Raw genomic sequence first — 68,489 nt, forward strand, 5'->3', positions numbered from 1 at the left:
GGCTGGATTTTAGGGGGGTCCCAGGGGGATTTTTGGAGCCTCGTTTTGGTGGGAAACACCCGAATTTCATCACTTTTGGGGTATTTTTCCACCATAAACCACCAAATTTGGGGGGGGGGGGAGATTTTGGGTACAGGCAGATTTTGGGGGGTTCGGGGTCAGATTTTGGGGGGTTCGGGGTCAGATTTTGGGGAGGGTTTTGGGGGCTGTTTCAGGAGTGATTTTGGGGGGAAAACGCCCCAATTTGGGCACTTTTTGGCTCCTTCGCCAAATTCGCAGTGTGGATTTTGAGAGGAGATTTTGGGGGATTTGGGCAGAATTTGGGGGGTTCGGGGTCAGATTTTGGGGGATTTGGGGTCAGATTTTGGGGGGGTTTGGGGTCAGATTTTGGGGGATTTGGGGTCAGATTTTGGGGGGGTTCGGGGTCAGATTTTGGGGGGTCGGGGTCAGATTTTGGGGGGTTTTGGGGTCAGATTTTGAGGGATTTGGGGTCAGATTTTGGGGGGTTTCGGGGTCAGATTTTGGGGGGTTTCGGGGTCAGATTTTGGGGGGGTTCAGGGTCAGATTTTGGGGGGGTCAGGGTCAGATTTTGGGGGGTTTCAGGGTCAGAATTTGGGGGGTTCGGGATCAGATTTTGGGGGGATTCAGGCAGGATTTGGGGGTGTTCGGGGTCAGATTCTGGGGAGGTTCAGGGTCAGATTTTGGGTGGTTCAGGATCAGATTTTGGGGGTTCAGGGTCAGATTTTGGGGGATTCGGGCAGAATTTGGGGGGTTCGGGGTCAGATTTTGGGGGATACAGGCAGGATTTGGGGGGGTTCGGGGTCAGATTTGGGGGGGTTCAGGGTCAGATTTTGGGGAATTCAGGGTCAGATTTTGGGGGTTCGGGGTCAGATTTTGGGGGATTTGGGGTCAGATTTTGGGGGGTTCGGGGTCACATTTTGGGGGGTCGGGGTCAGATTTTGGGGGGGTTTGGGGTCAGATTTTGGGGGGTCGGGGTCAGATTTTGGGGGGGTTCGGGGTCAGATTTTGGGGGGTTCGGGATCAGATTTTGGGCAGTTCGGGGTCAGATTTTTGGGGGATCCCCGGAGAATTTGGGGGCTGTTTTAGGGGTGACTTTGACCCGAAACCCCCAAATTTCAGCCGTTTTTAGCCCTTTCTCCACCGGCTTTTGAGGTGGGGATTTCGGGGCGGGATTTTGGGGAACGTGGGCGGGATTTTGGGTGGATTGGGGGCGGTTTTGGGGCTCACCTGGCAGGAGTCGACGCGGCGGTTGCTGACGCCGGCGCAGAGCATGCTGTCGGTGATGCGCTGCGGGTACGCCCGGCGGCACGCGGCGTCCGACAGCACCTGCACGTAGGCGCAGATCAGGCGGCTCGGGAGGTTCACTGCGGGGTCAGGGGCGGTCAGTGAGGGGTCAGCGGGGCGGGGACACCCCCCAGGATGGTCCTAGAGTGGTGTGGGTGCTACTCGTGGGTTACTCAGAGGTTACTCATAGGTTACTCATGGGTTACTCCGGGTCACTGTGGGATATGGGATGGTCAGTGAGGGGTCAGCGGGGCTGGGACACCCCCAGGACTGTCCTAGAGTGGTCTGGGTGCTACTCATGGGTTACTCAGAGGTTACTCATGGGTTACTCATGGGTTACTCGGGGTCACTGCAGGGTCAGGGGCAGTCAGTGAGGGGTCAGTGGGGCTGGGACACCCCCCAGGATGGTCCTAGAGTGGTCTGGGTGCTACTCATGGGTTACTCAGAGGTTACTCATGGGTTACTCATGGGTTACTCGGGGTCACTGCGGGGTCAGGGGCGGTCAGTGAGGGGTCAGCGGGGCTGGGACACCCCCGGGACGGTCCTAGAGTGGTCTGGGTGCTACTCATGGGTTACTCATGGGTTACTCACGGGCCACTTGGGGTTACTCTGCATTTTCCCGTCCATTTTTCACCATTTCTCCCCAATTCCACCCCAATTCCCCCCTCCCCCACCCATTTTTCACCGTTTCTCCCCAATTCCCTCCATCTCCCCCCCATTTTTGACCATTTCTCCCCAATTCCACCCCAATTTCCCTCCCCCACCCATTTTTCACCGTTTCCCCCCATTTCCCCCCCATTTTTCACTGTTCCCCCCTTTTCCCCCCATTTTTCACCGTTTCCCCCCATTTTTCACCGTTTCCCCCCAATTCCCCCCCATTTTTCACTGTTTCCCCCCATTTTCTCCCATTTCCCCCCATTTTCCCCCCATTTCCCCCCATTTTTCACCGTTTCTCCCCCTTTTCCCCCCATTTTTCACCGTTTCCCCCCATTTCCCCCCATTTTCCCCCATTTTCCCCCCATTTCCCCCCATTTTCCCCCCCGTTTTTCACCGTTTCCCCCCATTTTTCACCGTTTCTCCCCATTTCCCCCCATTTCCCCCCATTTCCCCCCATTTTTCACCGTTTCCCCCCATTTCCCTTCCATTTTTCACCATTTCCCCCCATTTTCCCCCCATTTCCCCCCCATTTTACACCGTTTCTTCCCATTTCCCCCCAATTCCCCCCCATTTTTCACCGTTTCCCCCATTTTTCACCGTTTCTCCCCATTTCCCCCCCATTTTCCCCCGTTCCCCCCCTTTCCCCCCATTTTTCACCGTTTCCCCCCATTTTTCACTGTTTCTCCCCATTTTCCCCCCCCATTTCCCCCCATTTCCCCCCCATTTTTCACCGTTTCTCCCCATTTCCCCCCATTTCCCCCCCATTTCTCCCCCATTTTCCCCTGTTTCTCCCCCTTTCCCCCCCCTTCCTCTCCCCTCGCCGCTCTCTCTCCGGCCTGGCCCCTCACCCTGCGGGGTGGTCACCGTCCCCCAGCCGGACAGCAGGCAGGACGCTCCGGCCGGGGCGCAGGCGCGGGGCAGGGCCAGTGGCCGGACGCTGCGGCTGAAGGTCACCGGCCGGTCCAGTTTGAGCAAGGCCAGGTCGCTGTCCAGCGTGGTGGGGTTGAAGCGGGGGTGGGGCACGGCCAGGACCACCCGGCGCTCCTGCTCCGTCCCCTCCGGCCGGCGCAGGTCGTCCTCGCCCAGGCGGACGCGGAGACCCCTGAGGGACGTTTGGGGACGTTTGGGGACGTTTGGGGACATCGGGGGGCATTGGGGGGTTGGGGACATCAGGGGATTGGGGACATCAGGGACATCGGGGGACATTTGGGGACATTGGGGACATTTGGGGACATTGAAGGGTGTTGGGGACATCAGGGGATTCGGGACATTTGGGGACATCGGGGGACATTTGGGGATGTTGGGGACATTTGGGGGATTGGGGACATTTGGGGACGTTGGGGGCCTTGGGGACATTTGGGGATGTTGAGGGTGTTGGGGACATCGGGGGATTGGGGACATCAGGGACATCGGGGGGAGTGTTGGGGACATTTGGGGACGTTGGGGGCATTGGGGACATCAGAGACATCGGGGGGGTGTTGGGGACATTTGGGGACGTTGGGGGCATTGGGGACATTTGGGGACGTTGAAGGGTGTTGGGGACATCAGGGGATTGGGGACATTTGGGGACATCGGGGGACATTTGGGGACATTGGGGACATTTGGGGGATTGGGGACATTTGGGGACGTTGGGGGCCTTGGGGACATTTGGGGATGTTGAGGGTGTTGGGGACATCGGGGGATTGGGGACATCAGGGACATCGGGGGGAGTGTTGGGGACATTTGGGGACGTTGGGGGCATTGGGGACATCAGAGGATTGGGGACATTTGGGGGATTGGGAACATTGGGGGACATTGGGGACCTTGGGGACATCAGAGGATGGGGGACATTGGGGACCTTCGGGACATTTGGGGACGTTTGGGGACATTTGGGGACGTTGGGGGACATCGGGGGGCGTTGGGGGGTTGGGGACATTGGGGGTGTTGGGGACATTGGGGGATGTTGAGGGTGTTGGGGACATCGGGGGATTGGGGACATTTGGGGACATCGGGGGACATTTGGGGACATTGGGGACATTTGGGGACATTGGGGACATTTGGGGATGTTGGGGGCATTGAGGACATTGGGGACGTTGAAGGGTGTTGGGGACATCAGGGGATTGGGGACATTTGGGGACATCGGGGGACATTTGGGGACGTTGGGGACATTTGGGGGATTGGGGACATTTGGGGACGTTGGGGGCCTTGGGGACATTTGGGGATGTTGAGGGTGTTGGGGACAAAGGGGCATTGGGGACATCAGGGACATCGGGGGATTGGAGACATTTGGGGACATCGGGGGACATTTGGGGACATTGGGGACATTTGGGGACATTTGGGGATGTTGGGGGCATTGGGGACATTGGGGACGTTGAAGGGTGTTGGGGACATCAGGGGATTCGGGACATTTGGGGACATCGGGGGATTGGGGACATTTGGAGACGTTGGGGGCATTTGGGGACATTGGGGGCATTGAGGACATTGGGGACGTTGAAGGGTGTTGGGGACATCAGAGGATTGGGGACATTTGGGGGTGTTGGGGGACATTTGGGGACATTTGGGGGATTGGGAACATTGGGGGACATAGGGGACATTGGGGACATTTGGGGATGTTGGGGGACATTGGGGACCTTGGGGACATTTGGGGACCTTGGGGACATTGGGGACATTTGGGGACATCGGGGGACATTGGGGACATTGGGGACATTGGGGATTGGGGACATTTGGGGACCTTGGGGACATTGGGGGACGTTGGGGACATTGGGGACATTTGGGGACATTTGGGGACCTTGGGGACATTTCGGGACCTTGGGGACATTTGGGGATGTTGGGGACGTTGGGGACATTTGGGGACATTGGGGGATTGGGGACATTTGGGGACGTTGGGGGCATTGGGGGATGTTGGGGACAATTTGGGGACATCAGGGGATGTTGGGGATGTTGGGGGGTTGGGAACATTGGGGGTGTTGGGGACATTTGGGGGCATTGGGGACATTGGGGACATCAGGGACATCGGGGATGTTGGGGATGTTGGGAGCATTGGGGACATTGGGGGATTGGGGACATTTGGGGATGTTGGGGACATCGGGGACATCGGGGGACCTTGGGGACATTTGGGGACATTTGGGGGATTGGGAACATTGGGGACCTTTGGAGACACTGGGGACATGGGGGACATTTGGGGGGATTGGGAACATTGGGGGGATTTGGGGACATTTGGGGGGATTTGGGGACCATTAGGGACATTTGGGGACATCGGGGGACATTGGGGACGTTGGGGGGATTGGGAACATTGGGGGTGTTGGGGACATTTGGGGACCTTGGGGACATTTGGGGGGACCTTGGGGGTGTTGGGGACATTTGGGGACCTTGGGGACATTTGGGGGGACCTTGGGGGTGTTGGGGACATTTGGGGACCTTGGGGACATTTGGGGGGACCTTGGGGGTGTTGGGGACATTTGGGGACATTGGGGAAAATTGGGGGATTTTGAGACATTTGGGAAAATTGGGGGATTTGGGGATTGGGGACATTGGGGGACATTGGGGGATGGGAGACATTGGGGACATCTGAGGCCACAGGGTGTCCCCTGTCGTGTGTCCCCCTCCCCAGCGGGGTGTCCCCCGTCCCGTGTCACCCTGAGGTGTCCCCACCCGTGTCACGGTCACCTGCGGGAGCAGCGGTCAGCGGTCAGCACCCACTGCCCCCACTCCGTCCCTGTGTCCCCGGGGTGTCACCCTGGTGGTCACCCTGGTGGTCACTCTGGTGGTCAGCACACACTGCCCCCACCCCTGTGCCCCCGGGGTGTCACTCTGGTGGTCAGCACCCACTGTCCCCATCCCTGTCACCCTAAGGTGTCACCCCGGTGGTCACCCCGGTGGTCAGCACCTGCGGTTGCAGTGGGCAGCGGTCAGCACCCACAGCCCCCATCCCTGTCCCTGTCACCCTAAGGTGTCACCCCGGTGGTCATCCCGGTGGTCACCCTGGTGGTCAGCACCCACTGCCCCCACCCCTGTCCCTGTCACCCCGGTGGTCACCCTGGTGGTCAGCACCCACTGCCCCCATCCCTGTCCCTGTCACCCCGGTGGTCACCCCGGTGGTCACCCCGGTGGTCACCCTGGTGGTCAGCACCCACTGCCCCCACCCCGGTCCCTGTCACCATAAGGTGTCACCCCGGTGGTCATCCCGGTGGTCACCCTGGTGGTCAGCACCTGCGGTTGCAGTGGGCAGCGGTCAGCACCCACAGCCCCCATCCCTGTCCCTGTCACCCCGGTGGTCACCCTGGTGGTCACCCCGGTGGTCAGCACCCACTGCCCCCACCCCTGTCCCTGTCACCCCGGTGGTCACCCCGGTGGTCAGCACCCACTGCCCCCACCCCTGTCCCTGTCACCCTAAGGTGTCACCCCGGTGGTCACCCCGGTGGTCACCCTGGTGGTCAGCACCTGCGGTTGCAGTGGGCAGCGGTCAGCACCCACTGCCCCCACCCCTGTCCCTGTCACCCCGGTGGTCACCCTGGTGGTCAGCACCCACTGCCCCCATCCCTGTCCCTGTCACCCTGGTGGTCACCCTGGTGGTCACCCCGGTGGTCACCCCGGTGGTCACCCCGGTGGTCAGCACCTGCGGTTACAGTGGGCAGCGGTCAGCACCCACTGCCCCCACCCCTGTCCCTGTCACCCTAAGGTGTCACCCCGGTGGTCATCCCGGTGGTCACCCTGGTGGTCAGCACCCACTGCCCCCATCCCTGTCCCTGTCACCCCGGTGGTCACCCCGGTGGTCACCCTGGTGGTCACCCCGGTGGTCAGCACCCACTGCCCCCACCCCGGTCCCTGTCACCCTAAGGTGTCACCCCGGTGGTCATCCTGGTGGTCACCCTGGTGGTCACCCCGGTGGTCAGCACCTGCTGTTGCAGTGGGCAGCGGTCAGCACCCACTGCCCCCACCCCTGTCCCTGTCACCCCGGTGGTCACCCCGGTGGTCACCCCAGTGGTCACCCTGGTGGTCACCCCGGTGGTCACCCCGCTGGTCACCCCGCTGGTCACCCTGGTGGTCAGCACCCACTGCCCCCACCCCGGTCCCTGTCACCCTGAGGTGTCACCCTGGTGGTCATCCCGGTGGTCACCCCGGTGGTCACCCTGGTGGTCACCCTGGTGGTCAGCACCTGCGGTTGCAGTGGGCAGCGGTCAGCACCCACTGCCCCCACCCCTGTCCCTGTCACCCCAGTGGTCACCCCGGTGGTCACCCTGGTGGTCACCCCGGTGGTCAGCACCCACTGCCCCCACCCCGGTCCCTGTCACCCTGAGGTGTCACCCCGCTGGTCACCCCGCTGGTCACCCCGGTGGTCACCCTGGTGGTCAGCACCCACTGCCCCCACCCCGGTCCCTGTCACCCTAAGGTGTCACCCCGGTGGTCATCCCGGTGGTCACCCCGGTGGTCACCCTGGTGGTCACCCTGGTGGTCACCCTGGTGGTCAGCACCTGCGGTTGCAGTGGGCAGCGGTCAGCACCCACTGCCCCCACCCCTGTCCCTGTCACCCTAAGGTGTCACCCCGCTGGTCACCCCGCTGGTCACCCCGGTGGTCACCCCGGTGGTCACCCCGCTGGTCACCCTGGTGGTCACCCTGGTGGTCAGCACCCACTGCCCCCACCCCTGTCACCCCGGTGGTCACCCCGGTGGTCAGCACCTGCGGTTGCAGTGGGCAGCGGTCAGCACCCACTGCCCCCACCCCTGTCCCTGTCACCCTAAGGTGTCACCCTGGTGGTCACCCCGGTGGTCAGCACCCACTGCCCCCACCCCGGTCCCTGTCACCCTGAGGTGTCACCCCACTGGTCACCCCGCTGGTCACCCCGGTGGTCACCCCGGTGGTCACCCCGGTGGTCAGCACCTGCGGTTGCAGTGGGCAGCGGTCAGCACCCACTGCCCCCACCCCGGTCCCTGTCACCCCGGTGGTCACCCCGGTGGTCATCCCGGTAGTCACCCCGGTGGTCACCCTGGTGGTCAGCACCTGCGGTTGCAGTGGGCAGCGGTCAGCACCCACTGCCCCCACCCCTGTCCCTGTCCCCCCGAGGTGTCACCCTGGTGGTCACCCTGGTGGTCACAGCGGTCAGCACCCACTGCCCCCATCCCTGTCCCTGTCACCCCGGTGGTCACCCTGGTGGTCAGCACCTGCGGTTGCAGTGGGCAGTGGTCAGCACCCACTGCCCCCACCCCTGTCCCTGTCACCCTAAGGTGTCACCCTGGTGGTCACCCTGGTGGTCACCCTGGTGGTCACCCCGGTGGTCACCCCGGTGGTCACCCCGGTGGTCAGCACCTGCGGTTGCAGTGGGCAGCGGTCAGCACCCACTGCGGCCGCAGCAGGACGCCCCCGCAGCGCAGGGGGCCGTGCAGCAGCGCCTGCCCGGGCTGCGAGTTGGGCACGCACGGGTAGCCCCCGATGATCCGGTCCTCGTCGCTGGCCGGTGGCGACTCGGGCACGCAGGTGGCGGCCGCGCCGTCGCCCACCGCCTGCTGGCCCGGGGGACACGGCGGCGGCGGCTGCGCCAGGGTGGCACCTGTGGCGACAAAGGGACAGCGGGTGGCGACAGCGGGGGAGGGGCCAGCGGCAGCCGGAGTGGCCCCTGGGCTGCCAGGGGTGGCGCTTCTGTGGGGCCACCGGGAGTGTTCTCTGGGCCACCAGGTGCGGCGCTTCTATGGAACCACCAGGAGTGGCTCCTGGTCCACCAGGTGTGGCAACTTCATGGGGACACGGGGACAAGTGTGGCACCTCCATGGGGCCACCCGGAGTGTCCTCTGGGCCACCAGGTGTGGCACCTCCATGGGGACATGGGGACAAGTGTGGCACCTCCATGGGGCCACCCGGAGTGTCCCCTGGGCCACCAGGTGTGGCACCTCCATGGGGCCACCCGGAGTGTCCTCTGGGCCACCAGGTGTGGCACCTCCATGGGGACATGGGGACAAGTGTGGCACCTCCATGGGGCCACCCAGAGTGTCCTCTGGGCCACCAGGTGCGGCGCTTCTATGGGGCCACCGGGAGTGGCTCCTGGTCCACCAGGTGTGGCAACTTCATGAGGACATGGGGACAAGTGTGGCACCTCCATGGGGCCACCCGGAGTGTCCTCTGGGCCACCAGGTGTGGCACCTCCATGGGGCCACCCGGAGTGTCCTCTGGGCCACCAGGTGTGGCACTTCCATGAGGACAATGCCACCAAGAGTGTCCCCTGGGCCACCAGGTGTGGCAACTTCATGGGGACATGGGGACAAGTGTGGCACCTCCGTGGGGCCACCAGGAGTGTCCCCTGGGCCACCAGGTGTGGCACCTCCATGGGGACACTGGCACCAAGGGTGGCACCTTTAGGCGCCACCAAGAGTGTCCTCTGGGCCACCAGGTGTGGCACCTCCATGGGGACATGGGGACAAGTGTGGCACCTCCGTGGGGCCACCCAGAGTGTCCTCTGGGCCACCAGGTGTGGCAACTTCATGGGGACATGAGGGCAAGTGTGGCACATCCATGGGGCCACCAAGAGTGTTCCCTGGGCCACCAGGTGTGGCACTTCCATGAGGACAATGCCACCAAGAGTGTCCCCTGGGCCACCAGGTGTGGCACCTCCATGGGGCCACCGAGAGTGTCCCCTGGGCCACCAGGTGTGGCATTTCCATGGGGCCACCAAGAGTGTCCCCTGGGCCACCAGGTGTGGCACCTCCATGGGGCCACCGAGAGTGTCCCCTGGGCCACCAGGTGTGGCACCTCCATGGGGCCACCGAGAGTGTCCCCTGGGCCACCAGGTGTGGCACCTCCATGGGGCCACCAAGAGTGTCCCCTGGGCCACCAGGTGTGGCATTTCCATGGGGCCACCAAGAGTGTCCCCTGGGCCACCAGGTGTGGCACCTCCATGGGGACACTGGCACCAAGGGTGGCACCTTCAGGGGCCACCAAGAGTGTCCCCTGGGCCACCAGGTGTGGCACCTCCATGGGGACATGGGGACAAGTGTGGCACCTCCATGGGGCCAACAGGAGTGTACCCTGGGGCCACCAGTTGTGGCACCTCCATGGGGCCAGCAAGAGTGGCCCCTGGGCCACCAGGTGTGGCACTTCTTGGGCACACTGGGCCACCAAGGGTGGCACCTCCACGGGGACAACAGGTGTGGCACCTCCGTGGGGACGCTGGCACCGGCTCTGTCCCCTGGGCCACCAGGTGTGGCACCTTCACGGCCACTTAGGGACAGGTGTGGCACCTCCATGGGGCTACCGGGAGTGTCCCCTGGGCCACCAGGTGTGGCACCTTTGTGGCGACGCTGGCATCAGGTGTGGCACCTTCGTGGGGCCACCGGTACCAGCTGTGTCACCCTCATGGGGACAGTGCCACCCCGAGCGGCCCCTGGGTGTCCCTGGGTGTCCCTGGGTATCCCCATAGGTGTCCCCATGGGTGTTCCTGGGTGTCCCCTGGATGTTCCCAGGTGTCCCCATGGGTGCCCCCAGGTGTCCCCATGGGTGTCCCTGAGTGTCCCTGGGTGTCCCTGAATGTCCCCATGGGTGTCCCTGGATGTCCCCATGGGTGTCCCTGAGTGTCCCCAGCTGTCCCCATGGGTGTCCCCAGCTGTCCCCATGGGTGTCCCCAGGTGTCCCCGGGTTTCCCTGGGTGTCCCATGGGTGTCCCCTGGGTGTCCCTGGGTGTCCCTGGGTGTCCCATGGGTGTCCCCGGCTGCCCCATGGGTGTCCCTGGGTGTCCCTGGGTGTCCCCATGGGTATCCCTGGCTGTCCCCATGGGTGTCCCCGGCTATCCCCATAGGTGTCCCTGGATGTCCCCATGGGTGTCCCTGGCTGTCCCCATGGGTGCCCCTGGGTATCCCCATGGGTGTCCCTGGGTGTCCCTGGGTGTCCCTGGATGTCCCCATGGGTGTCCCCGGCTGTCCCCATGGGTGTCCCTGGGTGTCCCCGGGTGTCCCCATGGGTGTCCCCAGGTGTCCCCATGGGTGTCCCCATGGGTGTCCCTGGCTGTTCCCAGGTGTCCCCATGGGTGTCCCTGGGTGTCCCTGGGTGTCCCCATGGGTGTCCCTGGGTGTCCCTGGATGTCCCTGGCTGTCCCCATGGGTGTCCCTGGATGTCCCCATGAGTGTCCCTGGGTGTCCCTGGGTGTCCCTGGGTGTCCCCATGAGTGTCCCTGGGTGTCCCCATGGGTGTCCCCGGCTGTCCCCATGGGTGTCCCTGGGTGTCCTCATGGGTGTTCCTGGATGTCCCCATGGGTGTTCCTGGGTGTCCCTGGATGTTCCCAGGTGTCCCCATGGGTGCCCCCAGGTGTCCCCATGGGTGTCCCTGGGTGTCCCCATGGGTGCCCCAGGTGTGTCCCCATGAGTGTCCCTGGGTGTCCCTGGGTGTCCCTGGGTGTTCCCAGGTGTCCCCATGGGTGCCCCCAGGTGTCCCCATGGGTGTCCCTGGGTGTCCCCATGGGTGCCCCAGGTGTGTCCCCATGAGTGTCCCTGGGTGTCCCTGGGTGTCCCTGGGTGTCCCCATGAGTGTCCCTGGGTGTCCCTGGGTGTCCCTGGGTGCCCCTGGGTGTCCCCGGGTGTCCCCATGGGTGTCCCTGGGTGTCCCCATGGGTGTCCCTGGATGTCCCCATGGGTGTCCCTGAGTGTCCCCAGCTGTCCCCATGGGTGTCCCCAGGTGTCCCCGGGTTTCCCTGGGTGTCCCATGGGTGTCCCCTGGGTGTCCCTGGGTGTCCCCCTGGGTGCCCCTGGGTGTCCCCGGGTGTCCCCATGGGTGTCCCTGGGTGTCCCCATGGGTGTCCCTGGATGTCCCCATGGGTGTCCCTGAGTGTCCCCAGCTGTCCCCATGGGTGTCCCCAGGTGTCCCCGGGTTTCCCTGGGTGTCCCATGGGTGTCCCCTGGGTGTCCCTGGGTGTCCCTGGGTGTCCCATGGGTGTCCCCTGGGTGTCCCTGGGTGTCCCTCGGTGTCCCCAGGTGTGTCCCCATGGGTGTCCCCGGCTGTCCCCATGGGTGTCCCTGGGTGTCCCCATGGGTGTCCCCATAGGTGTCCCTGGGTGTCCCCATGGGTGTCCCTGGGTGTCCCTGGATGTCCCCGGCTGTCCCCATGGGTGTCCCCGGCTGTCCCCATGGGTGTCCCCGGCTGTCCCCATGGGTGTCCCCGGCTGTTCCCATGGGTGTCCCTGGGTGTCCCCATGGGTGCCCCTGGGTGCCCCCGGCTACCTGCGAGCAGCAGCAGCAGCAGCAGCGGCTCCACGGCCCTGAGGGGACACGGAGGGGACCGAGGTGACCCCACCGCCCCTCCCCTCCCCTCGGCCGGGCCCCTCCCCCTCTCCCTCCCCCCCTTTTCCCATTTCCCTCCAATTTCCCCCCATTTCCACCTCATCTCCTCACATTTCCGCCCTTTTTTCCCCATCGCCCCCCTTTTTTGCCCCATTTCCCCCATTTTGCCCCATTTCCCCTTCGTTTCCCCTCATTTCTCCCCATTTTTCCCCATTTCCCCCATTTTCCCCCATTTCCTCCTCGTTTCCCCCATTTCCCCCCCATTTTTCCCCATTTCCCCCCCATTTTTCCCCATTTCCCCCATTTTTCCCCATTTTCCCCTTTTCCTCCCCTTTTCCTCCCGATTCCCCCTTAAATTTCCCCCCATTCCCCTCCTTTTCCCCATTTTTCCCCCTTTTTCCCCCATTTCCGCCACATTTCCGCCCTTTCCCCCCCATTTTTCCATTTTTCCCATTTCCCCCCTTTTCCCTCCTTTTTTCCCCTTTTCCCATTTTTCCCCTATTCCCCATTTTTCCCCATTTTCCCCATTTTCCTCCCTTTCCTCCCCATTTCCGCCCTGTTTTCCCCCTTTTTTCCCGTTTTCACCCCATTCCCCCCCTTTTTTCCCCATTTCCCTCCCTTTTTCCCATTTCCCCCCATTTCTCCCCCTTTTTCCCCCATTTTTCCCCATTCCACCCCTTTTCCCATTTTCCCCCTTTTTCCCCATTTTTCCCCATTTCCCCCTTTTCCCATTTCCCCCCCTTCCCCCCCCATTTCCCTCCCTTTTCCCCTTTTTATTCCCCTTTTTCCCATTCCCCACCGTTTCCCCCCTTTTTTCCCCTTTTTCCCCCATTTTTCCCTCCCTTTTCCCATTTTTCCCCCATTTCTCCCCCATTTCCGCCTCGTTTCCCCCCTTTCCCCATTTTTCCCCCCCATTCCCCCCTCTTTCCCATTTCCCCCCCATTTCTCCCCATTCTTCCCCCATTTCCCCCCATTTTTCCCATTTCCCCCCCATTTTTCCCATTTTCCCCCAATTTCTCCCCCATTTCTCCCTCATTTTTCCCCATTTTCCCCCACTCTCCCCATTTTTCCCCATTCCCCCCCTTTTCCCATTTTCCCCCCTTCCCCCTTTTCCCCTAATTTTCCCCCATTCTCCCCAATTTTTCCCCCATTTCCCCCAATTTCCTGCATTTTTCCCCATTCTCCCCAATTTTTCCCCTTTTCCCCCCATTTCTTTCCCTTTTTTTCCCCATTTTCCCCATTTCCCCCCTTTTCCCATTTCTCCCCCCTTTTTCCCATTTTTCCCCTTTTTTCCCCCTTTTTCCCATTCATCCCCATTTTCCTCCCCTTTTTCCCCTTTTTTCCCCCTTTTTTCCTCCCTTTTCCCATTTTCCCCCCATTTTGCCCCCATTTTGCCCCGTTTCCCCCCATTCCCCCCCTTTTTTCACCATTTCCCCCCTTTTTCCCATTTCCCCCCTTTGTTGCCCCTTTTTCCCATTTGCCCCCTTTTCCTTCCATTTCCCCCCCATTCTCCCCCTTTTTTCCCCCATTTCCTCCCCATTTCCGCCCCGTTTCCCCCCTTTTCCCCATTTTTCCCCCCATTCCCCCGTTTTTTCCCATTTCCCCCCCATTTCTCCCCATTCTCCCCCCCATTTCCCCCCATTTTTTCCCATTTTCCCCCAATTTCTCCCCCTTTTTTCCCCCTTTTCCCCATTTCCCCCCATTTCTCCCCCATTTCCCCCATTCTCCCTCCTTTTTCCCATTTCCCCCCCATTTTCCCCCCTTTTTTCCCCATTCACCCCCATTCTCCCCCCATTCCCCCTTTTTTCCCCATTTTCCCCCTTTTTCCCCATTTCTCCCCATTTCTCCCCCTTTTCCCCCCATTTTCCTCCCCCTTTCCCCTTTTTTTCCCATTTCCCCCCCCTTTTTTCCCCCTTTTTTCCCCCTTTTTCCCCATTTTCCCCCCATTTCTCTCCCATTTTTCCCCCCATTTCCCCCCTTTTTGCCCATTTCTCCCCCTTTTCCCCCCCATTTTCCTCCCCTTTTTCCCCTTTTTTTCCCATTTCCCCCCATTTCTCTCCCATTTTCCCCCCATTTCCCCCCTTTTTGCCCATTTCCCCCCCTTTTTCCCCCATTTCCTCACCGCTGCCCCATCCTCGTCCCCGCTGTCGCCTCTGTCCCCTCCCCCCCCGGTGCCGCCGGGCTTTTGTGGCCGCGCGGGGGTGGGGGAGGGGCGGCGGCGGCTCCTGCCTCAGTTTCCCGGGATCTCCTTAATCCCGGGACGCTCTGACTCAGCCGCTCCCGCCCCGCTCTGGCCCAGTTCGGCCCAGTTTGGCCCAGTTTGGAGCGCGCCGCTCCCGCCCGGCCCCGCTTTTCCCGTTTTTCCCCCATTTTTTCCCGGTTTTCCCCCAATTTTCCATCATTTCCCTTCATTTTTCTCCCTTTCCGCCCCTTTTCCCCCAGAATTTCCCAATTTTCGCCTCGTTTTCCCCGCATTTTCCCCAATTTTGCCTCCTTTTCCCCTCTTTTTCCCTCTTTCTCCCCATTTTTGCCTCATTTTCCCCCATTTTCGCACCTTTCCCCCCAGAATTTCCTCATTTTTGCCTCATTTTTCCCGCATTTTCCCAATTTTTGCCTAATTTTCGCCCCATTTCCCCCAATTTTGCCTCATTTTCCCCTCTTTTTCCCTCTTTCTCCCCATTTTTGCCTCATTTTCCCCCATTTTCTCCCTTTCCACCCCTTTTCCCCCAGAATTTCCTAATTTTTGCCTCTTTTTTCCCAGATTTTCCCCCTTTTGCCTCATTTTCACCCCATTTCCCCCAATTTTCCATCATTTCCCCCTCTTTTTCCCTCTTTCTCCCCATTTTTGCCTCATTTTCACGGTTTTTCCCCCAATTTTCCATCATTTTCCCCATTTTTGCCCCTTTCCGCCCCCTTTTTCCCAGAAATTTCCCCGTTTCTGCCTCATTTCTCCCCATTTTCGCCCCATTTCCGCCCCTTTCCCCCAAGAATTTCCCAATTTTTGCCTCATTTTCCCCAAATTTTCCCCCTTTCCACCCATTTTTGCCTCATTTTCCCGGATTTTCCCCCTTCCTGCCCCTTTTTGTCCCCTTTGTCCCGGATTTTCCCTATTCTCCCTCATTTCCCCCCATTTCCCCCCAATTTTGCCCCTTTTCTTCCCTATTTCCCCAATTTTTGGCTCAATTTCTCCCGATTTTCTCCCTTTTCTCCCATTTTTTCCCCAATTTTGCCCCATTTTCCCTGGATTTTCCCCATTTCGGGCTCATCTTTCCCGATTTTTTCCTCTTTTTGTCCATTTTTATCTCATTTTTCCCTATTTTTGCCCCTTCCTGCCCCTTTTTGCCCATTTTCCCCGATTTTGCTCCTTTCTACCTCATTTTCCCTCATTTTGCCCCTTTCCGCCCATTTTTAGCTCGTTTCCCCCCAGATTTTCCCGACTTTTGGATCATTTTCCCTCATTTTTGCCCCTTTCCACCCATTTTTTCCGCTTTTCTCCCCATTTTTGCCCATTTCCCCCTCATTTCCCCCCGGTTTTATCCAATTTTCCCCTTTTCTCTCCGTTTTCCTCATTTCTCTCTGGATTTTCCCTTTTTTCCCACTTTTCGCCCTTTCCCCCCATTTTTCCCCAATTCTCGCTGATTTTTCCCAGCTTCTCCCAATTTTTCCTGGCTCTTTTCTTGGGTTTCTCCCCATTTTTCCCAATTTTCCCTGATTTTCCCCCTTTTTGCCCCTTTTCCCTGGTTTTTTCCCCCATTTTCCTCCAATTTTTCCCGATTTTTCTCAAATTTTCCTTCATTTCCCGGGATTTTTCTCGGATTTCTCGCCGATTTCCCCCATTTTCCCAATTTCCCCCCTTTTTACCCAAATTCTCCCCGTTTTTCCTCCATTTCCCCCCGATTTTCCTCATTTTTCCCCCATTTTTCCCCAATTTCTCCCAATTTTTCCCCATTTTTCTGCCCTGGGAGCAGCAAAACCCCTGGAATCGCGGGGGGAGGGGTTTATTGGGGTCAAGGGGTCACTCAAGGGGTCACAGGAGGGGTCAGTGGCCACTCAGGGGGTGTCAGTGGTCACTCAGAGGGGTCAGTGGTCACTCAGCGGTGTCAGTGGTCACTCAGCAGTGTCAGTGGTCACTCGGCGGTGTCAGGGCTCACAGACAGGAGGGGTCAGTGGTCACTCGGCGGTGTCAGGGCTCACAGGAGGGGTCAGTGGTCACTCGGCGGTGTCAGTGGTCACTCAGCAGTGTCAGTGGTCACTTGGCGGTGTCAGTGGTCACTCGGCGGTGTCAGGGCTCACAGACAGGACGGGTCAGTGGTCACTCGGCGGTGTCAGTGGTCACTCAGCGGTGTCAGTGGTCACTCAGCGGTGTCAGGGGTCACAGGAGGGGTCAGTGGTCACTCAGGGGGTGTCAGTGGTCACTCAGCGGTGTCAGTGGTCACTTGGCGGTGTCAGTGGTCACTCGGCGGTGTCAGGGCTCACAGACAGGAGGGGTCAGTGGTCACTCAGCGGTGTCAGTGGTCACTCAGCAGTGTCAGGGCTCACAGGAGGGGTCAGTGGTCACTCAGGGGGTGTCAGTGGTCACTTGGCGGTGTCAGTGGTCACTCGGCGGTGTCAGGGCTCACAGGAGGGGTCAGTGGTCACTCAGGGGGTGTCAGTGGTCACTCAGAGGTGTCAGTGGTCACTCGGCGGTGTCAGGGCTCACAGACAGGAGGGGTCAGTGGTCACTCGGCGGTGTCAGGGCTCACAGGAGGGGTCAGTGGTCACTCGGCGGTGTCAGTGGTCACTCAGCAGTGTCAGTGGTCACTCGGCGGTGTCAGTGGTCACTCGGTGGTGTCTGGGCTCACAGGAGGGGTCAGTGGTCACTCAGGGGGTGTCAGTGGTCACTCGGCGGTGTCAGTGGTCACTCAGCGGTGTCAGGGCTCACAGACAGGAGGGGTCAGTGGTCACTCAGCGGTGTCAGTGGTCACTCGGCGGTGTCAGGGCTCACAGGAGGGGTCAGTGGTCACTCAGGGGGTGTCAGTGGTCACAGGAGGTGTCAGTGGTCACTCAGCGGTGTCAGGGCTCACAGACAGGAGGGGTCAGTGGTCACTCAGCAGTGTCAGTGGTCACTCGGCGGTGTCAGTGGTCACTCAGTGGTGTCAGTGGTCACTCGGCGGTGTCAGTGGTCACTCGGTGGTGTCTGGGCTCACAGGAGGGGTCAGTGGTCACTCAGGGGGTGTCAGTGGTCACTTGGCGGTGTCAGTGGTCACTCGGCGGTGTCAGTGGTCACTCGGCGGTGTCAGTGGTCACTCGGCGGTGTCAGTGGTCACTCGGCGGTGTCAGGGCTCACAGGAGGGGTCAGTGGTCACTCAGCGGTGTCAGGGCTCACAGGAGGGGTCAGTGGTCACTCAGCGGTGTCAGTGGTCACTCGGCGGTGTCAGGGCTCACAGACAGGAGGGGTCAGTGGTCACTCAGCGGTGTCAGTGGTCACTCGGCAGTGTCAGGGCTCACAGACAGGAGGGGTCAGTGGTCACTCAGCGGTGTCAGTGGTCACTCAGCAGTGTCAGTGGTCACTCGGCGGTGTCAGTGGTCACTCGGCGGTGTCAGGGCTCACAGGAGGGGTCAGTGGTCACTCAGCGGTGTCAGTAGTCACTTGGCGGTGTCAGTGGTCACTCGGCGGTGTCAGGGCTCACAGGAGGGGTCAGTGGTCACTCAGGGGGTGTCAGTGGTCACTCGGCGGTGTCAGGGCTCACAGACAGGAGGGGTCAGTGGTCACTCGGCGGTGTCAGTGGTCACTCAGTGGTGTCAGTGGTCACTCGGCGGTGTCAGTGGTCACTCGGTGGTGTCTGGGCTCACAGGAGGGGTCAGTGGTCACTCAGGGGGTGTCAGTGGTCACTTGGCGGTGTCAGTGGTCACTCGGCGGTGTCAGTGGTCACTCGGCGGTGTCAGGGCTCACAGGAGGGGTCAGTGGTCACTCAGAGGTGTCAGTGGTCACTCGGCGGTGTCAGGGCTCACAGACAGGAGGGGTCAGTGGTCACTCAGAGGTGTCAGTGGTCACAGGAGGTGTCAGTGGTCACTCGGCGGTGTCAGGGCTCACAGACAGGAGGGGTCAGTGGTCACTCAGCGGTGTCAGTGGTCACTCGGCGGTGTCAGGGCTCACAGGAGGGGTCAGTGGTCACTCAGCGGTGTCAGTGGTCACTCAGCGGTGTCAGTGGTCACTTGGCGGTGTCAGGGCTCACAGACAGGACGGGTCAGTGGTCACTCAGCGGTGTCAGGGCTCACAGGAGGGGTCAGTGGTCACTCGGCGGTGTCAGTGGTCACTCGGCGGTGTCAGGGCTCACAGACAGGACGGGTCAGTGGTCACTCAGTGGTGTCAGGGCTCACAGGAGGGGTCAGTGGTCACTCAGCAGTGTCAGTGGTCACTCGGCGGTGTCAGTGGTCACTCGGCGGTGTCAGGGCTCACAGACAGGACGGGTCAGTGGCCACTCCGTCCTCCCCGATGACCTCTCGGATCCAGGCCAGCTCGGGCTGGACGCGGGCGTAGACCCCCGGCCGGCCGGGCTGACCACAGGGGTGCTCCCCCCAGGACACCACGGCCTGGAGCTGCCCCTGGCACACGAGGGGACCCCCGGAGTCACCCTGGGGACACAGAGGGGACACTGGGGATACTGGGGGGCACTGGGGGGACACAGAGGGGACACTGGGGATACTGGGGATACTGGGGGGACACAGAGGGGACACTGGGGGGCACTGGGGACACTGGGGGGACACTGGGGACATTGAGGGGACATTGGGGACACTGGGGGACACAGAGGGGACACTGGGGATACTGGGGGGACACAGAGGGGACACTGGGGGGCACTGGGGACACTGGGGGATACTGGGGGGAAACTGGGGGGACATTGGGGGGACACTGGGGGGCACTGGGGGGGACATCGGGGACATTGGGGGGACACTGGGGACACTGGGGATACTGGGGATACTGGGGGACACTGGGGGGACACAGAGGGGACACTGGGGGGCACTGGGGACACTGGGGACACTGGGGACATTGGGGACATTGGGGGACACTGGGGACACTGGGGGATACTGGGGGGAAACTGGGGGGACATTGGGGGGACATTGGGGGACACTGGGGGGACATTGGGGACATTGGGGGACACTGGGGACACAGAGGGGACACTGGGGGGGACATTGGGAGGACACTGGGGGGACATTGGGGGACACTGCGGGACAGAGAGGGGACACTGGGGGACAGTGGGGGGACAGTGGGGGGACACTGGGGGAAACTGGGGGGACACTGGGGGACACTGGGGGAAACTGGGGGGACACTGGGGGGACACTGGGGACACTGGGGGAACACTGGGGACACTGGGGGGGACATTGGGGGACACTGGGGGAAACTGGGGGGACATTGGGGGGACACTGGGGACACTGGGGGACACTGGGGGGCACTGGGGACACTGGGGGCATTGGGGAGATACTGGGGACATTGGGAGGACATTGGGGGACACTGGGGGGCACTGGGGGGGACATTGGGGACATTGGGGGGACACTGGGGACACTGGGGGATACTGGGGGGGACATTGGGGACATTGAGGGGACATAGAGGGGACACTGGGGGGGATATTGGGGGGGACATTGGGGGGGACATTGGGGACATTGGGGGGACACTGGGGGACATAGAGGGGACACTGGGGGGACACTGGGGACACTGGGGGACACAGAGGGGACACTGGGGGGGACATTGGGGGGACACTGGGGTGGACATTGGGGACACTGGGGACACTGGGGGACACTGGGGGGACAAAGGGGGCGATGGGGGAGGGGACACAGGGATTTGGGGACAGGGAGGTGGCACCTGGGAGGCGGGGGTGGCACCTGGGGACAAGGAGGTGGCACCTGGGGACAGGAAGTTGGCACCTGGGAGGCGGGGGTGGCACCTGGGGACAGGGAGGTGGCACCTGGGGACAGGGAGGTGGCACCTGGGGACACGGGGCCGGGGGTGGCACCTGGGATGGGGGGTGGGGACACGGGGACAAGGGAGGGGACGGGGCCAGGTGCCAGGTGCCAGGTGAGGGGACAGGTGAGGGGACAGGGAGGGGGGGGCAGCTGGGACAAGGTGAGGGGACACAGGGACAGTGGAAGGGGCATGGGGACAGGTGAGGAGACAGGTGGCACAGGGGACAGGTGGCACAGGGGACAGGTGAGGGGACAGGTGAGGGGACAGGTGGCACAGGGGACAGGTGGCACAGGGGACAGGTGAGGGGACAGGTGAGGGGACAGGTGGCACAGGGGACAGGTGGCACAGGGAACAGGTGGCACAAGGGACAGGTGAGGGGACAGGTGGCACAGGGGACAGGTGGCACATGGGACAGGTGGCACAGGGGACAGGTGGCACAAGGGACAGGTGAGGGGACAGGTGGCACAGGGGACAGGTGGCACAAGGGACAGGTGAGGGGACACAGGGACAATGGAAGGGACATGGGGACAGGTGAGGGGACAGGTGGCACATGGGACAGGTGGCACAGGGGACAGGTGGCACAGGGGACAGGTGAGGGGACACAGGGACAGTGGAAGGGACATGGGGACAGGTGAGGGGACAGGTGGCACAGGGGACAGGTGGCACATGGGACAGGTGAGGGGACAGGTGGCACAGGGGACAGGTGGCACAGGGGACAGGTGGCACAGGGGACAGGTGAAGGGACACAGGGACAGTGGAAGGGACATGGGGACAGGTGAGGGGACAGGTGGCACATGGGACAGGTGGCACAGGGGACAGGTGGCACAGGGGACAGGTGGCACAAGGGACAGGTGAGGGGACAGGTGGCACAGGGGACAGGTGGCACATGGGACAGGTGGCACAGGGGACAGGTGGCACAAGGGACAGGTGAGGGGACACAGGGACAATGGAAGGGACATGGGGACAGGTGAGGGGACAGGTGGCACATGGGACAGGTGGCACATGGGACAGGTGGCACAGGGGACAGGTGGCACAAGGGACAGGTGAGGGGACACAGGGACAGTGGAAGGGACATGGGGACAGGTGAGGGGACAGGTGGCACATGGGACAGGTGGCACAAGGGACAGGTGGCACAGGGGACAGGTGAGGGGACACCGGGACAATGGAAGGGGCATGGGGACAGGTGAGGGGACAGGTGGCACAGGGGACAGGTGGCACAGGGGACAGGTGAGGTGCCACAGGTGCCACAGGTGTGGGGACACAGGGGACAGGTCAGGTGCCACAGGTGCCACAGGTGAGGTCACAGGTGCCACAGGTAACACACATGCCACTGGTGACGGGACAGGTGAGGTGCCACAGGTGCCCCAGGTGAGGGGACAAATGACACAGGTGCCACAGGTGCCACAGGTGAGGGGACACAGGGGACAGGTGAGGTGCCACAGGTGCCACAGGTGCCACGGGTGCCACAGGTCACAGGTGAGGTGCCACAGGTGAGGGGACACAGGGGACAGGTCAGGTGCCACAGGTCAGGTGCCACAGGTGCCACAGGGGACAGGGGAGGGGACAAGTGCCACAGGTGCCACAGGTGCCACAGATGCCACAGATGCCACAGGGGACAGGTCAGGGGCCACAGGTCAGGTGACAGGTGGGAGGACACAGGTGAGGTGCCACAGGTGAGGTGCCACAGGTAAGGGGACAGGTCAGGTGCCACAGGTGCCACAGGTGAGGTGCCACAGGTGAGGTGCCACAGGTGAGGGGACAGGTCAGGTGCCACAGGGGACAGGTGCCACAGGTAACACAGGTAAGGGGACAGGTGAGGTGCCCCAGGTGAGGTGCCCCAGGGGACAGGTGAGGTGCCCCAGGTGAGGTGCCCCAGGTGCCCACCTGGCAGGAGTCCTTGCCGGCCTCGGCCGTGCCCGCGCACAGCATGTCCGGGGTCACCAGCGAGCCGTAGGCCTCACTGCAGGCGCTGTCCTCCAGCACGGTCACGTTCAGGCACTGGGGCACATCCGGGTACGACTCTGGGGACAGGGACACACCTGGGCACACCTGGGCACACCTGGGCACACCTGGGGGGCACCTGGGGGGCACCTGGGGGCAGCTGGGGGCAACTGGGGGGCAGCTGGGGGCAGCTGGGCACACCTGGGCACACCTGGGCACACCTGGGGGCAGCTGGACACACCTGGGGGCAACTGGGGGGCAACTGGGCACACCTGGGCACACCTGGGGGGCAGCTGGGGGCAGCTGGGCACACCTGGGACATACCTGGGCACACCTGGGGGGCAGCTGGGCACACCTGGGACACACCTGGGGACAGCATGCACAGGTGGCACTGGGACAGGGACACACCTGGGCACACCTGGGGGGCAGCTGGGGGCAACTGGGCACACCTGGGCACACCTGGGGGGCAACTGGGGGCAGCTGGGCACACCTGGGACACACCTGGGGACAGCATGCACAGGTGGCACTGGGACAGGGACACACCTGGGCACACCTGGGGGGCAGCTGGGGGCAACTGGGGGGCAGCTGGGGGCAGCTGGGCACACCTGGGCACACCTGGGGACAGTTGGGGGGCACCTGGGGGGCGCTTGGGGGGCAGCTGGGGACACCTGGGGGCACCTGGGGGGCAGCTGGGGACACCTGGGCACACCTGGCACAGGTGGCACTGGGACAGGGACATACCTGGGACATCCGGGGCCCTCCCAGTCCCTCCCAGTTTGTTCCAGTTCCTCCCATTCCCCTCCCAGTCGAAACCAGTCGCACCCAGTTCCCTCCCAGTCGCTCCGAATTCTCTTCGAGTCGCTTCCCAGTGGCTCCCAGTATAAAGAAGTTCCCTCCCAGTTCATCCCAGTCCCCTCCCAATCCCCTCCCAGTTCATCCCAGTCCTTCCCAGTATAAACCAGTTGCACCCAATGCCCCCCCAATCCCCTCCCAGTGCCCCCCAATCCCTTCCCAGTTTGTCCCAGTCCCTCCCAGTGCTCTCCCAGTCCCCCCCAATCCCTCCCAGTCCCTCCCAGCCCCTCCCAGTTTGTCCCAGTTCATCCCAGTGCCCCCCAATCCCCTCCCAGTCCCCCCCAGTCCCTCCCAGTCCCTTCCCAGTCCCTCCCAGTCCCTCTCAGTCCCCCCCAATCCCCTCCCAGTCCCCTCCCAGTCCCTCCCAGTCCCTCCCAATCCCCACCCAGTCCCCTCCCGATCCCTCCCAGTCCCTCCCAGTCCCCTCCCAGTTCCTCCCAGTCCCCTCCCAGTCCCCCCCAATCCCCTCCCAGTCCCTCCCAGTCCCTCCCAGTCCCCCCCAATCCCCTCCCAGTCCCTCCCAATCCCTCCCAGTCCCTCCCAATCCCTCCCAGTCCCTCCCAGTCCCCCCCAATCCCCTCCCAGTCCCTCCCAGTCTCTCCCAGTCCCTCCCAGTCTCTCCCAGTCCCCCCCAATCCCCTCCCAGTCCCTCCCAGTCCCTCCCAATCCCCTCCCAATCCCCTCCCAGTCCCTCCCAGTCCCTCCCAGTCCCCTCCCAATCCCTCCCAGTCGCCCCCAATCCCCTCCCAGTCCCTCCCAGTCCCCCCCAATCCCCTCCCAGTCCCTCCCAGTCCCTCCCAGTCCCTCCCAGTCCCTCCCAGTCCGTACCCTCGGGGCTGCTGGTGCTGCCCCAGCCCATGACGGTGCAGGTGGAGCCGGGGCTGGGCGGGGCCTCGGGGAGGGGGAGGGGCCTCACCTGCGGCCCGCAGGTGAACGGCGGCTCCACCCTGAGCAGCATCAGGTCGTGGGAGCGGCCGGAATCCCTCGAATTCCCGGAATTCCCCGGAGAATTCCCGGAATTCCCCAGAGAATTCCCGGAGGAATTCCCGGAATTCCCAAAGCTCCGGGAATCGGCGCCGCCGAACTCCGGGTGCACCACGAGCTCCACGGCGGCGGCGAACTGCTCGTAACCCCCGGGCTGGGCCAGGCTGAGCTCACCTGCGCGCACCTGCAGGTGGCTGCGAGGGCGGGAAAGGCGCTCCCAGTTCGGACCAGTTCAGACCAGTTCAAACCAGTAACGAAAAAAGTCCCCAAAATCCCAGTTATCCCAGTTATCCCAGTAATCCCAGTTAGGCCCCACACCTGAGCTCACCTGCGCGCACCTGCAGGTTGCTGCGAGGGCGGGAAAGGCGCTCCCAGTTCGGACCAGTTCAGACCAGTTCACACCAGTAACGAAAAAAGTCCCCAAAATCCCCAAAATCCCCAAAATCCCAGTTATCCCAGTTAGGCCCCACACCTGAGCTCACCTGCGCGCACCTGCAGGTTGCTGCAAGGGCGGGAAAGGCGCTCCCAGTTCAGACCAGTTCAGACCAGTTCACATCAGTAACGAAAAAAGTCCCCAAAATCCCCAAAATCCCCAAAATCCCCAAAATCCCAGTTATCCCAGTTATCCCAGTTAGGCCCCACACCTGAGCTCACCTGAAGGTGGCTGCGAGGGCGGGAAAGGGGCTCCCAGTTCGGACCAGTTCAGACCAGTTCAGACCAGTTCAGACCAGTTCAGACCAGTAACCTCCAGTTCAACCAGTGATCCCCAAAATCCCCAAAATCCCCCAAATCCCAGTTATCCCAGTTATCCCAGTAATCCCCCACACCTGAGCTCACCTGCGCGCACCAGCAGGTTGCTGCGAGGGCGGGAAAGGGGGTTCCCAGTTTAACCCAGTTCAGACCAGTTCAGACCAGTTCAGACCAGTTCAGACCAGTTCAAACCAGTAACGAAAAATGTCCCCAAAATCCCAGTTATCCCAGTAATCCCCCACACCTGAGCTCACCTGCGCGCACCTGCAGGTGGCTGTGAGGGCGGGAAAGGGGTTCCCAGTTCGAACCAGTTCAGACCAGTTCACACCAGTAACGGAAAAAGTCCCCAAAATCCCCAAAATCCCCAAAATCCCCAAAATCCCAGTTATCCCAGTTATCCCAGTTATCCCAGTTAGGCCCCACACCTGAGCTCACCTGAAGGTGGCTGCGAGGGCGGGAAAGGGGCTCCCAGTTCGGACCAGTTCAGACCAGTTCAGACCAGTTCAGACCAGTAACCTCCAGTTCAACCAGTGATCCCCAAAATCCCCAAAATCCCCAAAATCCCAGTTATCCCAGTAATCCCAGTAATCCCCCACACCTGAGCTCACCTGCGCGCACCTGCAGGTTGCTGCGAGGGCGGGAAAGGCGCTCCCAGTTCGAACCCGTTCAGACCAGTTCACACCAGTTCAGACCAGTTCAAAACAGTAACCAAAAAAGACCCCAAAATCCCCAAAATCCCCAAAATCCCAGTTATCCCAGTTAGGCCCCACACCTGAGCTCACCTGTGCGCACCTGCAGGTTGCTGCGAGGGCGGGAAAGAGGGTTCCCAGTTCGAACCAGTTCAGACCAGTTCAGACCAGTAACCTCCAGTTCAACCAGTGATCCCCAAAATCCCCAAAATCCCCAAAATCCCAGTAATCCCAGTTATCCCAGTTAGGCCCCACACCTGAGCTCACCTGCGCGCACCTGCAGGTTGCTGCAAGGGCGGGAAAGGGGTTCCCAGTTCAAACCAGTTCAGACCAGTTCAAACCAGTTCAAACCAGCTCAAACCAGTAATGAAAAAAGTCCCCAAAATCCCCCCAGTTATCCCAGTTAGGCCCCACACCTGAGCTCACCTGGATGTGACTGGAAGGGCAGGAAAGGGGTTCCCAGTTCAAACCAGTTCAGACCAGTTCAGACCAGTTCAGACCCAGTCCTCACGAATCCTCTTCCAATCGCTTCCCAATCCCCACCCAGTCCCTCCCAGTTCAGACCAGTAACTCCCAGTTTGTCCCAATCCCCTCCCAGTCCCCCCCAATCCCCTCCCAGTCCCTCCCAGTGGCTCCCAGTCGCTCCCAGTCGCTCCCAGTTGCTCCCAGTCCCTTCCAGTGGCTCCCAGTCGCTCCCAGTCGCCCCCCAGTCGCTCCCAATCCCCTCCCAGTCGCTCCCAGTCCCTCCCAGTGGCTCCCAGTCGCTCCCAGTCGCCCCCAGTCGCTCCCAGTCGCTCCCAGTCCCTCCCAGTGGCTCCCAGTCGCTCCCAGTCGCCCCCCAGTCGCTCCCAATCCCCTCCCAGTCCCTCCCAGTGGCTCCCAGTCGCTCCCAGTCGCCCCCCAGTCGCTCCCAATCCCCTCCCAGTCCCTCCCAGTGGCTCCCAGTCGCTCCCAATCCCCTCCCAGTCGCTCCCAATCCCCTCCCAGTCCCTTCCAGCCCCTCCCAGTCCCTCCCAGTCGCTCCCAATCCCCTCCCAGTGGCTCCCAATCCCCTCCCAGTCGCTCCCAATCCCCTCCCAGTGGCTCCCAATCCCCTCCCAGTCCCTCCCAGTCCCCTCCCAGTGGCTCCCAGTTTGTCCCAGTCTCACCTGGCCCAGCAGTGGGCCGCGCTCAGCACCCACTGGGGGCTCAGCAGGGCCCCCCCGCACACGAACTGGTCAAACTGGAACAGCCGCACCAGCCCCGCGTGCGCCTCACTGGGGCACTGGGAACCCCCCAAAATCCGCCCGGGATGGGCCTGGCCTGGGGGGGGGAGGGGGGTCAGCATTCCCAAAATTCCCGGAATTCCCAAAAATTCCCGGAATTCCCCCCCAAAAAACCCCGGAATTCCCCCAAAAAACCCCGGAATTCCCCCCAAAAAACCCCGGAATTGATGAAAATGATCAAAAATCGCCTCAAAATCCCCCCCCCCCCCAAATCCTCTCAAATCGCCCTAAAATCTCCCGGAATCGCCCCAAATCCACCGCAGGGTTCCCAAAAATTCCCCAAAATCCCGCCAAATCCCCCCCAAATCCCCCTAATTCACCCCAAATCCCCCTCCAAATCCCCCCAAATTCCCCCAAATCCCCCGAATTCCCCCCAAATTCACCTAAAAGCCCCCCAAATCCCCCCCAAATCTCCCCAAAACTCCCCAAATCCCCGCAAAATCCCCCTAATTCCCCTAAAATCCCCCCAAAATCCACCCAAAATCCCCTAAAATGCCCCCAAATCCTCCCAAATGTCCGCAAAACCCCCCTGAAATCCCCCCAAATTCTCCTAAATCCCCCCAAAATCCTCCCAAACGCCCAAATGCCCCCAAAATTCCCCCCAAATGCCCCCTAAATCCCCAAATTCCCCCAAAACCCTCCTAAATCCCCCCAAAATCCTCCACAATCCCCCCAAATCCCCCCAAATTCCCCCAAATGCCCCCCAAATCCCCCTAAATCCCCAAAAATCCCCCCAAATCCCCCTAAAATCCCCCCAAATCTCCCAAAGTGTCCCCAAAATCCCCCCCAAGTCCCCCAAATTCCCCCTAAAATCCTCCCTAATCCCCCCAAATCCCCCCGAATTCCCCCAAATGCCCCCAAAACCCACCCAAATCCCCAAAAAATCCCTCCAAATCCCCCCAAAATCCCCCCAAATCCCCCTAAAATCCCCCAAAATCTCCCAAAGTGTCCCCAAAATCCCCCCCAAGTCCCCCAAATTCCCCGCAAAATCATCCCTAATCCCCCCAAATCCCCCAAAATTTCCCCCAAATCCCCCTAAATCCCCAAAAATTCCCCCAAAATCCCCCCAAATCCCCCAAATTTCCCCCAAATCCCCCCAAAATTCCCCAAATCCCCCTGAAATACCCCCAAAAATCCCCCAAAGTCCCCCCAGTTTCCCATAAATCCCCCCAAAATCCCCCAAAATCTCCCCAAATTCCCCCAAAACCCTCTTAAATCCCCCAAAAATCCCCTAAATCCCCCCAAATCCCCCCTGAATTCCCCGAAAATCCCCCCAAATTCCCCCAAAATCCCCCCAAAATCCCCCCAAACCCCCCTAAAATCTCCCCATATCCCCCCAAGTCTCCCCAAAATCCCCCCAAATCTCCCCAAAATCCCCCAAATTTTCCGCAAAATCCCTCAAAAAATCCCCCCCAAATCCCCCAAGTTTTCCCCCTCAACCCCCAAAATCCCCCAAATTCTCCCCAAAATCCCCCCAATTTGGGGGTCCCCCCTCACCGGGGGGCTGCAGCTGCAGGAGGAGGAGGAGGAGGAGGCCGAGGGGCGCCATGGTGGGGGAGGGGCGTGGGGGGCGCCGCGCGCCCCCAATTATCAAAGGGCGGCCTCGTTAATCATTAATTAATTAATGAAGCGGCCCCTCCCCCCACCCCGGGCGGTGCCGCCGCAGCTGGGGGCCTTCCCACCCCTCCCCCACCCCGGGAAAAGGCGGGGGGAGGGGGAATTTGGGGGGGATTGGGGGGATTTGGGGGGGATTTGGGGGGAATTAGGGGGATTTGGGGGATTTTGGGGGGATTTGGGGGGAATTTGGGGAAAATTTGGGGAATTTGGGGGGGATTTGGGGGAAATTTGGGGAATCTGGGGGGGATTTGGGGGATTTTGGGGGGATTTGGGGGGAATTTGGGGAATTTGGGGGGGATTTGGGGGATATTGGGGGGATTTTGGGGGGCTTTGGGGGGAATTTGGGGGAAATTTGGGGAATTTGGGGGGGATTTGGGGGAAATTTGGGGAATCTGGGGGGGATTTGGGGGATTTTGGGGGGATTTGGGGGGAATTTGGGGGGGATTTGGGGGATATTGGGGGGATTTGGGGGGAATTTGGGGGGGACTTGGGGGGATTTTGGGGAATTTTGGGGAATTTTAGGGAATTTTAGGGGAATTTTAGGGGAATTTTGGGGGCATTTGGGGGGGATTTGGGGGATTTTCAGGGAAATTTGGGGAGAATTAGGGGAATTTGGGGGGATTGGGGGAACATTCTAGGGGAATTTGGGGGGATTTGGGGGAATTTGGGGGGATTTGGGGGATTTGGGGGGATTTTGGGGCATTTGGGGGCATTTTAGGGAAATTTGGGGGATTTGGGGGGATTTTGGGGGGATTTGGGGTGAATTAGAGGGATTTGGGGGTATTTGGGGGAATTTTGGAGGGATTTTGGGGGAATTTGGAGGGATTTTGGGGGAATTTTAGGGGAATTTGGGGGATTTGGGGGTGTTGGGGGAATTTTGGGGGAATTTGAGGGCATTTGGGGCATTTTAGGGGAATTTTGGGGGATTTTGAGGGATTTTTGGGGGGATTTGGGGGGATGGGGGATTTTGGGGGATTTTTGGGGCTTTTAGGGGAATTTGGGGGGGGATTTTGGGAAATTTGGGGGGTATTTTGGGGGAATTTTAGGGGAATTTGGGGGGAATTTGGGGAGATGGGGGAGATTTGGGGGATTTGGGGAGCTTTTGGGGGTTTTTAGGGGTATTTAGGGGGATTTGGGGAAATTTTGGGGCATTTGGGGGAATTTTGGGGGAATTTGGGGGGCATTTTGAGGGATTTTAGGAGGATTTGGGGGATTTTGAAGGGGAATCGGGGGGATTTCGGGGGATTTGGGGGAACTTTTGGGATTTTGAGGGGATTTGGGGAGATTTTGGGGGCTTTTAGGGGAATTTGGGGGGGTTTGGGGAAATTCGGGGGGATTTGGGGTGAATTAGAGGGATTTTGGGGTGAATTTGGAGGGATTTTGGGGGAATTTTAGGGGGATTTGGGGAGATTTTGGGGGGATTTTGGGAAATTCGGGGGGATTTGGGGGGATTTTGAGGGATTTAGGGGAAATTTTGGGGGGAATTTTGGGGGTATTTGGCGGGATTTGGGAGGAATTTTTGGCAATTTGGGGCAATTTCGGGGGAAATTGGGAGGGATTTGCGGGATTTCAGCAGATTTAGGGGATTTGGGGGTATTTTGGGTGGATTTTGGGGGGCTCCCAACAATGACCCTTCATGGCCTTGACCATCTCCATTGGTCTGCTTGACCATCAATGGTTGGGTGACCATCATGGCCTTGACCATCTCCATCGGTCTGGTTGACCACTGGTTGAGTGACCATCATGTTCTTGACCATCTCCATTACTCTGGTTGACCATTTGTTGGGTGACCACCATGGCCTTGACCATCTCCATCGGTCTGCTTGACCATCAATGGCTGAGTGACCATCATGACCTTGGCCATCTCCATTGGTCTGCTTGACCATCAATGGCTGAGTGACCATCATGACCTTGGCCATCTCCATTGGTCTGGTTGACCATTGCTTGAGTGACCATCATGTTCTTGACCATTGGTCTGTTTGACCATCAATGGCTGAGTGACCATCATGGACTCAACCATCTCCACTGGGTTGGTTGACCAACCATCAATGGTTGGGTGACCATTGTGGCCTTGACCATCTCCATTGGTCTGCTTGACCATCAATAGTTGAGTGACCATTGTGGCCTTGACCATCTCCATTGGTCTGCTTGACCATCAATGGTTGAGTGACCATCATGACCTTGACCACCACCAGTTGCTTGACCATTTGTTGGGTGACCATCATGACCTTGACCGTCTCCATTGGTCTGCTTGACCATCAATGGCTGAGTGACCATCATGGCCTTGACCATCTCCATCGGTCTGCTTGACCATCAATGGTTGAGTGACCATCATGGCCTTGACCATCTCCATTGGTCTGCCTGACCATTGGTTGAGTGACCATCATGGCCTTGGCCATCTCCATTACTCTGGTTGACCATTTGTTGGGTGACCACCATGGCCTTGACCATCTCCATTGGTCTGCTTGACCATCAATGGCTGAGTGACCATCATGACCTTGGCCATCTCCATTGGTCTGGTTGACCATTGCTTGAGTGACCATCATGTTCTTGACCATTGGTCTGTTTGACCATCAATGGTTGAGTGACCATCATGGCCTCGACCATCTCCACTGGGTTGGTTGACCAACCATCAATGGTTGGGTGACCATTGTGGCCTTGACCATCTCCATTGGTCTGCTTGACCATCAATGGTTGAGTGACCATCATGACCTTGACCATCTCCATTGGTCTGCTTGACCATCAATGGTTGAGTGACCATCATGACCTTGACCATCTCCATTGGGTTGGTTGACCAACCATCAATGGCTGAGTGACCATCATGGCCTTGACCACCTCCATTGGTCTGCCTGACCACCACCACTTGCTTGACCACCAATGATTGGATGACCCTCATGACCTTGACCACCACCATCGCTCTCCTTGACCCTTGCCTTGACCACCATTACTTGGATGACCCTCCCCACCTCGACCACCTCCCTCCATCTCCTTGACCACCCCCGCTTGGTCAACCTCCCCTTGACCCCTCCCATGATGACATCGGGACACCCCCCAAAATTTCGGGACGGAGCCACACACGAAGACCTCCAACTTCCACCAAACACCTTTAATGTCCCCTCCGCCCCCGCCGCCGTCCCCGCTGGTGGCCGAGGACCTCTCAGTTGTTCTCCATGGTCTCCTGGATCCAACGGGCGTATCTGCAGACCTTGGTGTAGACGCCGGGGCGCCGGGGTTGTCCGCAGCGCTCCATCCCCCACGAGACGATGCCCTGCAGGGTCCCGTTGCACACCAGGGGACCGCCGGAGTCGCCCTGAGGGGACACCACGAGGGACGTCACCTGCGGGGTGGCCTCCAGGGGTGGGCGACCCCCTTGGGGTCAACTGAACCCTCGTTGGGTTGGTCAAACTCTTGGTGGGTCTCGTTGGGTTGGGTCAACCAAGACCTCGTTGGGTTGGGTCAACCAAGCCCTCATTGGGTTGGGTGACCCCTTGGTGGACCTCGTTGGGTTGGGAGACCTCATTGGGTCAACCAAGCCCTTGTTGGGTTGGTCAAACTCTTGGTGAGTCTTGTTGGGTTGGGTCAACCAAGACCTCGTTGGGTTGGTCAAACACTTGGTGGACCTCATTCGGTTGGGTTAACCAAGCCCTTGTTGGGTTGGGTGACCCCTTGGTGGACCTCATTGGGTTGGTCAACTAAGATCTCATTGGGTTGGGTCAACCAAGCCCTCGTTGGGTTGGTCAAACCCTTGGTGGGTCTCGTTGGGTTGGGTCAACCAAGATCTCATTGGGTTGGGTGACCCCTTGGTGGGTCTTGTTGGGTTGGGAGACCTCGTTGGGTCAACCAAGTCCTCGTTGGGTTGCGTGACCCCTTGGTGGGTCTTGTTGGGTCGGAAAAACCCTTGGTGGGTCTCATTGGGTGGATCAACCCTTGGTGGGTCTCACTGGGTTGGGTCAACCCTTGGTGGGTCTCGTTGGGTTGGTCAACTAAGATCTCATTGGGTTGGGTCAACCAAGACCTCGTTGGGTTGGTCAAACCCTTGGTGGGTCTCATTGGGTTGGGTCAACCAAGATCTCATTGGGTTGGGTGACCCCTTGGTGGGTCTTTGTTGGGTTGGGAGACCTCGTTGGGTCAACCAAGCCCTTGTTGGGTTGGGTGACCCCTTGGTGGACATCCTTTGGTTGGATGACCACTGTAGGTTGACCAAGCCTTGTTGAGTTGGCCAACAATGACCAATGTGGCCAACGATGACCAATGTGGACCAACGATGACTGGTGTTGACCAACGATGACCAATGTGGCCAACAATGACCAATGTGACCAACGATGACCGGTGTTGGCCAACAATGACTGGTGTTGACCAACGATGACCAATGTGGCCAATGATGACCAATGTGGCCAACGATGACCAATGTGGCCAACAAGGACCGATGTTGACCAATGATGACCAATGTGGCCAACAATGACCAATGTGACCAACGATGACCAATGTGACCAACGATGACCAACGTAGCCAACAATGACCAATGTGGCCAACAATGACCGGTGTTGGCCAACAATGACCGGTGTTGACTAACGATGACCAGTGTGACCAACAATGACCAATGTGGCCAACGATGACCAGTGTGACCAATGATGACCAGTGTTGGCCAATGATGACCAATGTGGCCAACGATGACCAATGTGACCAACAATGACCAATGTGGCCAACGATGACCGGTGTTGGCCAACAATGACCGGTGTTGACCAACGATGACCAGTGTGACCAACAATGACCAATGTGACCAACAATGACCAATGTGGCCAACAATGACCAATGTGGCCAACAAGGACCGGTGTTGGCCAACAATGCCCGGTGTTGACCAACGATGACCAATGTGGCCAACGATGACCGGTGTTGGCCAACCCTTGACCATCCGAAGGCCCCAATCCCAGGTTCTCCTGCCCCCGTGACCCCTCCCAGGTGTGCCCAGGTGGGGCGGGATTGGGGGAGATTTTGGGAGGATTTGGGGGGATTTTGGGAAATGTGGGGAGATTTTGGTGGATTTGGGGAATTTTAGAGGGATTTGGGGGAAATTTTTGGAGGATTTGGGGGAATTTTGGGGGCATTTGGGGAATTTTAGGGGTTTTGAGGGAGATTTGGGGGATTTGGGGGGATTTGGGGGGGGTTGGGTGATTTTGGGGTAGATTTGGAGGGATTTAGGGGGATTTGGGGGTGATTTTGGGGGGATTTGGGGGGATTTTGGGGAGATTTTAGAGGGATTTTCAGGTGGATTTGGGGGGATTTTGGACGGATTTTAGGGGAGATTTTGGGGGATTTTTGGGTGGATTTGGGGGGACTTTGGGGAATTCTGGGGAATTTGTGGGGGGGTTTAGGGGAATTTGGGGAGATTTTAGAAGGATTTTGAGGGGGATTTTGGGAGCATTTTCGGGCGATTTTAGAGGGATTTTGAGAGGAATTTTGGGGCGATTTAGGGGGATTTTGGGGGCGATTTTGGGGAGATTTTAGAGGGATTTTGAGGGGGATTTTTGGGTGGATTTGGGGGGATTTTGAGGGGATTTGGGGGAATTTAGGGGTGGATTTTGCGGAATTTTTGGGGGGCTTTAGGGCGGTTTTAAGGATTTAAGGATTTTAAGGAGGATTTTAGGGGGATTTGGGGGATTTTGAGGGCTTTTGGGGGGATTTAGGGGGAAGATTTGAGGGGGATTTGGGGGAAGTTTGGGGACAATTTTGAGGGGGATTTTTGGGTGGATTTGAGGGGATTTAGGGGGATTTTGGGGACAATTTTGAGCGTGATTTTGGGGTGGATTTGGGGAGATTTTAGGGTGGATTTTAGGGTGGATTTGGGGAAATTTTGGGGTGGATTTTTGGGTGGATTTTGGCAGATTTTAGGCTGGATTTTAGGGTGGATCTGGGGAGATTTTGGGATGGATTTTGGGGTGGATTTGGGGGGATTCTGGGGTGGATTTTGGAGGAGAACTTGAGGGCGCCTTTGGGGTATTTTGGAAGGATTCGGTCGGGATTTCCCTAGGGTTTTGGGGTGGATTTTTGGGATTCGGGGGGATTTACGGGAATTTGGGGAATTTCGGGGTGGATTCAGCGGGATTTGGCACACCTGGCAGGAGTCCATGCCACCCTGGATGTTGCCGGCGCAGATCATGTTGTCGGTGATGGAGCCGGGGTAGAAGCGGCGGCACTCGGCCGGCGAGAACAGGGTGACGTTGACGCACTGCAGGACCTCGGGGTACGTCACTGCGGGGACACCCAGGGGACACCCCCGGGGGTGGACACCGGGGGGGGGTGGACACCCCGGAACGGCCGGAATTCAGCCCAAAAAATTCCGGCCCTTCCAACCCCTACGGGCAGCTCCCGGGTTTGGGGTGGAAAATCCAAGGTTTGGGGGTGGTTTGATGGTCCAGGTGACCAGGAGGTGGCCCAAGTGACCGGGAGGTGGTCAGGAAGTGCCCCGAGTGACCATGAGATGACCATGAGGAGACCCAAGTGACCAGGAGAGGTTAAAAGTGACCATGAGATGACCATGAGGAGACCAGAGCAACCACAAGATGGCCCAAGTGACCCAGAGGTGACTCAGGTGACCAGGAGAGCACCCAGGTGGCCATAAAGACACTCAAGTGACCAGCAGAGGTTGAAAGTGACCATGAGATGAGCCTGGTGATCATGAGGTGGCTCAGGTGACCATGAGATGACCATGAGGACACCCAAGTGACCAGGAGAGGTCCAAAGTGACCAGGAGATGGCCCAGGTGACCATGAGGAAACCCAAGTGACCAGGAGAGCACCCAGGTGGCCATGAAGACACCCGTGACCAGCAGAGGTTGGAAGTGACCATAAGATGACCATGAGGAGAGCAGAGTGACCATGAGATGACCCAAGTGACCAGGAGGTGCCCCAGGTGACCATGAGATGACCATGAGGACACCCAAGTGACCAGCAGAGGTCCAAAGTGACCAGGAGGTGGCCCAGGTGACCATGAGGAGACCCAAGTGACCAGGAGAGCACCCAGGTGGCCATGAGGACACCCAAGTGACCAGCAGAGGTCAAAAGTGACCATGAGATGGACCTGGTGATCATGAGGTGGCCAGGAAGTGACCCAAGTGACCATGAGGAGACCCAAGTGACCAGGAGAGGTCCAAAGTGACCAGGAGGTGGCCCAGGTGACCATGAGGAGACCCAAGTGACCAGGAGAGCACCCAGGTGGCCATGAAGACACCCAAGTGACCAGCAGAGGTTGGAAGTGACCATAAGATGACCATGAGGAGAGCAGAGTGACCATGAGATGACCCAAGTGACCAGGAGGTGCCCCAGGTGACCATGAGATGACCATGAGGACACCCAAGTGACCAGAAGAGGTCCAAAGTGACCATGAAGAGACCAGAGTGACCAGGAGAGGAAGCAGATGAGCAGGAGGTGACCCAAGTGACCAGGAGGAGATCCCAGTGACCGTGAGGTGGTCAGAAGGTGACTCAGGTGACCAGGAGAGCACCCAGGTGGCCATGAGGAGACCCAAGTGACCAGCAGAGGTCAAAAGTGACCATGAGATGACCATGAGGAGAGCAGAGTGACCATGAGATGACCCAACTGACCAGAAGGTGACTCAGGTGACCAGGAGAGCACCCAGGTGGCCATGAGACACCCAAGTGACCAGCAGAGGTTGAAAGTGACCATGAGACGACCCTGGTGATCATGAGGTGGCCAGGAAGTGACCCAAGTGACCATGAGATGACCATGAGGAGACCCAAGTGACCAGGAGAGGTCCAAAGTGACCAGGAGAAGGCCCCGGTGTCCTTGAGGTGACCCAAGTGACCATGAGAGGTCCAAAGTGACTATGAGGGGACCCAGGTGAACCGAAGAGGATCCAGATGACCGGGAGAAGACCCAAGTGACCGTGAGGTGACCCAAGTGACCATGAGAAGACCCAGGTGGACAGAAGAAGATCCAGGTGACCATGAGAGGTCCAAAGTGACCAGGAGGTTACCAAGATGACCAGGAAAGGACCCAAGTGACCACAAGATGACCCAAGTGACCATGAGGAGATCCAGGTGACCATGAAGAAACCAAAGTGACCAGGAGAGGACCCAGGTGACCTCAAGGTGACCCAAGTGACCATGAGGAGATCCAGGTGACCATGAGTGGTCCAAAGTGACCAGGAGAGGAACCAGGTGGACAGAAGAAGACTCAGGTGACCATGAGGGGACCTAAGTGACCAGAAGAGGACTCAGGTGGACAGAAGAAGACTCAGGTGACCATGAGGGGACTCAAGTGACCATGAGGTGACCAATGTGACCATGAGGAGATCCGAACGACCAGGAGAGAACTCAAGTGACCATGACAGGAGTCAGATGACCACAAGGTGACCATGAGGAGCCCCAAGTGATCATGAGATGACGCAGATGACCACAAGAGGTCCAAAGTGACCAGGAGAGGACCCGGCTGGACAGAAGAAGACTCAGGTGACCATGAGGAGCCCCAAGTGACCATGAGGTGACACAGATGACCACAAGAGGTCCAAAGTGACCAGGAGAGGACCCGGCTGGACAGAAGAAGACTCAGGTGACCATGAGGAGCCCCAAGCCACCACGAGGTGACCACGAGGTGCCCCAGCTGCCCATGAGGAACCCCCAAATGACCACGGAGGTGCCCACAAGAAGCCCCAACCCCCGTCAGGTGCCACCCCGCGATGTCCCCAACGCTACCTTCGGGCGAGGTGGTGGCCCCCCAGCCCGAGGTGACACAGGTGGTGCCAGGCTGGGGAAGGCACGAGGCCACCGGGATGGGCCGGACACGCTCGGAGATGGCGGCGGGGGCCAGCAGCTTGAGGAGCATGATGTCGTTGTCCTTGGAGGACGGGTCATAGCCAGGGTGGGCCACCATGCGGGCCACCATGCGCCGCTCCTCGCCCGCCTCCCGCGCGTAGAGCCGGTGCTTGCCCAGGGCCACCGTGGTCACCCTGAGGGGACAGGGATGGGTGAGGGACAGGTGGGGGACACCTGGGGGACACCCTGAGGGGACAGGGACAGGTGAGACATCCATGGGACAGGTGGGGTCAGGTGAGGGACACCTGAGAGACACCTGGGGGACACCCTGAGGGGACAGGGATGGGTGAGGGACAGGTGGGACATCCATGGGACAGGTGAGGGACACCTGAGGGACACCCTGAGGAGCACCCGGAGGCGACAGGGATGGGTGAGGGACAGGTGGGGACACCTGAAGGACACCCTGAGGAACACCCTGAGGGGACGGGGACGGGTGGGACAGAGGTGGGACAGGTGTCCTGGGTGTGTCCCACGTCCCCCAAGGTGTCCCCAAGGTGTCACCAAGGTGTCCCCAAGGTGTCCTAGGTGTGTCCCCCATCCCCCACATGTGTCTCCAAGGTGTCCCCAAAGTGTCCCCAAGGTGTCCTGGGTGTGTCCCATGTCTCCCACATGTGTCCCCAAGTGTCCCAAGGTGTCCCTAAGGTGTCCCCAAGGTGTCCCCAAGGTGTCCTGGGTGTGTCCCCCATCCCCCAGGTGTCCTGTGAGTGTCCCCAAGTGTCCCAAGGTGTCCTGTGAGTGTCCCCAATTGTCCCCAAGTGTCCCCAAGGTGTCCCCCATTCCCCAGGTGTGTCCCCAAGTGTCCCCCAAGTGTCCCTAAGGTGTCCCCAAGGTGTCCTGGGTGTGTCCCACGTCCCCCAGGGGTGTCCCCAAGAGTCCCCAAGGTGTCTCAGGTGTGTCCCATGTCCCCCAGGTGTGTCCCAAGGTGTCTTGTGAGTGTCCCCAAGTGTCCCCAAGGTGTCCTGTGAGTGTCCCCCATTCCCCAGGTGTGTCCCCAAGTGTCCCCCAAGTGTCCCTAAGGTGTCCCCAAGGTGTCCTGGGTGTGTCCCCCATCCCCAAGGTGTCCTATGAGTGTCCCCAAGGTGTCCCCAAGGTGTCCTGTGAGTGTCCCCAAGTGTCCCCAAGGTGTCCCCAAGGTGTCCTAGGTGTGTCCCACGTCCCCCAGGGGTGTCCCCAAGTGTCCCCAAGGTGTCCCCAAGGTGTCCTGTGAGTGTCCCCCATCCCCAAGGTGTCCTGTGAGTGTCCCCAAGTGTCCCCAGGTGTCTCCAAGGTGTCCTGGGTGTGTCCCACATCCCCCAGAGGTGTCCCCAAGATGTCCCCAAGGTGCCCCCAAGATGTCCCCAAGGTGTCCTAGGTGTGTCCCCCATCCCCCAGGGGTGTCCCAAGGTGTCCCCAAGATGTCCCCAAGGTGTCCTAGGTGTGTCCCCCATCCCCCAGGGGTGTCCCGAGGTGTCCCCAAGGTGTCCCCAAGGTGTCCTGGGTGTGTCCGCCATCCCCCAGGGGTGTCCCAAGGTGTCCCCAAGGTGTCCCCAAGGTGTCCTGGGTGTGTCCGCCATCCCCCAGGTGTGTCCCCAAGGTGTCCCCGGGGTGTCCCCGAGCCGTCCTTACCCCGGCGTGGTGCAGTGCGCGGCTGTCACCACCCAGCGCGGTGACACCAGGACGCCGCCGCAGTAGAGTTTGTACATGTCCAGCACGGCCGCCTGCCAGGGCTGCGAGTGGGGGACGCAGGCGCGGCCGCCGACCACCCGCGTGTCACCGGCCACTGCGGGGACACCGACCGGGGACGCGCCTGTCACCCTCTGTCACCTCCTGTCACCTCCTGTCTTCAATTGTCACCTCCTGTCACCTCCTGTCACCCACTGTCACCTCCTGTCACCTCCTGTCTTCAATTGTCACCTCCTGTCACCCTCTGTCACCCACTGCCACCTTTTGTCACCTTTGTCACCTCCTGTCACCTCCTGTCACCTCCTGTCACCTCCTGTCACCCTCTGTCACCCCCTGTCACCCCCTGTCACCCTCTGTCACCCCCTGTCACCCCGTGTCACCTTCTGTCACCTCCTGTCACCTCCTGTCACCCTCTGTCACCCCCTGTCACCCCCTGTCACCCTCTGTCACCCCCTGTCACCTCCTGTCACCCTCTGTCACCTCCTGTCACCTCCTGTCACCCTCTGTCACCCCCTGTCACCCCGTGTCACCTTCTGTCACCTCCTGTCACCCTCTGTCACCTCCTGTCACCTCCTGTCACCTCCTGTCACCCTCTGTCACCCTCTGTCACCCCCTGTCACCCTCTGTCACCTCCTGTCACCCTCTGTCACCCCGTGTCACCTCCTGTCACCTCCTGTCACCCTCTGTCACCCCCTGTCACCCTCTGTCACCTCCTGTCACCCTCTGTCACCCTCTGTCACCCCCTGTCACCTCCTGTCACCCCGTGTCACCTCCTGTCACCTCCTGTCACCCTCTGTCACCTCCTGTCACCCTCTGTCACCCCCTGTCACCCCCTGTCACCTCCTGTCACCCCGTGTCACCTCCTGTCATCTCCTGTCACCTCCTGTCACCCTCTGTCACCCCCTGTCACCTCCTGTCACCCTCTGCCACCTCCTGTCACCCTCTGTCACCCCCTGTCACCTCCTGTCACCTCCTGTCACCTCCTGTCACTCTCTGTCACCCTCTGTCACCCTCTGTCACCTCCTGTCACCCCGTCACCCCCTGTCACCCCCTGTCACCCTCTGTCACCCTCTGTCACCTCCTGTCACCCCCTGTCACCTCCTGTCACCCTCTGTCACCCCCTGTCACCCCCTGTCACCCCCTGTCACCTCCTGTCACCCCCTGTCACCCTCTGTCACCCCCTGTCACCCCGTGTCACCTTCTGTCACCTCCTGTCACCTCCTGTCACCCTCTGTCACCCCCTGTCACCCCCTGTCACCCTCTGTCACCCCCTGTCACCTCCTGTCACCCTCTGTCACCTCCTGTCACCTCCTGTCACCCTCTGTCACCCCCTGTCACCCCGTGTCACCTTCTGTCACCTCCTGTCACCCTCTGTCACCTCCTGTCACCTCCTGTCACCTCCTGTCACCCTCTGTCACCCTCTGTCACCCCCTGTCACCCTCTGTCACCTCCTGTCACCTCCTGTCTTCAATTGTCACCTCCTGTCACCTCCTGTCACCCTCTGTCACCCTCTGTCACCCCCTGTCACCCTCTGTCACCTCCTGTCACCCTCTGTCACCCTCTGTCACCCCCTGTCACCTCCTGTCACCCCGTGTCACCTCCTGTCACCTCCTGTCACCCTCTGTCACCTCCTGTCACCCTCTGTCACCCCCTGTCACCCCCTGTCACCTCCTGTCACCCCGTGTCACCTCCTGTCATCTCCTGTCACCCCCTGTCACCCTCTGTCACCCTCTGTCACCCCCTGTCACCCTCTGTCACCTCCTGTCACCCTCTGTCACCCTCTGTCACCCCCTGTCACCTCCTGTCACCCCGTGTCACCTCCTGTCATCTCCTGTCACCTCCTGTCACCCTCTGTCACCCCCTGTCACCTCCTGTCACCCTCTGCCACCTCCTGTCACCCTCTGTCACCTCCTGTCACCTCCTGTCACCTCCTGTCACCCTCTGTCACCCCCTGTCTCCTCCTGTCACCTCCTGTCACCTCCTGTCACTCTCTGTCACCCTCTGTCACCCTCTGTCACCTCCTGTCACCCTCTGTCACCCCCTGTCACCCCCTGTCACCCTCTGTCACCCTCTGTCACCTCCTGTCACCCCCTGTCACCTCCTGTCACCCTCTGTCACCCCCTGTCACCCCCTGTCACCCCCTGTCACCTCCTGTCACCCCCTGTCACCCTCTGTCACCCTCTGTCACCTCCTGTCACCCCCTGTCACCCTCTGTCACCCCCTGTCACCCCCTGTCACCTCCTGTCACCCTCTGTCACCTCCTGTCACCTCCTGTCACCTCCTGTCACCCTCTGTCACCTCCTGTCACTCTCTGTCACCCTCTGTCACCCTCTGTCACCTCCTGTCACCTCCTGTCACCTCCTGTCACCCTCTGTCACCCTCTGTCACCTCCTGTCACTCTCTGTCACCCTCTGTCACCCTCTGTCACCTCCTGTCACCTCCTGTCACCCTCTGTCACCCTCTGTCACCCTCTGTCACCTCCTGTCACCTCCTGTCACCCTCTGTCACCCTCTGTCACCCTCTGTCACCTCCTGTCACCCCCTGTCACCCTCTGTCACCTCCTGTCACCTCCTGTCACCTCCTGTCACCCTGTGTCACCCCCTGTCACCCTCTGTCACCTCCTGTCACCCTCTGTCACCCTCTGTCACCCTCTGTCACCCTCTGTCACCTCCTGTCACCTCCTGTCACCCTCTGTCACCCCCTGTCACCCTCTGTCACCCTCTGTCACCTCCTGTCACCTCCTGTCACCCTCTGTCACCCTCTGTCACCCTCTGTCACCTCCTGTCACCTCCTGTCACCCCGTGTCACCTCCTGTCACCCCCTGTCACCCTCTGTCACCTCCTGTCACCTCCTGTCACCTCCTGTCACCCTGTGTCACCCCCTGTCACCCTCTGTCACCCCCTGTCACCCTCTGTCACCCTCTGTCACCCCCTGTCACCTCCTGTCACCTCCTGTCACCCCCTGTCACCCTGTGTCACCCCCTGTCACCCTCTGTCACCCTCTGTCACCCTCTGTCACCTCCTGTCACCTCCTGTCACCTCCTGTCACCCCGTGTCACCTCCTGTCACCCCCTGTCACCCTCTGTCACCTCCTGTCACCCTCTGTCACCCTCTGTCACCCCGTGTCACCCTCTGTCCCCCCTGTCCCCCTTACCTGTCCCTCACCTGTCCGCCTCTGTCACCCCCTGTCACCCTCTGTCCCCCCCGTCCCCCCCCGTCCCTCACCTGTCCCCCCCGTCACCCTCTGTCCCCCTCACCTGTCCCTCACCTGTCCCCTCGTCCCCCCCTCGTCCCCCTCACCTGTCCCTCCCCTGTCCCTCACCTGTCCCCCCCGTCCCCCCCGTCCCCCCGTGTCCCCCCCTGTCCCCCCCGTCCCCCTCCCCTGTCCCCCTCACCTGTCCCCCCCTGTCCCTCACCTGTACCCCCCTGTCCCGCCCCGTCCCCCTCACCCATCCCTCACCTGTCCCTCACCTGTCCCCCCCATCCCCCCCATCCCTCACCTGTACCCCCTGTCCCCCCCGTCCCCCTCACCCGTCCCCCCCCGTCCCTCACCTGTCCCCCCGTCCCTTCACTGTCCCCCCTGTCCCCCCCATCCCTCACCTGTCCCCCCCGTCCCTCCCCTGTCCCCCTCACCTTTTCCCCTCCTGTCCCCCCCCGTCCCTCACCTGTCCCTCACCTGTCCCCCCCTGTCCCCCCGTGTCCCCCCCGTCCCTCACCCGTCCCCCCCGTCCCCCCCTGTCCCTCACCTGTCCCTCACCTGTCCCCCCCCGTCCCCCCTGTCCCTCACCTGTCCCCCCCGTCCCTTCACTGTCCCCCCCTGTCCCCCCCATCCCTCACCTGTCCCCCCCGTCCCTCCCCTGTCCCACTCACCTTTTCCCCTCCTGTCCCTCACCTGTCCCTCACCTGTCCCCCCCATCCCCCCCATCCCTCACCTGTACCCCCCTGTCCCCCCCGTCCCCCTCACCTGTCCCCCCCCGTCCCTCACCTGTCCCCCGTGTCCCCCCCGTCCCCCCCTGTCCCCCCTGTCCCTCACCTGTCCCCCCCGTCCCTCCCCCGTCCCCCTCACCTTTTCCCCTCCTGTCCCTCACCTGTCCCTCACCTGTCCCCCCCCTGTCCCCCTCCCCCGTCCCTCACCTGTCCCTCACCTGTCCCCCCCCGTCCCTCACCTGTCCCCCCCGTCCCCCCCGTCCCTCACCTGTCCCTCACCTGTCCCCCCCGTCCCCCTCACCTGTCCCCCCCCGCCCCTCACCTGTCCCCCCCCTGTCCCCCCGTCCCTCACCTGTCCCCCCCTGTCCCCCCCTGTCCCTCACCTGTCCCCCCCGTCCCTCACCTGTCCCCCCCTGTCCCCCCCTGTCCCTCACCTGTCCCCCCCTGTCTCTCACCTGTCCCCCGTGTCCCCCCCGTCCCCCCTTTCCCTCCCCTGTCCCCCCGTCTCCCCCCCGTCCCTCACCTGTCCCCCCCCGTCCCCCCCCGTCCCCCCCGTCCCTCACCTGTCCCTCACCTGTCCCCCCCCATCCCTCACCTGTCCCCCCCCCCGTCCCTCACCTGTCCCCCCCATCCCTCACCTGTCCCTCACCTGTCCCCCCCCTGTCCCTCACCTGTCCCCCCCTGTCCCTCACCTGTCCCTCACCTGTCCCCCCCCGTCCCTCACCTGTCACCAGCAGCACCGCCAGGGTCCCCACCAAGGGCGCCGCGGGGGCCGCCAGGGGGCGCCACGTCATCGCCGCTGCCGGGGGGGGGGGGGGAAGGGGGAGGGGCCGAAAATTTGGGGTCAGATCGGGGCATTTTGGGGCTTTCCGAAGGATTCGGGAGGTCGGGGGGGATTTGGGGCCTTTCGAGGGGTTCGGGGGTCAATTGGGGGGGATTTGGGGTAATTTGGGGGGATTTTGGGGTCGTTTGGGGGGATTTGGGGGATGTTTTGGTCGTTTTGGGGGCGTTTCTGGCGGTTTTGGGGAGGTTTGGGGAGGTTTTGGGGGAGTTTGGAGGGATTTGGGGGGGTTTGGGTCATTCTGGGGTCATTTGGGGTCATTTTGGGGTGATTTGGGAGATTTGGGGTCATTTTGGGTTGATTTGGGGTGAATGGCAGAGTTTGAGGTCATTTTGGGATGATTTGGGGTGGATTTGGGGTAATTTTGGGATGATTTGGGGTGGATTTGGGGTCATTTTGGGATGATTTGGGGTGGATTTGGGGGCATTTTGGGATGATTTGGGGTGGATTTGGTGGATTTGGGGTCATTTTGGGATGATTTGGGGTGGATTTGGGGGATTTGGGGTCATTTTGGGATGATTTGGGGTGGATTTGGGGGCATTTTGGGATGATTTGGGGTGGATTTGGTGGATTTGGGGTCATTTTGGGATGATTTGGGGTGGATTTGGGGGATTTGGGGTCATTTTGGGATGATCTGGGGTGGATTTGAGTGGATTTGGGGGATTTGGGGGCATTTTGGGGTGATTTGGGGTGGATTTGGTGGATTTGGGGTCATTTTGGGGTGATTTGGGGTGGATTTGGGGGATTTGGGGTCATTTTGGGGTGATTTGGGGTGGATTTGGGGTGATTTGGGGTGAATTTGGAGGAGTTTGGGGTCATTTTGGGATGATTTGGGGTCATTTTGGGGCGATTTGGGGAGGTTTTAGGGGAGTTTGGGGGCATTTGGAGGAAGTTTGGAGGGATTGGGGGGGGTTGGGGTCATTTTGGGGTGGTTTGGAGAATTTGGAGTCATTTTGGGTCATTTTGGGGTGGATTTGGGGTCATTTTGGGATGATTTGGGGTGGATTTGGGGGATTTGGGGTCATTTTGGGATGATTTGGGGTGGATTTGGGGGCATTTTGGGATGATTTGGGGTGGATTTGGGGTCATTTTGGGATGATTTGGGGTGGATTTGGGGTCATTTTGTTGTCATTTGGGGTCGATTTGGGGGATTTGGGGTGGATTTGGGATCATTTTGGGTCAATTGGGGGTCATTTTGGGTTGTTTTGGGGTCGATTTGGGGGACTTGGGGTCATTTGGGGGGATTTGGGGGTGGATTTGGGGTCATTTAGTGGAGTTTGGGGTCACTTTGGGGTCATTTTGGGGTCATTTTTGCGGGATTTTGGGGTCATTTTTGGGGGATTTTGGGGTCATTTTGAGTTCTCCCCTCGCCCAAATTCCCCTCCCCCCTCCCCTTTCGCAACGATGACGTCACCGGGCCAACCCGCCCCGGCGGCTCGGGCTCATTAACGAGGGCGTTAATTGGCGTTAATTGGCGTTAATTAGCGGGGCGCGCCCCGCCCCTCCCCCACCCCGGCCCGCGGCTCCGTGACCTCCGGGGACCCCGCGGGGGCTGATGGGAAAAGGGGCGGGGCTTGGGAAAGGGGGCGGGGCCCAGTTTGGGGTCCCAGTTTGGGGTTGGGGGTCCCAGTTTGGGGTCCCAGTTCCGGGTCCCAGTTTGGGTTCCCAGTTTGGGGTTGGGGGTCCCAGTTTGGGTTCCTAGTTTGGGGTCCCAGTCCCAGTTTGGGGTCCCAGTTTGGGGTTGGGGGTCCCAGTTTGGGTTCCCAGTTTGGGGTCCCAGTCCCAGTTTGGGGTCCCAGTTTGGGGTCCCAGTCCCAGTTTGGGTTCCCAGTTTGGGGTCAGTGTTCCCAGTCTGGGGTCCCAGTTTGGGGTCCCAGTCCCAGTTTGGGGTCCCAGTTTGGGTTCCCAGTTTGGGTTCCCTGTTTGGGGTCCCAGTTTGGGGTCCCAGTCCCAGTTTGGGGTCCCAGTTTGGGATCCCAGTTTGGGGTCAGTGATCCCGGTTTGGGGTTGGGGGTCCCAGCTTGGGATCCCAGTTTGGGGTTGGGTTCCCAGTTTGGGGTCCCAGTCCCAGTTTGGGGTCCCAGTTTGGGTTCCCAGTTTGGAGTTGAGGTCCCAGTTTGGGGTCCCGGTCCCAGTTTGGGTTCCCGGTCCCAGTTTGGGGTCCCAGTTTGGGGTTGGGTTCCCAGTTTGGGGTCCCAGTCCCAGTTTGGGGTCCCAGTTTGGGTTCCCAGTTTGGGTTCCCGGTCCCAGTTTGGGGTCCCAGTTTGGGGTTGGGTTCCCAGTTTGGGGTCCCAGTTTGGGATCCCAGTTTGGGGTTGGGTTCCCAGTTTGGGGTCCCAGTCCCAGTTTGGGGTCCCAGTTTGGGGTCCCAGTCCCAGTTTGGGGTCCCGGTCCCAGTTTGGGATCCCAGTTTGGGATCCCAGTTTGGGATCCCAGTCCCAGTTTGGGGTCCCAGTCTGGGATCCCAGTCCCAGTTTGGGGGTCCCAGTCCCAGTTTGGGATCCCAGTCTGGGATCCCAGTCCCAGTTTGGGGTCCCAGTCCCAGTTTGGGATCCCAGTCTGGGATCCCAGTCTGAGATCCCAGTTTGGGGTCCCAGTCCCAGTTTGGGCTCCCAGTTTGGGTTCCCAGTTTGGGCTCCCAGTTTGGGGTCAGGCCCCGCCCACCGGAAGTTGGCCCCGCCCCCTCCCCGTGGGAACCGGAACCGGGGAGGAAACTGGGACCAACTGGGATGAACTGGGATGAACTGGGATGAACTGGGAGAGGGGGAAACTGGAGACTGGGACAAACTGGGACAAACTGGGATGAACTGGGATGAACTGGGAGGGGGGGAAACCGGAGACTGGGACAAACTGGGACAAACTGGGACTGGCTAGGATGAACTGGGATGAACTGGGAGAGGGGGAAACTGGAGACTGGGACAAACTGGGACAAACTGGGATGAACTGGGATGAACTGGGATGAACTGGGAGAGGGGGAAACCGGAGACTGGGACAAACTGGAACAAACTGGGATGAACTGGGACAATCTGGGATGAACTGGGATGAACTGGGACCAAGTGGTAGAAAGGGAAACCAGAGACTGGGAGAAACAGGGACCAACTGGGACCAACTGGGACAAACTGGGAGAGGGGAACAGCAGGATTGGGACAAACTGGGATAAACTGGGACGAACTGAGATTAACTGGGATGAACTGGGATGAACTGGGAGAGGGGGAAACCGGAGACTGGGACCAACTGGGATGAACTGGGACCAACTGGGACTGGGGGACAGCAGGACTGGGACAAACTGGGAGAGGGGGAAATTGAGGACTGGGACCAACTGGGCCAAACTGGGAGAGAAGGGACACCAGGACTGGATCAAACTGGGCCAAACTGGGACGAACTGGGACCATGGGACTGGGACAAACTGGGACGGAGCCAAACTGGGCTGAACTGGGCCAGGGCCAAACTGGGAACTGGGGCCAAACTGGGCCAGGGGGACACCAGGGACTGGGCCAAACTGGGAGAGGAGGACACCTGGACTGGGCCAAACTGGGAGCCTGGGACTGGGTCAAACTGGGACAGGACAGACCGGGGCCCATCCGGACTGGGCCAAACTGGGCCAGGATCCAGCTGGAACTGGGCCAAACTGGGACAGGGTGACACCGGGGAACTGGGCCAAACTGGGACGGGGTCAAACTGGGAAACGGGCGCAAACTGGGACAAACTGGGATGGGGTCACACCAGGGAATGGGGGCAAACTGGGACAAACTGTGAGAGAGGGAAATCAGGACTGGGCCAAACTGGGCCAAACTGGGACAGGGTCAAACTGGGAACTGGGCCAAACTGGGCCAGGGCCAAACTGGGAAATGGGGCCAAACTGGGACAGGGTGACACCGGGAACTGGGGCCAAACTGGGACAGGGTCAAACTGGGACAAACTGGGACTGTGGGACTGGGCCAAACTGGGATGGGGGCCACACCGTGAGCTGGGGCCAAACTGGGCCAAACTGGAACAGGGCCAAACTGGAACAGGGCCAAACTGGGACAGGACGACACCGGGAACTGGGCCAAACTGGGACAGGGCCAAAATGGGAACTGGAGCCAAACTGGGAGAGGGTCGAAGTGGGACAAACTGGGAGAGGGAGATCAGGACTAGGACAAACTGGGATGAACTGGGAGAGGGGAATGGGGCCAAACTGGGCCAGGGCCAAACTGGGAACTGGGGCCAAACTGGGCCAGGACGACACTGGGAACTGGGGCCAAACTGGGCTAAACTGGGGGAGGGGGAAATCAGCACTGGGCCAAACTGGGACGGGGCCACACCGGGGAACTGGGCGAGAGTCAAACTGGGAAATGGGGCCAAACTGGGCCAGGGTCAAACTGGGAACTGGGGCCAAACTGGGCCAGGGCCAACTGGGAACTGGGGCCAAACTGGGCCAGGACGACACTGGGAACTGGGGCCAAACTGGGCTAAACTGGGCGAGGGGGAAATCAGCACTGGGCCAAACTGGGATGGGGCCACACTGGGGAACGGGGCCAGGGTCAAACTGGGAACTGGGGCCAAACTGGGCCAGGGCCAACTGGGAACTGGGGCCAAACTGGGCCAGGGACAACACTGGGAACTGGGGCCAAACTGGGCTAAACTGGGCGAGGGGGAAATCAGCACTGGGCCAAACTGGGACGGGGCCACACCGGGGAACTGGGCGAGAGTCAAACTGGGAAATGGGGCCAAACTGGGCCAGGGTCAAACTGGGAACTGGGGCCAAACTGGGCCAGGGTCAAACTGGGAACTGGGGCCAACTGGGCCAGGATGACACCGGGAACTGGGGCCAAACTGGGCGAGGGGGAAATCAGCACTGGGCCAAACTGGGATGGGGCCACACTGGGGAACGGGGCCAGGGTCAAACTGGGAACTGGGGCCAAACTGGGCCAGGGCCAACTGGGAACTGGGGCCAAACTGGGCCAGGACAACACTGGGAACTGGGGCCAAACTGGGCTAAACTGGGCGAGGGGGAAATCAGCACTGGGCCAAACTGGGACGGGGCCACACCGGGGAACTGGGCGAGAGTCAAACTGGGAACTGGGGCCAAACTGGGCCAGGATGACACCGGGAACTGGGGCTAAACTGGGCTAAACTGGGGGAGGGGGAAATCAGCACTGGGCCAAACTGGGACGGGGCCACACCGGGGAACTGGGCCAGGGTCAAACTGGGAAATGGGGCCAAACTGGGCCAGGGTCAAACTGGGAACTGGGGCCAAACTGGGCCAGGATGACACCGGGAACTGGGGCTAAACTGGGCTAAACTGGGGGAGGGGGAAATCAGCACTGGGCCAAACTGGGACGGGGCCACACCGGGGAACTGGGCCAGGGTCAAACTGGGAAATGGGGCCAAACTGGGCCAGGGTCAAACTGGGAACTGGGGCCAAACTGGGCCAGGATGACACCGGGAACTGGGGCTAAACTGGGAGAGGGGGAAATCAGCACTGGGCCAAACTGGGACGGGGCCACACCGGGGAACCGGGCCAGGGTCAAACTGGGAACTGGGGCCAAACTGGGCCAGGGCCAAACTGGGAACTGGGGCCAAACTGGGCCAGGGTCAAACTGGGAAATGGGGCCAAACTGGGCCAGGACGACACCGGGAACTGGGGCTAAACTGGGCGAGGGGGAAATCAGCACTGGGCCAAACTGGGACGGAGCCACACCAGGGAACTGGGCCAGGGTCAAACTGGGAACTGGGGCCAAACTGGGCCAGGGCCAACTGGGAACTGGGGCCAAACTGGGCCAGGACAACACTGGGAACTGGGGCCAAACTGGGCTAAACTGGGCGAGGGGGAAATCAGCACTGGGCCAAACTGGGACGGGGCCTCACCGGGGAACTGGGCCAGGGTCAAACTGGGAACTGGGGCCAAACTGGGCCAGGACGACACCGGGAACTGGGGCTAAACTGGGAGAGGGGGAAATCAGCACTGGGCCAAACTGGGACGGGGCCACACCGGGGAACCGGGCCAGGGTCAAACTGGGAACTGGGGCCAAACTGGGCCAGGGCCAAACTGGGAACTGGGGCCGAACTGGGCCAGGGCCAAACTGGGAACTGGGGCCAAACTGGGCCAGGGTCAAACTGGGAACTGGGGCTAAACTGGGCGAGGGGGAAATCAGCACTGGGCCAAACTGGGAAATGGGGCCAAACCGGGCCGGGGCCAAACTGGGCCAAACTGGGATCCCCTCCCCCTTCCCCAGCGCCCCTCCCCTCCCCCCCCCCCCCCCCCAAACCTCTGCGCCGCCCCTCGGGGGGGCCGGGGGGGGGTGGGGCCACCCCGGGTCCTTCGTCCCTCGCCGGAGTCGCCTCCGCTGTCCCCTCGCTCGCCCCGCTCGCCGTCCCCGCTGTCCCCTCGCCCGTCCCCGCGCGCCGTCCCCAGCGGGGGCCACGCCCCTCCCCCACCCCCTCCCTGTGGCCACGCCCCTCCCCCCTTCCCCTCCCCCTCCCCTCGCAGTCCCCCAAATTTTAATTGGATTTTTTTTTAATTGGGGCGTGGGGGACGCGGCTTAAGCCGGGCGGGGAAGGGTGGAGGGGGTGGGGGAGGGGCGGGGGGGGAGGGGTTTGAAGGGGGGAGGGGGGTCCGGAGGGGGTGGGGGGGAGGGGGTGGAGGGGGATTTGGGGGGTCCTGAGTGGCTGAGGGGGATTTTGGGGAGTTTTGGGGGGGATTTGGGGGGTCCTGAGTGGCTGAGGGGATTTTGGGGGAGTTTTGGGGGGGATTTGGGGGGTCCGGATTGGCTGAGGGGGATTTTGGGGGAGTTTTGGGGGGGATTTGGGGGGTCCGGATTGGCAGAGGGGGATTTGGGGGGGGTTTTGGGGGGTTTTGGGGGGTCCTGATTGGCTGAGGGGGATTTTGGGGGAGTTTTGGGGGGGATTTGGGGGGTCCGGATTGGCTGAGGGGGATTTTGGGGGGGATTTTGGGGGGATTGGGGGGTCCGGATTGGCTGAGGGGGATTTTGGGGGGGTTTTGGGGGGGATTTGGGGGTTCCTGAGTGGCTGAAGGGGATTTTGGGGGAGTTTTGGGGGGGATTTGGGGGCTCCGGATTAGCTGAGGGGGATTCTGGGGGGGATTTGGGGGGTCCTGATTGGCTGAGGGGGATTTTGGGGGAGTTTTGGGGGGGATTTGGGGGGTCCGGATTGGCTGAGGGGGATTTTGGGGGGGATTTTGGGGGTTTTGGGGGGTCCGGATTGGCTGAGGGGGATTTTGGGGGGGTTTTGGGGGGGATTTGGGGGTTCCTGAGTGGCTGAAGGGGATTTTGGGGGAGTTTTGGGGGGGATTTGGGGGGTCCGGATTAGCTGAGGGGGATTTTGGGGTGGTTTTGGGGGGGATTTGGGGGGTCCTGATTGGCAGAGGGGGATTTGGGGGGGGATTTGGGGGGGATTGGGGGGTCCTGAGTGGCTGAAGGGGATTTTGGGGGGTTTTGGGGGGTCCTGAGTGGCTGAGGGGATTTTGGGGGAGTTTTGGGGGGGATTTGGGGGGTCCGGATTGGCTGAGGGAGATTTTGGGGGGGGTTGGGGGGGATTTGGGGGGTCCTGAGTGGCTGAGGGGGATTTTGGGGGAGTTTTGGGGGGTCCTGAGTGGCTGAAGGGGATTTTGGGGGGTTTTGGGGGGGATTTGGGGGGTCCGGATTAGCTGAGGGGGATTTTTTTGGGGGATTTGGGGGGTTCTGATTGGCTGAGGGGGATTTTGGGGGGGTTTGGGGGGGATTTGGGGGGTCCTGATTGGCTGAGGGGGATTTTGGGGGTCCTGAGTGGTTGGGGGAGGGGTTTTGGGGGGGTTTTGGGGATCCTGATTGGTTGGGGGGGATTTGGGGATTTTGGGGGGCATTTGGGGGGTCCTGAATGGTTGGGGGAGGGGCTTGAGGGGAGTTTGGGGGGTATTTGAGGGGTCGTGATTGGATGAGATGGATTTGGGGGGGTTTTGAGGGGATTTGGGGGGTTTGGGGAGTTTTGGGGGGTCTTGAGTGGTTGGGGGAGGGGTTTGGGGGGGATTTTGGGGGGCCCTGATTGGCTGAGGGGGATTTGGGGGGACTTGGGGGGTTTTGGGGGTCCTGAGAGGTTGGGGGAGGGGTTTTGGGTGGATTTGGGGGTCCTGATTGGCTGAGGAGGATTTAAGGGGAGTTTGGGGGGGATTTGGGGGGTCTTGAGTGGTTCGGGGTGGGGTTTGGGAGGATTTGGGGGGGATTTGGGGGCTCCTGATTGGCTGAGGGGGACTTTGGGAGGATTTTGAGGGGGATTTGGGTGTTTTGGGGGGGATTTGGGTGGATTTGGGGGTCCTGAGTGGTAGGGGGAGGGGTTTTGGGGAGGGATTTGGGGGGTCCTGATTGGCTGAAGGGGATTTTGGGGGGGGAGGTTGAGGGGGATTTGGGGGTTTTGGGGGGCTCCGGATTGGCTGCGGGAGATTTTGGGGAGATTTCGAGGGGGATTTGGGGGGTCCTGAGTGGTTAGGGGAGGGGTTTTGGGGGGGATTTGGGGGTCCTGATTGGCTGAGAGGGATTTTAGGGAAGTTTTGGGGGGGATTTGGGGGGTCCTGAGTGGTTGGGGGAGGGGTTTGGGGGGATTTGGGGGGGGTCCTGATTGGCTGAGGGGGATTTTGAGGGGGATTTGGGGGTTTTGGGGGGATTTGGGGGCTCCTGATTGGCTGCGGGAGATTTTGGGAGGATTTTGAGGGGGATTTGGGGGTTTTGCTGGGATTTGGGGGGTCCTGATTGGATGAGGGGGATTTTGGGGGAGTTTTGGGGGGTCCTGAGTGGTTGGGGGAGGGGTTTGGGGGGATTTGGGGGGGATTTGGGGGTCCTGAGCGGCTGAAGGGGGTTTTAGGGGGAATTTGGGGGATTTGGGGGGTCCTGAGTGGTTGGGGGAGGGGTTTGGGGGGATTTGGGGGGGTCCTGATTGGCTGAGGGGGATTTTGGGTGGATTTTGAGGGGAATTTGGGGGTTTTGGGGGGATTTGGGGGGTCCTGAGTGTTTGGGGGAGGGGGGTTGGGGGGATTTGGGGGGGATTTGGGGGGATTTGGGGGGTCCTGATTGGCTGAGAAGGATTTTGGGGAGGGGTTTGAGGGAAGGGGGAGGGGTTTGGGGGCATTTAGGGGGGGATTTGGGGAGGTCCTGATTGGCTGAGGGGGAATTTGGGGCAGGGGGAATTTGGGGGAGGGGTTTGGGGGATTCCAGGGCGGATTTGGGGGATTTTGGGGGATTTTTTTGGGATTTAGGGGGGGTCTTGATTGGCTGAGAGGGATTTTGGGGGCATTTGGGGGGGTTTGGGGGGATTTTGGGGGATTCTGATTGGCTGAGGGGGAATTTGGGGGGGGGGGGAGGATTCCAGGGCGGATTTGGGGCATTTTGGGGGATTTTTTTTGGGATTTGGAGGGTCCTGATTGGTTGAGGGGGATTTTAGGGGGATTTTGAAGGGGATTTGGGGGTTTTGGGGGGGATTTGGGGGGTCCTGATTGGCTGAGGCGGATTTTGGAGAGGGGGGGATTTGGGGGGATTTTGGGGGATTCCTGATTGACTGAGACGGATTTTAGGAGAATTTTGGGGAGATTTCGGGGGGTCCTGAGTGGTTGGGGGAGATTTGGGGGGGGATTTTAGGGAGATTTTGGGCGGGATTTTGCAGCGGATCCTGATTGGCCGAGGAAGATTTGGGGGGAGGGGCGAGAGAGGGCGGGGCTTGCGGGGAGGGGGAGGGGCTTGGGGGGCTCCGGATGTGACATCCAGGACCACTCCCCCCCCCAGGTGTGCCCAGGTGTGCCCAGGTGTTCCAGGTGACCATCAGGTGACCCCCAGGTGTTCCAGGTGACCCTCAGGTGACCCCCAGGTGTACCCCAGGTGTTCCAGGTGACCCCCAGGTGTGCCCAGGTGTGCCCAGGTGACCCCCCGGTGTGCCCTGGTGACCCCCAGGAGCCCCTCAGGTGTCACAAGGAGCCCCCCAGGTGTCACAGGTGAGGTCGGGGAGCCCCTCAGGTGTCACAAGGAGCCCCCCAGGTGTCACAGGTGAGGTCGGGGAGCCCCCCAGGTGTCACAGGTGAGGTCAAGGAGCCCCCCAGGTGTCACAGGTGAGGTCGGGGAGCCCCTCAGGTGTCACAAGGAGCCCCTCAGGTGTCACAGGTGAGGCCGGGGAGCCCCTCAGGTGTCACAAGGAGCCCCTCAGGTGTATTCAGGTAAGGCCAAGGAGTCCCTCAGGTGTCACAGGTGAGGTCAGGGAGTCCCTCAGGTGTTACAGGTAAGGCCAAGGAGCCCCTCAGGTGTCACAGGTGAGGTCAAGGAACCCCCCAGGTGTCACAAGGAGCCCCCCAGGTGTCACAGGTGAGGTCGGGGAGCCCCTCAGGTGTCACAAGGAGCCCCTCAGGTGTCACAGGTGAGGCCAGGGAGCCCCCCAGGTGTCACAGGTGAGGTCAAGGAGCCCCCCAGGTGTCAAAGGTGAGGTCGGGGAGCACCTCAGGTATTACAAGGAGCCCCTCAGGTGTCACAGGTGAGGTCGGGGAGCCCCTCAGGTGTCACAGGTGAGGTCGGGGAGCCCCTCAGGTGTCACAGGTGAGGTCGGGGAGCCCCTCAGGTGTCACAAGGAGCCCCTCAGGTGTCACAAGGAGCCCCTCAGGTGTATTCAGGTAAGGCCAAGGAGTCCCTCAGGTGTCACAGGTGAGGTCGGGGAGCCCCTCAGGTGTCACAGGTGAGGTCGGGGAGCCCCCCAGGTGTCACAAGGAGCCCCTCAGGTGTCACAGGTGAGGTCAGGGAGCCCCCCAGGTGTCACAAGGAGCCCCCCAGGTGTCACAGGTGAGGTCGGGGAGCCCCCCAGGCACACCCAGGATGCCCCCAGGTGCATCAGGTGACCCCCAGGTGTTGGAGGAGCCCTTCAGGTGTATTCAGGTAAGGCCAAGGAGCCCCTCAGGTGTCACAGGTGAGGTCGAGGAGCCCCCCAGGTGTCACAAGGAGCCCTTCAGGTGTATTCAGGTAAGGCCAAGGAGCCCCTCAGGTGTCACAAGGAGCCCCTCAGGTGTCACAGTGAGGCCGGGGAGCCCCCCAGGTGTCACAGGTGAGGTCAAGGAGCCCCCCAGGCACACCCAGGACGCCCCCAGGTGCATCAGGTGACCCCCAGGTGTTGGAGGAGCCCTTCAGGTGTATTCAGGTAAGGCCAAGGAGCCCCTCAGGTGTTACAGGGGAGGTCAAGGAACCCCCCAGGTGTCACAGGTGAGGTCAGGGAGCCCCCCAGGTGTCACAGGTGAGGTCGGGGAGCCCCCCAGGTGTCACAAGGAGCCCCTCAGGTGTCACAAGGAGCCCCTCAGGTGTATTTAGGTAAGGCCAAGGAGTCCCTCAGGTGTCACAGGTGAGGTCAGGGAGTCCCTCAGGTGTTACAGGTAAGGCCAAGGAGCCCCTCAGGTGTCACAGGTGAGGTCGAGGAGCCCCTCAGGTGTCACAGGTGAGGTCAAGGAACCCCTCAGGTGTCACAAGGAGCCCCCCAGGTGTCACAGGTGAGGTCGGGGAGCCCCTCAGGTGTCACAAGGAGTCCCTCAGGTGTTACAGGTAAGGCCAAGGAACCCCTCAGGTGTCACAGGTGAGGTCGAGGAGCCCCCCAGGTGTCACAGGTGAGGTCGGGGAGCCCCCCAGGTGTCACAAGGAGCCCTTCAGGTGTATTCAGGTAAGGCCAAGGAGCCCCTCAGGTGTCACAAGGAGCCCCTCAGGTGTCACAGGTGAGGCCGGGGAGCCCCCCAGGTGTCACAAGGAGCCCCTCAGGTGTCACAGGTGAGGTCAGGGAGCCCCCCAGGTGTCACAGGTGAGGTCGGGGAGCCCCCCAGGTGTCACAAGGAGCCCCCCAGGTGTCACAGGTGAGGTCGGGGAGCCCCCCAGGTGTCACAAGGAGCCCCCCAGGTGTCACAGGTGAGGTCAAGGAGCCCCCCAGGCACACCCAGGACGCCCCCAGGTGCATCAGGTGACCCCCAGATGTTGGAGGAGCCCTTCAGGTGTATTCAGGTAAGGCCAAGGAGCCCCTCAGGTGTCACAAGGAGCCCCTCAGGTGTCACAGGTGAGGTCGGGGAGCCCCCCAGGTGTCACAAGGAGCCCCTCAGGTGTCACAGATGAGGTCGGGGAGCCCCTCAGGTGTCACAAGGAGCCCCTCAGGTGTCACAGGTAAGGCCAAGGAACCCCTCAGGTGTCACAGGTGAGGCCGGGGAGCCCCTCAGGTGTCACAAGGAGCCCCTCAGGTGTATTCAGGTAAGGCCAAGGAGTCCCTCAGGTGTCACAGGTGAGGTCAGGGAGTCCCTCAGGTGTTACAGGTAAGGCCAAGGAGCCCCTCAGGTGTCACAGGTGAGGTCAAGGAGCCCCTCAGGTGTCACAGGTGAGGTCAGGGAGCCCCTCAGGTGTCACAGGTGAGGTCAAGGAACCCCTCAGGTGTCACAAGGAGTCCCTCAGGTGTCACAGGTGAGGCCGGGGAGCCCCTCAGGTGTCACAGGTGAGGCCGGGGAGCCCCCCAGGTGCGCCCAGGTGCCCCGCGGGGCTCAGTCTCCGCCGTGGGCGCGGATGGTGCGGCGGATCCAGGCGGTGAAGGCGCAGACGCGGCTGTAGACGCCCGGCTTGCCCTGCTGGCCGCACACCTGCAGCCCCCAGGACACCACGCCCTGCAGGTAACCCCCGCACACCAGCGGGCCCCCGGAGTCGCCCTGGGCAACGGGGAGGGGTGAGGGACAGGTGAGGGACAGGTGAGAGACAGGTGAGGGACAGGTGAGAGACAGGTGAGTCCCCCCAGGTGCTCCCCAGGTGAGTCCCACCCCCATTATCCCCCATACAGGTGAGTCCAACCCCATACAGGTGAGTCCCACCCCCATTCCCCCCCGTACAGGTGAGTCCAACCCCTCTTCCCCATACAGGTGAGTCCCCCCCATACAGGTGAGTCCCCCCCGTACAGGTGAGTCCCCCCCAGGTGTTCCCCAGGTGTGTCCCACTCCCATTTCCCCCCCATACAGGTGAGTTCAACCTCTTCCCCCCATACAGGTGAGTCCAACCCCATACAGGTGAGTCCCAGCCCATTCCCCATACAGGTGAGTCCCCCCAGGTGTTCCCCAGGTGTTTCCCACCCCCATTGCCCCCCATACAGGTGAGTCCAACCCCATACAGGTGAGTCCCACCCCCATTTCCCCCCCATACAGGTGAATCCAACCCCATACAGGTGAGTCCCACCCCCATTTCCCCCCCATACAGGTGAATCCAACCCCATACAGGTGAGTCCCCCCAGGTGTTCCCCAGGTGAGTCCCACCCCTATTTCCCCCCCATACAGATGACCCCAACCCCTCTTCCCCATACAGGTGAGCCCCCCTCGTACAGGTGAGTCCCCCCCAGGTGTTCCCCAGGTGTGTCCCACTCCCATTTCCCCCCATACAGGTGAGTCCAACTCCTCTCCCCCATACAGGTGAGTCCCCCCATACAGGTGAGTCCCCCCATACAGGTGAGTCCCACCCCCATTCACCCTATACAGGTGAGTCCCCCCAGGTGTTCCCCAGGTGTGTCCCACTCCCATTCCCCCCCATACAGGTGAGCCTCCCCCATGCAGGTGAGTCCCAGCCCATTCCCTCCCCCATACAGGTGAGACCCTCCAGGTGTGTCCCACTCCCATTCTCCCCATACAGGTGAGTCCCCCCAGGTGTTTTCCGTTCCAATTCCCCCCCATACAGGTGAGTCCAACCCCTCTCCCCCATACAGGTGAGTCCCTCCAGGTGTTCCCCAGGTGAGTCCCACCCCCATTCCTCCCCATACAGGTGAGTCCCACCCCTCTCCCCTATACAGGTGAGTCCCCCCCGCCCCCAGGTGACCCCTCAGGTGCGCGTCCCCCACACCTGGCCGCACCTGGCAGGAGTCGGTGCTGTCTCCGGCGCGGCCGCCGGCGCAAAGCATGTTGGGAGTGATGGCGCCGGGGTACAGGTGAGCGCAGTCGGCGTTGGACCAGGTGAACACCTCCCCGCACTGCAGCACGTCCGGGAACGCACCTGGCGCAGGTGAGAGCGGTCAGGGACGGGTGTGGGACAGGTGGGATGGATGGGACAGGGGAGGGACAGGTAGGGATGGATGGGACAGGTGAGACAGGTGAGGTTGATGGGACAGGTGAGGTTGATGGGACAGGTGTGGGATGGATGGGACAGGTGTGGGATGGATGGCACAGGTGGGACAGGTGTGGGACAGGTGTGGGACAGGTGAGGTTGATGGGACAGGTGTGGGATGGATGGGACAGGTGGGGCAGGTGTGGGACAGGTGGGGCAGGTGTGGGACAGGTGGGACAGGTGTGGGACAGGTGTGGGACAGGTGTGGGATGGATGGACAGGTGTGGGATGGATGGACAGGTGTGGGATGGATGGCACAGGTGGGACAGGTGTGGGACAGGTGAGGTTGATGGGACAGGTAGGGATGGATGGACGGGTGTGGGATGGATGGCACAGGTGGGACAGGTGTGGGACAGGTGGGACAGGTGTGGGATGGATGGACAGGTGTGGGATGGATGGGACAGGTGTGGGATGGATGGGACAGGTGAGGGACAGGTGTGGGACAGGTGAGGTTGATGGGACAGGTGTGGGATGGATGGCACAGGTGGGACAGGTGTGGGACAGGTGGGACAGGTGTGGGACAGGTGAGGTTGATGGGATAGGTGTCAGATGGATGGACAGGTGTGGGATGGATGGGACAGGTGGGACAGGTGTGGGACAGGTGAAGTTGATGGACAGGTGAGGGACAGGTGGGACAGGTGTGGGATGGATGGGACAGGTGATGGACAGGTGTGGGATTGATGAGACAGGTAGGGATGGATGGGACTGGTGTGAGATGGATGGCACAGGTGGGACAGGTGAGGGACAGGTGGGACAGGTGTGGGATGGATGGGACAGGTGAGGGACAGGTATCACCTGCCCCCTCCTGTGGTCTTCATTTGTCCCTCCCCAGGTATCCCCTGTCCCCCCCCCCCCATCCCCTCACCTGTCTCCCCAGGTCTCACCTGTCCCTCACCTGCCCCCCTTCTCCAACCCCTCACCTGTCCCCTGTCCCTCACCTGTCCCCCCGGTCTCACCTGTCCCCCATTTCCGACCCCTCCTCACCTGTCCCCCCCCTCAGATCTCACCTGTCCCCCCCCCAGCTCTTACCTGTCTCCCCCCAGATCTCACCTGTCCCCCCCTCACCTGTCCATTTCCAACCCCCCAGATCTCACCTGTCCCCCCTCACCTGTCCCCAATTTCCGACCCCCCAAGTCTCACCTGTCCCCCCCTCACCTGTCCCCCCCACCTGTCCCCAATTTCCGACCCCCCTCACCTGTCCCCCCCCTCACCTGTCCCCAATTTCTGACCCCCCAGATCTCACCTCTCCCCCCCTCACCTGTCCCCCATTTCTGACCCCCCAAGTCTCACCTGTCCCCCCCACCTGTCCCCCATTTCCGACCCCCCAGATCTCACCTGTCCCCCCTCACCTGTCCCCAATTTCCGACCCCCCTCACCTGTCCCCCCAAGTCTCACCTGTCCCCCATTTCCAACCCCCCAAGTCTCACCTGTCCCCCCCTCACCTGTCCCCAATTTCCGACCCCCCCACCTGTCCCCCCCTCACCTGTCCCCAATTTCCGACCCCCCAGATCTCACCTGTCCCCCCTCACCTGTCCCCCATTTCCGACCCCCCTCACCTGTCCCCCCTCACCTGTCCCCAATTTCCGACCCCCCCACCTGTGCCCCCCTCACCTGTCCCCCATTTCCGACCCCCCAGATCTCACCTGTCCCCCCCTCACCTGTCCATTTCCGACCCCCCAAGTCTCACCTGTTCCCCCCCTCACCTGTCCCCAATTTCCAACCCCCCAAGTCTCACCTGTCCCCCATTTCCGACCCCCCAAGTCTCACCTGTCCGTCCCCCCCCCCCAGGTCTCACCTTGCGGGCTGCGGGTGCTGCCCCAGCCGGACACCACGCACCTGTCCCCTACCTGGGGACACCTGCGGGGCAGCGGCACGGGCCGCACGCGCTCGCTCAGGTGCGCGGGGCTGCTCAGGCGCAGCAGCATGACGTCACTGTCATGGCCGCCGGGCCGGTAGCGCGGGTGCACGAAGGCGCGCGCCCAGGTGAGGCATTGCTCCGCCCCCTCGCGCTCCTTCAGGCTGTGCTCGCCCAGCAGGACCCGCAGGGGGCTGGACAGGTAAAGGTGGGCACAGGTGAGCTCAGCTGGGACAGGTGAGAGCACCTGGGGCAGGTAAATGCACCTGGGACAGGTAAATGCACCTGGGACAGGTGAGGGACAGGTGAGGAACAGGTGAGGGACAGGTGAGGCTCGGCCCCACCCAGCAGGACCCGCAGGGGGCTGGACAGGTAAAGGTGGGCATAGGTGAGCTCAGCTGGGACAGGTAAATGCACCTGGGGCAGGTAAATACACCTGGGACAGGTGAGGGGCAGGTGAAGGACAGGTGAGGCTCGGCCCTGCCCAGCAGGACTCGCAGGGGGCTGGGCAGGTAAAGGTGGGCACAGGTGAGCTCAGCTGGGACAGGTGAGAGCACCTGGGGCAGGTAAATGCACCTGGGGCAGGTGAGGGACAGGTGAGGGGCAGGTGAGGCTCAGCCCCGCCCAGCAGGACCCGCAGGGGGCTGGACAGGTAAAGGTGGGCACAGGTGAGCTCAGCTGGGACAGGTGAGGGGCAGGTGAGGGACAGGTGAGGGACAGGTGAGGGGCAGGTGAAGGACAGGTGAGGCTCGGCCCCACCCAGCAGGACTCGCAGGGGGCTGGGCAGGTGAAGGTGGGCACAGGTGAGCTCAGCTGGGACAGGTGAGAGCACCTGGGGCAGGTACAGGGAGTTTTTATAAAGTGGAGGGCTCAGGAGGGCACCTGGTGGGGAAACTGAGGCACAGGTGGGCACTGCCAAGTGGGTGGATGTGGGCCAGGTGTCTCCCAGGTGTGCCCAGGTGTATCCCAGGTGTGCCCAGGTGTGTTTCTACCCCCCCAGAAGCCCCCAGGTGCCCCCAGGTGTGTTTCTATCCCTCCCAGGTGCATCCCAGGTGTGCCCGGGTGTATCCCAGGTGTGCCCAGGTGTGCTCAGGTGTATCCCAGGTGTGCCCAGGTGTGTTTCTATTCCCCCATGTTCGCCCAGGTGTGCCCAGGTGTGTTTCTATCCCTCCCAGGTATACCCCAGGTGTACCCCAGGTATCCCAAGTGTGCCCAGGTGTGCCCAGGTGCTTTTCTATCCCCCCCAGCTATACCCCAGGTGCCCCAGGTGTGCCCCAGGTGTGCCCAGGTGTACCCCAGGAGTGCCCAGGTGTGTTTCTATTCCCCCATGTTCACCCAGGTGTGCCCAGGTGCACCCAGGTGTGTTTCTATCCCCCCCAGGTGTGCCCCAGGTGTGCCCAGGTGTACCCCAGGAGTGCCCAGGTGTGTTTCTATTCCCCCACGTTCACCCAGGTGTGCCCAGGTGCACCCAGGTGTGTTTCTATCCCCCCCAGGTGTGCCCCAGGTGTGCCCTCACCTGTCGGTCCGGCAGTGGGCAGCGGTCAGCACCCAGCTGCGGCCGATCAGGACGCCCCCGCAGTGGATGGTGCTGCCCAGGTGCCCCAGGTGTGCCCAGGTGTGTTTCTGTTCCCCCCAGGTGTGCCCAGGTGTGTCCCATGTGTGCCCAGGTGTGCCCAGGTGTGCTTCAATTCCCCCCAGGTGTGCCCAGATGTATCCCAGGTGTGTCCCAGGTGTGCCCAGGTGTGTTTCTGTTCCCCCCAGGTGTACCGCAGGTGTGCCCCCGGTGTGACCGGGTGTGTTTCTATCCCCCCCAGGTGTACCCCAGGTGTGCCCAGGTGTGCCCAGGTGTGCCCTCACCTGTCGGTCCGGCAGTGGGCAGCGGTCAGCACCCAGCTGCGGCCGATCAGGATGCCCCCGCAGTGGATGGCACCGAGCAGGTGTGCCCAGGTGTGCCCAGGTGTGTTTCTATTCCCCCAGGTGTGCCCAGGTGTCTCCCAGTTGTGCCCAGGTGTGTTTCTGTTCCCCCCAGGTGTGCCCAGGTGTGTTTCTATCCCCCCCAGGTGTGCCCAGGTGTGCCTAGGTGTGTTTCTATCCCCCCCAGGTGTGTCCCAGGTGTGCCCAGGTGTACCGCAGGTGTGCCCCCGGTGTGACCGGGTGTGTTTCTATCCCCCCCAGGTGTACCCCAGGTGTACCCCAGGTGTGCCCAGGTGTGCCCTCACCTGTCGGTCCGGCAGTGGGCAGCGGTCAGCACCCAGCTGCGGCCGATCAGGACACCCCCGCAGTGGATGGCACCGAGCAGGTGTGCCCAGGTGCGCCCAGGTGTGCCCAGGTGTGTTTCTGTTCCCCCAGATGTGCCCAGGTGTATCCCAGGTGTGCCCAGGTGTCTCCCAGGTGTGCCAAGGTGTGTTTCTATCCCCCCCAGGTGTGCCCAGGTGTGTTTCTGTTCCCCCCAGGTGTGCCCAGGTGTGTCCAGGTGTGTTTCTGTTCCCCCAGGTGTACCCCAGGTGTACCCCAGGTGCCCAGGTGTGCCCAGGTGTGCCCAGGTGTATCCCAGGTGCACTCAGGTGTGCCCAGGTGTACCCCAGGTGTACCCCAGATGCCCCCAGGTGTGCCCAGGTGTGCCCTCACCTGTCGGTCCGGCAGTGGGCAGCGGTCAGCACCCAGCTGCGGCCGATCAGGACGCCCCCGCAGTGGATGGTGCTGCCCAGGTGCCCCAGGTGTGCCCAGGTGTATCCCAGGTGCACTCAGGTGTGCCCAGGTGTCTCCCAGGAGTGCCCAGGTGTGCCCAGGTGTGTTTCTATTCCCCCCCAGGTGTGCCCAGGTGTACCCCAGGTGCCCCAGGTGTGCCCAGGTGTGCCCAGGTGTCTCCCAGGTGTGCCCAGGTGTGTTTCTATCCCCCCCAGGTGTACCCCAGGTGTGCCCAGGTGTGCCCAGGTGTGCCCTCACCTGTCGGTCCGGCAGTGGGCAGCGGTCAGCACCCAGCTGCGGCCGATCAGGACGCCCCCGCAGTGGATGGCGCCCCCTGGCTGCAGCAGCAGCACCTGGTAGGGGTGGAGCTGCCGCTCGCACCTGGCCCCGCCCACGATGCGGTTCTCCTCATCGCCCGCGGCCGCTGCGCACCAGTATAAACCAGTATAAACCAGTATGGACTGGTGAGCATCAGAGAGCCTCCCCAGTTCATCCCCAGTTCATCCCAGTTCATCCCAGTGCCCCCAAAGAGCCTCCCCAGTTCTCCTCATCGCCCGCGGCCGCTGCGCACCAGTATAAACCAGTATAAACCAGTATAAACCAGTATGGACTGGTGACCATCAGAGAGCCTCCCCAGTTCGTCCCCAGTTCATCCCAGTTCATCCCAGTGCCCCCAAAGAGCCTCCCCAGTTCTCCTCATCGCCCGCGGCCGCTGCGCACCAGTATAAACCAGTATAAACCAGTATAAACCAGTATAAACCAGTATAAACCAGTATGGACTGGTGAGCATCAGAGAGCCTCCCCAGTTCATCCCCAGTTCATCCCAGCTCAATCCAGTTCATCCCAGTTCATCCCAGTGCCCCCAAAGAGCCTCCCCAGTTCTCCTCATCGCCCGCGGCCGCTGCGCACCAGTATAAACCAGTATAAACCAGAACAGACTGGTGACCATCAGAGAGCCTCCCCAGTTCAAACCAGTTCATCCCAGTTCATCCCAGTGCCCCCAAAGTGAACCCACATTCAATCCCAGTTCGTCCCAGTTCACACCAGTTCAGACCAGCTCATCCCAGTTCAAACCAGTTCATCCCAGTGCCCTCAAAGGGAACCCACATTGAATCCCAGTTCATCCCAGTCCAAACCATTTCAAACCAGTTCATCCCAGTTCACACCAGTATAAACCAGTTGGGGCCAGTACGGACCGGTGATCCTCAGAGAGCCTCCCCAGTTCATCCCCAGTTCAAACCAGTTCAAACCAGTTCATCCCAGTGCCCTCAAAGTGAACCCACATTGAATCCCAGTTCATTCCAGTTCATCCCAGTTCATCCCAGTTCACACCAGTTCAAACCAGTTCAAACCAGTTGAAACCAGTTCATCCCAGTGCCCCCAAAGAGCCTCCCCAGTTCTCCTCATCACCCGCGGCTGCTGCGCACCAGTATAAACCAGTTTGCACCAGTACGGACCGGTGATCCTCAGAGAGCCTCCCCAGTTCAAACCAGTTCAAACCAGTTCAAACCAGTTCATCCCAGTGCCCTCAAAGTGGACTCACAATGAATCCCCAGTTCAAACCAGTTCAAACCAGTTCAAACCAGTTCATCCCAGTGCCCTCAAAGTGGACTCACAATGAATCCCCAGTTCAAACCAGTTCAAACCAGTTCATCCCAGTGCCGTCAAAGTGAACCCACACTGAATCCCAGTTCATCCCAGTTCACACCAGTTCAAACCAGTTCATCCCAGTACCCTCAAAGTGAACCCAAAGTGAACCCACATTGAATCCCAGTTCATCCCACTTCAGACCAGTTCAGACCAGTTCAAACCAGCTCATCCCAGTTCATCCCAGTGCCCTCAAAGTGCAACCACATTGAATCCCAGTTCAAACCAGTTCATCCCAGTTCAGCCCAGTGCCTCCCCAGTTCACACCACTTTGGACCAGTGACCTCCCAGTGACTTCCCAGTGCTGTCCCAAGTTCATCCCAGTTCACACCAGTTCATCCCAGTTCACACCAGTGCCCCCAAAGAGCCTCCCCAGTTCCCGTCATTGCCTGCGGCCACTGCGCACCAGTATAAACCAGTTTGCACCAGTATTGACCAGTTTGGACCAGTGACCTCCCAGTAATTTCCCAGGGGCCTCCCCAGTCCATCCCAGTTCATCCCAGTGCCCTCAAAGGGAACCCACATTCAATCCCAGTTCAAACCAGTTCATCCCAGTGCCCTCAAAGTGAACCCACATTGAATCCCAGTTCATCCCAGTTCACACCAGTTCAGACCAGTGCCTCCCCAGTTCCTCCCAGTTCACACCAGTTCAGCCCAGTTCATCCCAGTGCCCCCAAAGCGCCTCCCCAGTTCTTGGCATTGCCTGCAGCTGCTGCGCACCAGTATAAACCAGTTGGGACCAGTACAGACCAGTTTGCACCAGTTCACACCAGTTCAGCCTCAGCGATTTCCCAGTGGCCTCCCCAGTTCACACCAGTTCAAACCAGTTTAGACCAGTGACCTCCCAGTGACCTCACAAAGCCTCCCCCGTTCAGCCCAGTTCATCCCAGTTCATCCCAGTTCACACCAGTTCAGCCCAGTGTTTACAAAGTGAATCCCAGTTCACACCAGTTTGGACCAGTGACCTCCCAGTGACCTCCCAGTGACCTCCCAGTGACCTCCCCAGTTCATCCCAGTTCCCTCCCAGTGCTCCCAGTCACCTCTCACTTCCCACCCACTCCCTCCCAGTTGCTCCCAGTCCCTCCCAGTGTCCCCAGTTTCCCTCCCAGTCCCTCCCAGTTCATCCCAGTTTCCTCCCAGTTGCTCCCAGTTCCCCTCCCAGTGCCTCCCAGTCCCTCCCAGTGTCCCCAGTTTCCACCCAGTTGCTCCCAGTTTCCTCCCAGTCCCTACCAGTTCATCCCAGTCCCTCCCAGTGCCCCCAGTTCCCCTCCCAGTGCCCCCAGTTCACCCTCCCAGTACAAACCAGTTCCACCCCGTCGATTGCCTCCCACTCACCCCAGTTCCTCCCAGTCCCTCCCAGTGTCCCCAGTTCACCTCTGGCTCTGTCCCAGTATGGCCCAGTGGCCTCCCAGTTCCCTCCCAGTGCTCCCAGTGCCCCCCAGTTCATCCCAGTCCCTTCCAGTTCACCTCCAGCTCTGCCCCAGTATGGCCCAGTCACCTCCCAGTGCGTCCCAGTTCACTCCCAGTTGCTCCCAGTTAACCCCAGTTCACTCCCAGTGTCTCCCAGTGCCCCCCAATGACCTCCCAGTGCCTCCCAGTTCATCCCAGTTCCCTCCCAGGGTCCCCCAGTTCATCCCAGTTAATTCCTAGTGCCCCCCAGTCCAAACCAGTCCAAACCAGTGGCCAGCAGCAGCAGCAGCAGCGCCCTCCCAGTGCCCCCCAGTGCCCCCCAGTCCAAACCAGTCCAAACCAGTCCAAACCAGTGGCCAGCAGCAGCAGGGGCAGCGCCCTCCCAGTGCCCCCCAGTGCCCCCCAGTCCAAACCAGTGGCCAGCAGCAGCAGCGGCAGCGCCCTCCCAGTGCCCCCCAGTGCCCCCCAGTGCCCCCCAGTCCAAACCAGTCCAAACCAGTACAAACCAGTGGCCAGCAGCGGCAGGGGCAGCGCCCTCCCAGTGCCCCCCAGTGCCCCCCAGTGCCCCCCAGTCCAAACCAGTCCAAACCAGTACAAACCAGTGGCCAGCAGCGGCAGGGGCAGTGCCCTCCCAGTGCCCCCCATTGCCCCCCAGTCCAAACCAGTCCAAACCAGTGGCCAGCAGCAGCAGCAGCAGCGCCCTCCCAGTGCCCCCCAGTGCCCCCCAGTCCAACCCAGTCCAAACCAGTCCAAACCAGTGGCCAGCAGTAGCAGGGGCAGCGCCCTCCCAGTGCCCCCCAGTGCCCCCCAGTCCAAACCAGTGGCCAGCAGCAGCAGCGGCAGCGCCCTCCCAGTGCCCCCCAGTGCCCCCCAGTCCAAACCAGTCCAAACCAGTGGCCAGCAGCAGCAGGGGCAGCACCCTCCCAGTGCCCCCAGAGCCCCCCAGTCCAAACCAGTACAAACCAGTGGCCAGCAGCGGCAGGGGCAGCACCCTCCCAGTGCCCCCCAGTGCCCCCCAGTCCAAACCAGTCCAAACCAGTGGCCAGCAGCAGCAGGGGCAGCACCCTCCCAGTGCCCCCCAGTGCCCCCCAGTGCTCCCCAGTCCAAACCAGTCCAAACCAGTCCAAACCAGTACAAACCAGTGGCCAGCAGCGGCAGGGGCAGCACCCTCCCAGTGCCCCCCAGTGCCCCCCAGTCCAAACCAGTCCAAACCAGTGGCCAGCAGCAGCAGGGGCAGCACCCTCCCAGTGCCCCCCAGTGCCCCCCAGTGCTCCCCAGTCCAAACCAGTCCAAACCAGTCCAAACCAGTACAAACCAGTGGCCAGCAGCAGCAGGGGCAGCAGGCGCTCCATGGGAGGAGGAGGAGGAGGGCGAGGAAGGAGCCGCTGCCTTTAAATCCCCGCGGAGCTGCCCCGGCCGGTCCGGCCAGCGCCACTCCCAGTGCCTCCCAGTGCCTCCCAGTTCAGCCCAGTTCAGCCCAGTTCAGCCCTGCGCACTCCTGGGGCCCCCCACAGGGCCTCCCAGTTCAGCCCAGTGACTCCCAGTTCAGCCCAGGGCCCCTAAGTGCCTTTTCCTGTTCCGCCCAGTTCAGCCCAGTGACTCCCAGTTCATCCCAGTGCCTCCCAGTAACTCCCAGTTCGGCCCAGCTCAGCCCAGAGCCCCTAAGCGCCTTTTCCTGTCCCACCCAGTTCAGCCCCGTTCATCCCAGTGCGTCCCAGTTCAGCCCACTTCAGCCCAGTTCAGCCCAGTAACTCCCAGTTCAGCCCAGTTCAGCCCAGGGCCCCTAAGTGCCTTTTCCTGTTCCGCCCAGTTCAGCCCAGTGACTCCCAGTTCAGCCCAGTGACTCCCAGTTCAGCCCAGTGCTCCTAAGTGCCTTTTCCTGTTCCGCCCAGTTCAGCCCAGTTCAGCCCTGCGCACTCCTGGGGCCCCCCACAGGGCCTCCCAGTTCAGCCCAGTGACTCCCAGTTCAACCCAGCTCAACCCAGTGACTCCCAGTTCAGCCCAGTTCAGCCCCTAAGCACCTTTTCCTGTCCCGCCCAGTTCAGCCCAGTTCATCCCAGTGCCTCCCAGTTCAGCCCAGTTCAGCCCAGTTCAGCCCAGTGCACTCCTGGGGTCCCCCGCAGGGCCTCCCAGTTCAGCCCAATGACTCCCAGTTCAGCCCAGTGCCTCCCAGTTCAGCCCAGTGCTCTTAAGTGGCTTTTCCAGTCCATCCCAGTTCAGCCCAGTTCAGCCCGGTTCAGTCCCCCAACCCCCTCCCAGTCCCCCTCAATCCTCCCAGTGCTCCCCAGTCCCTCCCAGTCCCATCCCAGTCCCCTCCCAGGGCCCCCCCCAGTCCCTCCCAGTCCCTCCCAATCCCCTCCCAATCCCTCCCAGTCCCTCCCAGTCCCCTCCAAGTTCCTCCCAGTCCCATCCCAGTCCCTCCCCAGTTTATCCCAGTTCATCCCAGTCCCTCCCAGTCCCCTCCCAGTGCCCCCCCAGTCCCTCCCAGTGCCCCCCAGTCCCCTCCCAGGGCCCCCCCAGTCCCTCCCAGTCCCCTCCAAGTTCCTCCCAGTCCCATCCCAGTCCCTCCCAATCCCCTCCCAGTCCCTCCCCAGTTTATCCCAGTTCATCCCAGTCCCTCCCAGTCACCTCCCAGTACTCCCAGCACAGCTTTGGCTGTGTCCCAGATGTTTGGGACATCAGGTCTACCCCGGCTCTGAAATGGAGGGGCCTCAGATTTTGGGAGAAATTCCAAGGATTCTGGGGATCCCATGGATTCTTGGGGTTTCCCAAATTTTCGGGGGGGTTCCCAAATTTTCGGGGAGGGTCCCAAAATTTTTTTGGGGGGTCCCAAATGTCAGGAGCAGATTTTAGGGGGGGGGGTCTCAAGTATTTTTTGGGAGAGTGCCAGGTGTTTGGGACATCAGGTCTACCCCGGCTGTGAAATGAGGGGGGGCGCAGATTTTTGGGGGTAAATACCAAGGATTTTGGGGGATCCCAGGAATTTGGGGGGGTCCCAAATTTTCGGGGGGCGGGTTCCCAAATTTTTTGGGGGGTCCCAGGTGTGCGGAGCGGATTTTTGGGGGGGTCTCAGGGGATTTTGGGGGGGGAGGGTCCCCAGGTGTTTGGGACATCAGGTCTACCCCGGCTGTGAAATGAGGGGGGCGCGTATTTTTGGGGGAAATTCCAAGAATTTTGGGGATCCCACGGATTCTTGGGGTTTCCCAAATTTTCGGGGGTCCCAAATTTTCGGGGAGGGTCCCAAAATTTTTTTGGGGGGTCCCAGATCTCCGGAGCAGATTTTAGGGGGGGGTCTCAAG

General features: G+C 61.0%; 3 protein-coding genes across 3 annotated transcripts; all 3 read right to left on the reverse strand.

Annotated features, from left to right (window-relative positions):
• Positions 1-18,630: 18,630 nt before the first annotated feature.
• LOC138100883 (trypsin-like) lies at positions 18,631-28,164 on the reverse strand. Its single transcript, XM_068998712.1, has 6 exons — positions 28,137-28,164; positions 26,499-26,685; positions 23,995-24,105; positions 23,756-23,910; positions 22,019-22,155; positions 18,631-18,810 (listed from the first exon to the last, which is right to left on the reverse strand). Exons 1-6 carry the CDS (start codon positions 28,162-28,164, stop codon positions 18,631-18,633), a joined length of 798 nt encoding a protein of 265 aa, XP_068854813.1.
• A 3,196-nt stretch (positions 28,165-31,360) lies between these two features.
• Positions 31,361-43,444, reverse strand: LOC138100884 (kallikrein-14-like). Its single transcript, XM_068998713.1, has 5 exons — positions 43,375-43,444; positions 38,668-38,821; positions 36,943-37,196; positions 34,345-34,481; positions 31,361-31,542 (listed from the first exon to the last, which is right to left on the reverse strand). The coding sequence occupies exons 1-5, from the start codon at positions 43,442-43,444 to the stop codon at positions 31,390-31,392; spliced, it is 768 nt and encodes a 255-aa protein (XP_068854814.1). The 3' UTR covers positions 31,361-31,389.
• Positions 43,445-55,506: 12,062 nt separating this feature from the next.
• Positions 55,507-66,542, reverse strand: LOC138100889 (kallikrein-6-like). The gene is made up of 5 exons (XM_068998716.1): positions 66,506-66,542; positions 62,392-62,557; positions 59,386-59,639; positions 57,340-57,479; positions 55,507-56,158 (listed from the first exon to the last, which is right to left on the reverse strand). Exons 1-5 carry the CDS (start codon positions 66,540-66,542, stop codon positions 55,997-55,999), a joined length of 759 nt encoding a protein of 252 aa, XP_068854817.1. The 3' UTR covers positions 55,507-55,996.
• Positions 66,543-68,489: the final 1,947 nt, after the last annotated feature.

The sequence above is a fragment of the Aphelocoma coerulescens genome, unplaced genomic scaffold (genome assembly GCF_041296385.1).
Source record: "Aphelocoma coerulescens isolate FSJ_1873_10779 unplaced genomic scaffold, UR_Acoe_1.0 HiC_scaffold_150, whole genome shotgun sequence".
NCBI classification, from domain to species: domain Eukaryota; kingdom Metazoa; phylum Chordata; class Aves; order Passeriformes; family Corvidae; genus Aphelocoma; species Aphelocoma coerulescens.

Excerpts from the sequence above, each read along its gene's own strand:
- LOC138100883 (XM_068998712.1), bottom strand. The coding sequence starts at position 28,164 with ATGGCGCCCCTCGGCCTCCTCCTCCTCC. Across the intron at positions 24,106-26,498 it reads GCGGCCCACTGCTGGGCCAG|CCACCTGCAGGTGCGCGCAG; the intron begins GTGAGACTGGGA and ends CCGCCCTCGCAG. Across the intron at positions 22,156-23,755 it reads CAGCACCAGCAGCCCCGAGG|AGTCGTACCCGGATGTGCCC; the intron begins GTACGGACTGGG and ends CCCTGTCCCCAG.
- LOC138100889 (XM_068998716.1), bottom strand. The coding sequence starts at position 66,542 with ATGGAGCGCCTGCTGCCCCTGCTGCTGCTGGCCACTG. Across the intron at positions 62,558-66,505 it reads CCTGCTGCTGCTGGCCACTG|CGGCCGCGGGCGATGAGGAG; the intron begins GTTTGTACTGGT and ends ACTGGTGCGCAG. Across the intron at positions 57,480-59,385 it reads CAGCACCCGCAGCCCGCAAG|GTGCGTTCCCGGACGTGCTG; the intron begins GTGAGACCTGGG and ends CACCTGCGCCAG.
- LOC138100884 (XM_068998713.1), bottom strand. The coding sequence starts at position 43,444 with ATGACGTGGCGCCCCCTGGCGGCCCCCGCGGCGCCCTTGGTGGGGACC. Across the intron at positions 34,482-36,942 it reads GGCCACCACCTCGCCCGAAG|TGACGTACCCCGAGGTCCTG; the intron begins GTAGCGTTGGGG and ends GTGTCCCCGCAG. Across the intron at positions 31,543-34,344 it reads GTGGCATGGACTCCTGCCAG|GGCGACTCCGGCGGTCCCCT; the intron begins GTGTGCCAAATC and ends GTGTCCCCTCAG.